Raw genomic sequence first — 72,089 nt, 5'->3', positions numbered from 1 at the left:
ACTGAAATCCATTGTGTCAGTGTATGTGTTCTTTACGACTTTAAACTCAGCAAAATTGTCTTGAAAAATAATCGGTGTATCGATTTTCCAAAAGTGAAAAGTTCATTATTGACATTACCAAGTTTAAAAGTTTATGTTGAAATTACAAGTTAGGTCAAAGTTGATAATAAAGGTTTCCATTCATACTCGACAAACTGGGTAATTTGATTTCCCTCCCCATCCTCAATAACCACAACATCCGAGAAGGTCCTCTTCAGTCTCATATCAATTAAAACCCTCGCGTAAGCCAATCTGGATATATCTCTTGTGCACTTGTGTGCAAATAACGGTTTTCCCAGAATACTGGCTACGGCATTTAAAGAATTAGGGTTCCAAAACTCCCATAAGAGCATTGGAAATTTAACCCAAATATGGGCAAATGCTACCTCAGCGATATCAAAGGAGATATTCTTCCTCCACTCTTGTAAGATTAATGGGTGTTTATCGAAGGTTATAGTACCATCCGCCGTATCTTTTTATTTTCCTTCCTCTGAATCAAACACAAAAGCATACAAGTTTAGTTTTATCTGGTGAAACTCCAATAAACCAATCTTCTCCCATCTATTATTGATGAAGTTTTGTAGTTTGTAAAATCTAGGTGTCAATCCATACACACTACAAATAATTGCGTGTTTCAATCGTTCTTCTTCAATTAGATTATCACTATTATCAACTTTAGCTATACGAATTCCATTTTTTACAATCAGAGGAATATACTTCAAAGAACAATTTGTGTCCCTGTTCATATTGTTCTTCACAAGATCCACCCATTTCTTCTCTAGGTTTCTATTTCCCTCCACATCCTCAATCGTTCCTTTCTCCCCAGGGCTTCTCTCGACTTGTCCGTCCTCTTCCTTCTCTTCTGTCCCATCTACAACTTCCTTATCATTTACTTCTATCTTCTCAACAACCTCTTTCTTTTGATTAACCTTTCTACTCTATTTCTTAGCCATTGGAGAAGGTGTAGAATAGCAACATGATATCACGCTCCCAGATAACACATGAGAGAGAAATTTATTGGGTAAAAAAGTTTTTAATTTAAAAACAAACTAGTTGTAATCTTTGTAAAGAGAAAAAAAAGATATTATAACCAAAAAAGAAAGAAAGAGAGGTCTGACAACTGTGTTTGTCAGTTTGTGTAAGACACATCAATAATAAATTAATTCTCGGCCACTTTTTTGTTGCTTTATTTTAAAACTCTTCATTCTAACCGTTTGATCTAAATCTAATATTACTAATAGCTAAAGGCCAAATCTGCCCCATTTAAACTAAAAATAAATTCTTTTCTTTTTCATTCTTCATCTTCTTCAAAAGGCACTCTGTTCAGCCACCAGCCATGGCTAAAGTACTATAACTTCAAGCCGACCTTCATCGCTCACTCCTATAATCTTCAAACTTTCGACGGCAGCCCAAGCTTAAGCCTAACCAAGCCTGAACGTAGTTCCGCCCATGATCAAGAGGTTTTACTTACCCAAGTCTTCCATAAATGTTGCAAGTATCCCTTCTTTGCTGTAGTTTTCCATATCCAAACTTTATCCACGTTCCTTACAACTTCTCATCTTTTTCCATGCTTAATGAGTGATTTTAAGTTCTCTTTTTAGCTCTAACTTTAATCCCTTTTAATCGACAATATAAAAATATTCTCAAAAAAATCAAATATGGTCTCAGCACTAACAAACAACCAAAATATATTATAAGAGTACCTAGTCCAGGTTATATTCAGGATTAGAGTTTCAATCAGATCTAATACTTGGAAAATAATGTTTGTTCATTTATATGTTTCGTTTCAAATGCGATGTTATTTTATAGAATACCATTAATAATGTGTAATCTCACTCCAAGTTGTATGACCCCCCAATAGTATTTTCTTTCAAGCTTATTGTATACGAAGTGGTCGAGCTTCCATCTTTGTTTCCGGAAGTCTCCTTTTGGCATGTACAGTGCATGTCTTTCTGCTAGAGCTGCAGTAATTGATGGTAGACGAGTCATGGCCTGTGACAGCAGTAGTTAGTTATGGTTTTCATAGTACCTGTTGTCTGTGTATATGTGTTTTTATAAGCTACGTTTACAATGTTTTTACCATGGTGCTAGTTGCCCATGTGTCTATCTGGTTGTATTATACTAGCTTTTGTATGTGATCATGGTTTAGCTAGTACGTACTAGGTACGAAAGTTATATGCTTATATGTATTGTATCGATATATCCAGTGACATATATATAAGCAACTTTTATTTGTGTTTGCTTTATATTGTTGTCCTATGTATTGTTTGTATCGTAAAAAAGTTTTAGCAGTTTTAGGCTTGCTTCGGGTTTTGGAGCTATCACTCCCATTCCCTAGTGCCGATCGTGACTCATGGATTTGGGTCGTGACAGTCATCCAATCGACATCGGCAGAGGGTGGAAACAGAAGGAAGGAATCCCAATAATCAAGGAACTACGGGAGGAAACGAAAAAGCAGAGAGAAATAATGATGGGCGCGAGACCCCTAAGAACGAAGAGAGGAGGAACGGCAATGGAATAGACGAGTGGAACCGAGAAAACACCACCCGAAACGGTGAAAATCAAGACGAAGCCAGAAGCGGGCTAAAATCAAGAAAAGAACAGAGGGAAAGAGAAGATGCTTCTGCAAAGAGAAAAGTACAATCGAATAATAAAAATCTAAAGGATGAAGGAAAGTCGTCTGAATCCCCACAAAAAAAAAAACCATGTGCGTAGCTAAAGAAGATCTGGAGGAGAAAATAGCCAAAGCGCTGAAAAGGCTAAAAGCTGAAGAGCTGGACATAGACGACCTAAGGTTGAAGGGATCGCCTTTATCAGCCAAAATCATGGATGAAACAATCGCTTATAACATGAAGTTACCCATTTTGCCAACATTCAATGGCAACGGGGACCCAAGAGAGCACACGTCGAGATTCCCAGCGACAATGGGTTTATTAATCGTATCAGACACAATTTTATGTCGAGTTTTCCCCACCACCTTGACATGAACGGCTCAAAAGTGGTACTATACGTTTAAGCCGAGGTCGATTAAGAGCTTCGCCACCTTATCAAACGAATTCTCGGATAGATATCTCACCAACGTACTAGCCAAAATAACTATTAGCATTATGAAGTAATGCATCTAGGAAGAAGGAGAAACGCTCAAGAGTTATATTGAGAGATTCAACAAGCAAGCCATGAATATTGATAACTTAAACGTCGACATAGCTGCCAAAGCTTTGAGAGAGGGAACACAATTCAGGAAGTTAGTGGACAACCTGCTAGTCAACAAGCACACAACTTTCACAAACCTAATGGGAATAGCGCCAAAGTACTTCAAGCTAGATGAGGGACGAAGAGCCATAAGAGGAAAGGAAGCAAAAAACAAGGAATCAAAAGAAAGGATAAGGGACAAGTCAAGATCCACAACAGAGGAAAGGCGCCACAGGCCAGAAAAGAACAGACGTTTTGCCCCACAAGGCAGATACGAATCCAGAATTGACCCCCAAAAAAATGATCAAAACTACACACCGCTAACACAAGTAGGATGAACGTCCTGATGTGGATCAAATAAAATGTGAAAAACGTCCAGTGGCCTCCCAAATAAAAGTTGAAATCAGAGATACTAGAAAATTCTGCAAGTTCCACAATGAAACCTAAAAAAGGAAATAGAAAGAATGATCGACTCAGGCGAGCTCAGGAGGTTGATCGCTACGAAACCAAAAAGCAACAATCAAGGGGAGAAAAGGCACCAAGATGATAAGACAAAGGATAAAGACGAAGAAATACCGTCCAAGATTTTTGGGACGGTTCACATGATTAACGGGGGAGGCCTCAACAACTCAAATATTAGGAAAAAATAGACGAAATAAGCAATGAACATCAGGGAAACCCATAGGCCCCAGGTTATTTGTGATGTCGAAGACTATGAGCACGTGAATGCGCCCCACAACGAGCCACTAATTGTAACATTGAAAACTTGAACAAGGAAAGAATCCTTATAGATGAGGGAAGTGCAGTGAACCTTATGACAAACTAGGCTTATAAAAGCCTCGGGGGAACCTCCGCCAAACTACGCCGAGTCCCGATCCCACTGTCAGGACTCGGAGGAGCATCTATCAATCTTCTCGATTCTATAACACTAGAGGTCATAATTGGTCGAGAAACAGGAATGAAGAAAAAGATCATGTCCCTATTCAATATAGTAAACATGGAGCTAGCAGACAATGCAATCCTAGGAAAACCATTCCTCCACAACTCGGTTGCAGTCACAAGCATTAGAGCAATTGCTATGAAAATCCTAACTGAAAATGGAGTGGTGACACTAAGAGGAGATTCGAAAATCACCATGAAATGCTATGAAAAGTTAATAGTCGACCTTGAAGAGAAGAAAAAGGACAAGAAAGAAGAATGAAGCCGAACCATCAAATAACACATCGCCTGTAGGAACTGTAGGACCTATCAGATGAAAGTTATAATTATCTGTACTTTTGTAAGCGAGTTTTTTTACATCAATAAAATATTTTCCATTCTCGCAAAATCATGATATGAATGAAAAACACAAAATGGAATAAGGAGCCCGAAGCTCCAAGCAAAAGGAAGGGTCCAATACCCCATCAAAACAAACGAGTTAACTAACTCCGAAAATAAACTAAGGTTTACATTAATCTTAAAAGAAAGAGAGTTTAGATTAACTCTCGACAAAAGAAAGAGAGCTTACATTAACTCTCGACAAAATAAAGAGTTTCAATTAACTCCCAAATATAAGAGTTTAGATTAACTCTCGAAAGGCGAAAACGCCCCAAAACAAAAAGGAACAAACCATAAAAGGCGAAAATGAATACAACAAAAAGGAAATCACACACCAACTCAGAATAAATTCTTTATTGAAAAGAAGGGAAAAACATCGCAAATAGAAAACGTAAAAATACGCCTAAAGGCATAGTGAGAATATAAAAAATTTACAATCAAGATGATTTTGAAGCAGCAGCCCAATCCTTCATCATCTTGTCCATCAAAGCCTTTTCTAAGTCCCGAGGATCCAAACTATTCACACCCGAAAGGGCTATATCTAAAGTTTGCTCACAAAGCTTATCTCCAATAGCCAGCTGATATTCACTTATTAAAGCCGAATAAAAGTCTTCTTGATAACTTCCACCTGACGATCATTAATGGAGTTAGATCAGTAATTTTCTTCTTGATAACTTCCACCTGATGATCATTAATGGCGTTATGAACTTTCAATTTCAGGAGCAGCGAATCATGATCTTCGAGAGAAGCTTTCAACTTTGCCATATCAAACTCTAACTCAACCAATAAAGCATTCAGCTGCATTCACCTTTGAAAAACTGACGGCGATCATTCAAGACCAAAATCGCCTGAATAGCTTGCGAGAAACAAGCGATGAGAGAAGTAAAGGAAAAATATTAAAAAATAAAAATAAAATGGTAGGAAAACATACCAAGAAGCCATGAAGGCAAACTAGGTTAGACAAGTCAGCCCCGATTTTCTCATCAAATTTATCAATATCTTGAGTAATTGTCAAACTCTTGATGTACTCTGTTAAAATAATGGGATTCAAGAGTTGACCCTCGGCCCAATCAGCTAACTTAGGGGCGTAATTAGAGCTTTTAGCTGGAGCCCCTTCAGGATCGTTTCCTCATCAAGACGACTCTCTTCAGAGTTTGCGATTTTCCATCAGGAGAAACAAGAACATTAACACCCAAAGTAAATGGCTAAACAATAGGGAGAACGCCCTCTAAAGAATCCAGAACCTCGTCAATGGCCGGTTCCAAATCAATAATTATAACTTCTGCAGCACATAGAGAAGCCGCCAGAGCTAGGGGAGCAGGCATCTCCACAACTTCAACATATTCGGCATCTGCCACTGCAAGCTGAATCGCCCGAGCAGAAATGAGAATAACTTTACCCATCAAAATATTCATATCTATTTTAAAACCGGAAAGCAGATCATCATAAAAAGAAGAAGAAATCTTACAAAAGAAAAAATAGAAAGAATAAAATCAAGAATAATACCTTGAACAAATTCATATGAAAGGTCAGCGAGACCCTTCGAGAGATCCTCCAAAGGAAGCCATCGACATCAGACGTGACTATTTACCAAAACAGGCAGAAGCAGCTCTTGAAAAATACTATGGAAAGACTAATCAAAAGCTAAGACAGACTCAAAAAAACTCAAAGGCGAAATAGGAGAATTTATGGGCTCACGAGAAAAACCCTTCGAAAATCGAGAAAAAGCAAAGTCATGAAAAACCAGAAAAAACCTATGATGCTATCCTATACGACACGACAAATTATTACGGGACTGACCTTACTGGCCATTGGCAAATACTAAATCTTTGTCATTCTTAAATAAAGAAACAAAATAATAAATAACATTTTTTTGAAGGGGTCTGCCCCCGAAGCCTACATGCCTTTACAAAGGAGGTTATAATTGAATGGTCCCGGGATGAAATTCTAACCCCATAATCCGCGGAAAATCTATATTTTCAGGGAATAATTGAGAGTTCCTCGTTAGTCAAGGACGACTTTATACTCGCCGTGGAGGAAAACTCAACCCTCATATTCCTCTTTGGCGACATTCCAAGGAGGAAAGATAAACAAAAAAAACAAAAATTCAAAAACAAAAGAAGATCAAAACTGAAACAGGAGATTAAAATGAAGAACACGAAGAAAAGCCCAAGAAACCAGAAAAACAACAAGAACAAACTGGGAACACAACATAAGAAATAAATATACCTGAATATTGTATAAACAACAAGTAAAAGATAAAAGGTAGCAGTAAATGGATCATCAAAGTTCAAGAAAACTGGGAATCTGGAAGAGAGGAAAAGAAAAATGAAGATGACAAAAGAATTAAGAAATGAAACGAATATAAAGGAACTCCATAAACGAATAAATAAACATACGCCATACGATTGTCGACACTTGTCTCAAACCTGAGCATTTAACTGACACATGTCAAATAAAGAGAATTATAAATTCAAACTAACAAGCGAAACGAATCGCCGAAAGAGAAAAAGACTCGCCCCGATAAAGCTAAAACTTAACAAGGCATAAATATCGAGACTTTAGCTCACTTGCGGGGAGGGGGGGGGGGGTAATGATGGAAATCGAATTCCAGCATAAGTATAATGGAATCGAGTCGTACAGGATCTACCTGCAAACACCTATTTTTCGGACAGGTAAAAAGTGATAAGGAACTGAAGCGTCCAATGATGATTTACGAAGAAATCCGTCCGGGTGACGAGCTTTCGATTTGCTTGCTGGAATCTAAGCAGGCGTAATCTGTGCATAGTTGTACTAACCTAAATTTTTGAGGTATTACGTGAAGTGCCACGAGGCATAATCATAAAGTTTAAGAACGAGAATATCGGATTAAGATTGGATAATAAGTACTTACACTGAAGCGGGTCTATTGGAATTATCGTAGAATAATAATTTAAATTGAAAATTATTATGCGAGAAATTGGATTTAATCGAGACAAAAAAGGGAATAAAATAAAATAAGTTGGAAAGCCAGAGCTAATAATATTCACGCCAAGGTCCGTGAAATATTATTAATAAATGATCGTTAAAGTTTTGTAAGTATACGAAATTGTTTTAGAAGAAAGTTTGACGATTAATTAAGAATAAGGACTAATGTGTAAATTAACCACTTTAAGGACTAAAGTGGACTATTAACCACAAACTTTCGGAGAAAAATGTGTTCTACTCTATTTTCTCAAGATAAAAAAATAATATCGATAAAGTGGTTATCGATAGTCATTAATATGAAAATTGGACGAAAAAGTGAGAAAAAGTGCAAGTTAGCTCAAAATGGAAATTTGAGCGTTTTTGTCCAAAATTGTCAAAATAAATTATTGGAAAGTAAAGCTATAAGATATGGGACTAATATTATTTATTTGAGAATAAATAATATTGAATTAATCGGACCTAAAAGATTTAGTGTTCTACGGACTAAATTGGATAAAAGGAAAGTTAGAAATTTAAAGGTATGGAGGTGGCAACTTCAAGGATTAAAGTGGATATTTTACCCACTTAATATCAACACTTGAAAATGAACATTCAACCATAAAACATAAAATTTGCAGCAAACCAATGGTGAAATCCGTAGCTCCTCATCTCCAAATTCTCCAAAATTTCAAATGCTCATAACTTTTTCGTTTCTCAACGAAATTTAGCGATTCTTGCGGCCACGGAACGAGAAAACGATTATCTACAGATATATGGTTTCAATTTGAGGTAATAAAATCAAAATATGGTTGAGTTTTAAGCTGTGAATTTCGGGATTTTTAGGTTTAATGAAGTTAGTGTTTAATTGATGTTGTTACGTGTTTATAAGCTTGAATTGGAGCAAATTGATGGTGAATTTTGGAAGCTAAACTTTTGGTGATGAAAGATACCAATAAAGGTGAGCATGCTCTGTTTTTGGATTGATTTAGAATTGATACTATTGATTAAGTTTTGTTGAGAGAATTGGATAAGAAATGAACTTAGGATTCGAAAATTGCTTGAGTTTAATGATGTGTTATTATTGATGATTAATGAATGAAATTGAAAGTAAAGTGTAGTAGGGTTTCGGCCATGAAGCTAAGATAGGGATAAGTGATTCAAATGATGATTAAAGACTTGGTTTTGAGTTATTAGAACTGAATTATAATTGAAATTGATTGATGAAGTTTGGAAAATGCAATAAATCATTCGGTCTAGGTGTGAGTTTCATGAATAAGTGAATTATGTTTAATTCTTGAATTGCATATAATTAGGAGGGTATAGGGGCTGTATTTTGTTGTTGTTAGGATGTGGTATCGATAGATTAGCCTCGTTACGTAATAAGTTGTGAATTGAGTCAGTACGCACAAGTTGACGTTTTGCAGAAAATGTCTTGCAAAACAGCGATATTGCAAAGGCAATATCTCGGGATGTATAGGTCCAAATCAAGTTCTGTTTGTTGATACGGAAACTTTAGGATGTTAACAATAATTTTCTAAGTTTGAGTTTTTGTTAAATCGGACTCTAGGATGTTCATTTTGGAAAGAACATTTTGTTATGCAGTCTGCCCTGCACTTGTAAACAGCTCCAAGGAAATAACTTATGAGCTTGTTTTCGACACCTTCGGGTGCGTTTCATGGTCCGAGACCTAATCGAAAGTTTTAGGCGACGTTCTAAACTTTAAGAATGTCGATTTCGTTTAGCGGTCGGACTATTTTAAGTAAGCGGTTTCGATAGCCGAATTTGGCTGGAAACATAATTTTGGTCAAGTTAATAATAGTTAGAATTTTATTAATTCTTGCTATTATTATATTTGCGTAGATCGGACGAGCGACTATCGACAAGGTTTGAGGCAAACAGATCGAAATATCGTCATAATTATTTGAATAATTTGGATAGCGAGTGGTGAGTACACTTTAAATTACTCGTCAATATTCATAAAGACGCGTATTTTCATACGAAAGGCTATATGAATATTTATTTATTTGAAATGTATGAATTAAAATGTATTATGTATGTATGTTTTGAAAACGTTTGCTTATGAATTATGTTGTTTTAAATAATTACATAGTTATATGAAAAGATCACAAATGTTAAAGTACCGGGGAAGGGTAAAACAACATAATACGAAGTCAAACATCAAATAATATACGAGAAAAGTATAGTACATTCCTATATGTACTATTATTCATATACTTATAAAGAAACATAGTACGTTCCTATTCGTACTTTTAATTATAATGAATACCCATATGTGCGTGTGTTATAGATGTATGCTTGTAGATTGTAATGTGCATGTCATGGTCCATAAAGGATCAATACAACAGAACAAAAAAAAATATACAAAATCAACTAGAAATGTAAAATGAGAATTGTACTATGGTACACCCAATAATAAGAACTAAGATACGAGGTTGAACTCGGTAGAACTATCCCGGGACCCGTATCTCATCCATTCTCGATGATAGTCCTCGGAACTCATACGAAATAAAAAGTAAGTGCGATACATCGAGAATCAATACGAAACAAGATCGAGACACAATGTGAACAAACATTCCTATTAAATGTCAATAGGAATTAAATGAATCGACAGTTAAGGTCAAAAGACTTGCAGGGTGCAGAGTCCGAATGCAGACACGAAGGTAACTCAGTTGAACTATCTCGGGACCTGTGTCTGGTGAGTAACTCGGTTGAACTATCTCGGGACTAACAACTTGGGATTAAGTAGTGGCATGAGTAACTCGGTCGAACTATCTCGGGACTGTGCCACATGGTTGAAGGTAACTCGGTTGAACTATCTCGGGACCCAACCATAAGGATCAAGTCACAAGAGACTTGCCAATGATTTAATTCGATTTAGAATCATGAGATATAACCTAAGATTTAAAATTCGATCGAAAACTATTGCAACAAAACAAGAAAGAAAAATATCAATACCATAATAAGAAATCAAAGATGTCAAATACGTATAAACTATAAGTTTATGAAATAAACAAAGAGTTATGAAGGAAAGTAAACAGGGTATGCAATATGATTTCAGAAGGGTATTTTCTATATATAAAATAGGTTTTCAACGGTTTTAACCCTTTATGTTATATTGCGTGTAATTTGGTGAACTCACTCAGTTTTATACTGACGCCGTTGCTCCTCCCATTTTTCAGGGATAGTATGATATGATTTGAAGAGTCAAGCTTCCGAAGTATTAATTCTCGAAAGTCATTTGCACAAGAAGTAAAAGAAGGTTTTTATTCTAGCGGTCCGCAGTAGTCCAGATGTTTTTGTCTATATATTTGCATTTTTACTCTGATGCTTTTGTAAAATGGGGTCACATGTATTTTGATATGTGAAATATGATTTGATTTGCGAAAAATTTTCACAGGTTTTTAGGCTTGCTACGGGTTTCGGAGCTAGCACTCCCATTCCCTAGCGCCGGTCTCGACTCATAAATTTGGGTCGTGACAAAGGTGGTATCAGAGCAATGGTTTAGTGTTCCTAGGCCATTGTTCTTTTGTGATCGAAGTATCGCAAAGAGTCAGTCAATACCTAGGAACTACTGCGGATTATAGGAATTTCTAGTCATGTCTTTTGAACGTTATCATCTTTTTCATCGATTTTTCAAATGTTTTACAAAAACGTCCTCCCCCTTATGTGCTATTAGGAGTCGAGTTAGGAGTGTGCATGAGCACAAATTATGTTTTGTGTTTACTCGAGTAAGCAATACGCTTTAGAGTATCTATAGTCTGCGAAGAGTTATATACTCTCGAGACTCATATGATAAAAGAATATCGTTATGGAATATGATTATAAACTGATTTGATAGTATATGATTGATGAGATATGCGACGCGCTGCAAAATGCGATCACTCAGGAGAGTGATATGCTCACAGGTATGTAAGCGTGTGATAGTTTATACGATACAAGAAATGTATATATTGTAATCGATTGTTATGAATAGAAATAGTTTCTTTTGATTCAATGCTGCAAAGTTTGCTAAGTCTATGCTGAGCGAAATGCTCGCCAGACTTAAGATAGGCGACATAGTCGAATTTATAGGAAAGATAGACAAGGGAAGGCAGCCAAGAGGGCTAGCACTATTAGTTCGTCGTCGGAACAAGGAAGTTCCAACTATGCAAGTTTCATACACTCGCTATGCGATAGGAGATGCTCGAGTAGCTGTCAAGTTAGGACATACATATGCCTTCGATGTGGACAACAAGGTTACCACATGAAGGAATGCCCACATCCCGAGTAGTACGATACCACGGGCAACACGAAACAACCGTTTTCCTAAAAGACAGAGTTGTCACAACGACTTCTAGTTAGGCACAACCAGATAAACGATGTAATCGAGACGAATCGAGACAAACATCATGAAGTCCAAACACTAGAAGCTCGAAAGTGATCAGACCTTTTGAGCTAGCCTAGTGTAAACACGAATGTTTAGGACGTGTCTTTCAAACGACGTCAGAACCAGGCGAATATAGTTACATCTTTATATGTGTAAAGAATGTAAATAGTTGCGAACGATAGAAAGGTAATTAATAGATAGTGAAGAGTCTTATGTCGAGAGAAACTTACGTAAACCCCGTTTTATGAAAAGAAAAGTATTTGATCGAAATAAAATGTTTTGAAAAGACATAATTGTGCCCGGACACGAATCATAAAAACATCGCATTGACACGAATAGAATTGCATCACTACATCCATATTGCATTCACTAATAGGACATGCATCATATACATTGTGTATGTCTGGAAATGAAAAAGAGGAGTGTCATTGCAACTCTTGTGATGAGAGAAGTCATCACACTGGTGCACAATTATGACATGATTTAAGAAATGAAAAGTATCGTGGTTTTAAACGGATGAGTTTTCAAACGTAAGTAAGCTCAGACAGGGACTCTGTATATAGAGGCATAGGACAAGACTGATCATCTTGTTAGGCCTATATAGGAACGTACGTATGTAGAACGGCGAATAGTATAACGCGATATGAAATGTATCGAGATTTAAATTGTAAATCTTTAAAGCAGTCTCGCATGTTGAATACGAAGACGTCGACGCTACTTTACATGTTTGTAAAGTTATGGCGACCGCGCTTAAAGTAAGAGCGAGAGTACCTCGAGAATGGGGAAATCGGACATAGAAGTTAGTTACAAAAGAGACGTGAACCCACGTGCAAGATGATATTATTGTAGTCGATGGAAGAAAAAGGGAATGATTATGAATCAAGGGTCAAGAAATTGTTAGCATTGTTTGCATAACAAGTTACTCGATAAGTATATCAAGGAACTTTCATCTAAGGATGGTAATAGATGGGTGATTGTATAAACCTAACTGTAAAGTCAACAGTTAGTGAATGATTAATCATGGTATCGCAGCGGAAGTGTGGAAGAAAAAAAAACAATAAGTTATGAGTAAGGATTAATTAAGTAGTATAAGAAGATTATGAAAATTCGAGGACGAATTTTTATAAGGGGGAAGATTGTAATAACCTAAATTTTTGAGGTATTACGTGAAGTGCCACGAGGCATAATCATAAAGTTTAAGAACGAGAATATCGGATTAAGATTGGATAATAAGTACTTAGACTGAAGCGGGTCTATTGGAATTATCGTAGAATAATAATTTAAATTGAAAATTATTATGCGAGAAATTGGATTTAATCGAGACAAAAAGGGAATAAAATGAAATAAGTTGGAAAGCCAGAGCTAATAATATTCACGCCAAGGTCCGTGAAATATTATTAATAAATGATCGTTAAAGTTTTGAAAGTATACGAAATTGTATTAGAAGAAAGTTTGACGATTAATTAAGAATAAGGACTAAAGTGTAAATTAACCACTTTAAGGACTAAAGTGGACTATTAACCACAAACTTTCGGAGGAAGTTGTGTTTTACTCTATTTTCTCAAGATAAGAAAATAATATCGATAAAGTGGTTATCGATAGTCATTAATATGAAAATTGGACGAAAAAGTGAGAAAAAGTGCAAGTTAGCTCAAAATGGAAATTTGAGCGTTTTTGGCCAAAATTGCCAAAATAAATTATTGAAAAGTAAAGCTATAAGATATGGGACTAATATTATTTATTTGAGAATAAATAATATTGAATTAATCGGACCTAAAAGATTTAGTGTTCTACGGACTAAATTGGACAAAAGAAAAGTTAGAAATTTAAAGGTATGGAGGTGGCAACTTCAAGGATTAAAATGGATATTTTACCCACTTAATATCAACACTTGAAAATGAACATTCAACCATAAAACATAAAATTTACAGCAAACCAATGGTGAAATCCGTAGCTCCTCATCTCCAAATTCTCCAAAATTTCAAATGCTCATAACTTTTTCGTTTCTCAACGAAATTTAGCGATTCTTGCGGCCACGGAACGAGGAAACGATTATCTAAAGATATATGGTTTCAATTCGAGGTAAGAAAATCAAAATATGGTTGTGGTTTAAGCTGTGAATTTCTGGATTTTTAGGTTTAATGAAGTTAGTGTTTAATTGATGTTGTTAATTAGGTGTTTATAAGCTTGAATTGGAGCAAATTGATGGTGAATTTTGGAAGCTAAACTTTTGGTGATGAAAGATACCAATCAAGGTGAGCATGCGCTGTTTTTGGATTGATTTAGAATTGATACTATTGATTAAGTTTTGTTGAGTGAATTGGATAAGAAATGAACTTAGGATTCGGAAATTGCTTGAGTTTAATGATGTCTTGTTATTGATGATTAATGAATGAAATTGAAAGTAAAGTGTAGTAGGGTTTGGCCATGAAGCTAAGATAGGGATAAGTGATTCAAATGATGATTAAAGACTTGGTTTTGAGTTATTAGAACTGAATTATAATTGAAATTGATTGATGAAGTTTATTTGGAAAATGCAATAGATCATTTGGTCTAGGTGTGAGTTTCATGAATAAGTGAATTTGATAATCTTTAAGTCTTGATATGCATATAATTAGGAGGTGTATAGGGGCTGTCTTGTGTTGTTGTTAGAATGTGGTATCGATAGATTAGCCTCGTTACGTAATAAGTTGTGAATTGAGTCGATACGCACAAGTTGACGTTTTGCAGAAAATGTCTTGCAAAACAGAAATATTGCAAAGGCAATATCTCGGGCTGTATAGGTACAAATCAAGTTCCATTTGTCTATAAAGAAACTTTAGGATGTTAACTATAATTGTCTAAGTTTAAGTTGTTGTTGAATCGGACTCTAGGATGTTCATTTTGGATAGAACATTTTGTTGTGCAGTCTGCCCTGCACTTGTAAACAGCTCCAAGGAAATAACTTATTAGCTTGTTTTCGACACATTCGGGTGCGTTTCATGGTCCGAGACCTAAACGAAAGTTGTAGGCGACGTTCTAAACTTTAAGAATGTCGATTTCGTTTAGCGGTCGGACTATTTTAAGTAAGCGGTTTCGATAGCCGAAGTTGGCTGGAAACATAATTTTGGTCAAGTTAATAATAGCTAGAATTTTATTAATTCTTGCTATTATTATATTTGCGTAGATCGGACGAGCGACTATCGACAAGGTTTGAGGCAAACAGATCGAAATATCGTCATAATTATTTGAATAATTTGGATAGCGAGTGGTGAGTACACTTTAAATTACTCGTCAATATTCATAAAGACGCGTATTTTCATACGAAAGGCTATATGAATATTTATTTATTTGAAATGTATGAATTAAAATGTATTATGTATGTATGTTTTGAAAACGTTTGCTTATGAATTATGTTGTTTTAAATAATAACATAGTTATATGAAAAGATCAAAAATGTTAAAGTACCGGGGAAGGGTAAAACAACATAATACGAAGTCAAACATCAAATAATATACGAGAAAAGTATAGTACATTCCTATATGTACTATTATTCATATACTTATAAAGAAACATAGTACGTTCCTATTCGTACTTTTAATTATAATGAATACCCATACGTGCGTGTGTTATAGATGTATGCTTGTAGATTGTAATGTGCATGTCATGGTCCATAAAGGATCAATACAACAGAACAAAAAAATATACAAAATCAACTAGAAATGTAAAATGAGAATTGTACTATGGTACACCCAATAATAAGAACTAAGATACGAGGTTGAACTCGGTAGAACTATCCCGGGACCCGTATCTCATCCATTCTCGGTGTTAGTCCTCGGAACTCATACGAAATAAAAAGTAAGTGCGATACATCGAGAATCAATACGAAACAAGATCGAGACACAATGTGAACAAACATTCCTATTAAATGTCAATAGGAATTATATGAATCGACAGTTAAATTCAAAAGACTTGCAGGGTGCAGAGTCCGAATGCAGACACGAAGGTAACTCGGTTGAACTATCTCGGGACCTGTGTCTGGTGAGTAACTCGGTTGAACTATCTCGGTACTCACAACTTGGGATTAAGTAGTAGCATGAGTAACTCGGTCGAACTATCTCGGGACTGTGCCACATAGTTGAAGGTAACTCGGTTGAACTATCTTGGGACCCAACCATAAGGATCAAGTCACAAGAGACTTGCCAATGATTTAATTCGATTTAGAATCATGAGATATAACCTAAGATTTAAAATTCGATCGAAAACTATTGCAACAAAATAAGAAAGAAAAATATCAATACCATAATAAGAAATCAAAGATGTCAAATACGTATAAACTATAAGTTTATGAAATAAACAAAGAGTTATGAAGGAAAGTAAACAGGGTATGCAATATGATTTCAGAAGGGTATTTTCTATATATAAAATGGATTTTCAACGGTTTTAACCCTTTATGTGATATTGCGTGTAATTTGGTGAACTCACTCATTTTTATACTGACCCCGTTACTCCTCCCATTTTTCAGGGATAGTATGATATGATTTGAAGAGTCAAGCTTCCGAAGTTTTAATTCTCGGAAGTCATTTGCATAAGAAGTAAAAGAAGGTTTTCATTCTAGCAGTCCGCAGTAGTCTAGATGTTTTTGTCTATGTATTTGTATAACGCATTTTTACTCTGATGCTTTTGTAAAATGGGGTCACATGTATTTTGATATGTGAAATATGATTTGATTTGCGCAAAATTTACACAGGTTTTTAGGCTTGCTACGGGTTTCGGAGCTACTACTCCCATTTCCTAGCGCCGGTCTCGACTCATAAATTTGGGTCATGACAATAGTTGCAAACTTGGAGGATTAAAACGTAATTAGGCGTAAATAGCCCATAAAAATCCAAAGAAATTGTAATCTAAGTTTAGAAATTGGACTAATTGCCATATCTTAGAAGTTTATGGGCCAATTTTGCAAGTTTATGGATTGAAATTGACCATACCCGAACCCATAGGGTCCCAAGAGTCATTTTTAATACTTTCGGGCACCAAATAACACTTTAGACATAGTTATCACTAAATTAATTAATTAATACGAATTTAAGAAGTAAAAACCTAATGATCCTAATAATCTATCACTTAACACTCTTTGACTATTGTTATATATCTAAAACTCTAAATAAGAGAATTTAAAATCAACTTAACCTCTAGCTAACTCTATGTCACCCCTAACCACTATAAATACACCCTTAGCCTAGCCAAAGGTGGCACACAAACCCTAAAAAGAGACAGCATAATTCAACCATCACACACATACACAAAATTCCAGTCCTGAAACACTAAAAACACTTTGATTCTCCAAGAACGCAAGCCCTGCACAGATTCGAAGCTGGATTCCACATCCACTTCGCCAGCAAACGAGCCAAGGACTCAGACCGATAATTCTGAGGACCCTCTCATTATGTTCTTTTGATTTGCCATTAAATACATGTATAATTGCCATGATTGTTGTGATTATGTGCTGAGGATGCATGTTTAAGTAGTTTGAATGCTTTTTCCATTAAAATAGCTATAATTTAACCAATTCGATGCTTTTCATAATTGTCATGCAATTCGATGATAGACATGTTAAGTTGCTATAATTAATCATGTTTAAGCTCAAATACATAAATCCAGTTAAATTAGAGCTCTTAGAATGCATGTTTCTAGGAGATTTTAGCTTGTTTTGCCATGAAAACTTGAAAATCGTACTTGCTGCCCCGAAATAACTTTTTGTGTAGATAAGCTTTAAACACTCTGGTTTTGTGTTTTTTGGATTTCTTGTTCGATTTTATGCTGTTTTGACTTTTTTTGCATGAAAAACAAAGTTGGCTGCCGGAAAACTGCTGCCGACGAACGAAGCAAAATAAAATCCCGAAAAACTGCTGCCGATGAACCGCCGCCGCCCCAAAAACCGACGGCGCCGCCAAGTTAACCTGCCGGCGCTGGCACTTCAAACTGGCGTCGTGCTCCTCCTTCACGAGACCTCCAGATTCGCTCCCAGATCCTTCCAAACGTAATCCGAACTTCAAAACGTGTTTCCAGACTCATCCGGACTCCAAATCAGGCCCAGTTTGAACCCAGATGTAGCTAATCCAATGTAGTTTAAGATTCTATAATGTAATGGGTCAGACCCGATATAAAACGGACTCAGAAATCCAGATATGTAACATAGTATATAAATCGGGCCCACGAGCCCGAGGCCCAGCAAACCAGAAACTTCCAGAGCTGAGTATGGGCTAACCCAAACACGGAATCGACTCCAAATCAAACCAGTAGAACCGGATCGACGAGACGCACAACTTCTGTGATGATCGAGAGTCCATTCTGACCAGACCGATGGTCAAAACCCGCTCGAGTGCTAGGCACTCAAAGTCAACGATGTTTAAAAGTATCTCTAACCTTGTATGTGTATCAACTGCCCCTGAGCATGCCAACATTGTTTATCGCTTTCCAAAAGCATTTCAAATTAAATAATAACTGGTTAAAAGACCAATCACCTAAAATTGGCCCATTAATGCAATTCTAGCCCATCATTTAGACATCGTAGGACTAATAGAAAAAAGTAGTAACGGTTGTATAGGTTTTTCAAGATCACCTAATAATATCAGTGCTACTTGCCTCAAATGCCAGTCCAGATCGAGTCATATGCACGTCAAACGTGTTTGCAGTTTTCATATTCGTTTATTTACAGCTTTCATATCCTGTACTGCATATACTATTGAGATGAGATATAAAACGAATATGTCCAGAAAATAAAGTCGGTAACCGATAAGCCAATCACAAGAGTCTCGGGGAGGTGCACGAACCCTAGTATTTGGTCTGATGCACGATAGTCTTACCGGAGGCGAGTAAGGTTATTCAGTCAGTTAAAAGGCATTTCCTAGTGAACTAAGTGGCGACTCCATTTTTCAAACCATTTCCAGATCGAGAAGTCAGCCATAAGCCTTGGGCGAGCGGCCCCCAAACCCCGCACTGCTCACAGTGGCGACTCCACTGGGGATTAAAACAACTGTTTGTAAAACATAAACATAAAAACATTTTCAGAATTGTTTTAAAAAAAGGTTGTCATGGACCTAAGCCACACGGCTTACGCCTTATCAATCACCGGCTTTATTTTTCAGACATATCTGCACCTGTTGCATTGCATTAGAAATTTCTCTTCTCATCTACTCTCTAGGAGTCCCTATTTAGCCCTGATACTCATAGTCGTTCTCACGCTTTGGTTTTGCACTCCACTGCCTAGAACGTCTTATGCGGAGCAGTATTACTCACAGCCCAGTACCTCGGTCGTTTGTACTCGTGACTGATGAGACGTATTAAAGGTATATGTGTCTGTGGGAGCCTTAAACCGGTTACTACCAAAACCCAATGACTCGGCCCACATGCATTCCAGCTTAGAAACTACCCTCTAAAAAACACCCAATATAATGTTTGTATTTGAGGCATGATGTCAATGTAATGATTCTAAATCCAATGTTTCAAAAACTACTACTTCAATCTTAGTCATAGGTCCGGCTTAATAAATTTTCTAGTTTCAAAATTAGATTTTCAAAACTTCCTGTTGGACCAGACCTAAAAGAAACAAATCTGATTAAGTGATACTCCTTCTCTTAATCAAACCTCCAATAGCCATTCTAGTGGAAACTCCTTTCGCTAGATACAGCCACAGGGCTAAATCAAAACTTGAAGACTAAAGAGGGATTCGCCCGAATCTCCAGAAAGACCAACTCCCAGAGGACTCGGTCGATAGACAGAATCTACGCCAAAACGCGTCGACAAAGACCTATTTATACGGAAAGAATAATATCTAGAAGACCGAATATAGGGGATCAATTTTTTATTCGGAGACAAACTCATATGTAAGAAGATAAGCTTATTTAGGAAAATATTCCTAAATAAGACTTCCTTTGAATAATGAATCACTTTCCTATTTAAAAACAAAGCTATTAAGTAGTAATCATTTTCCTATTTGGATTCGATTAGGTATTCTCTCAACTACTATATAAAGAGTTTGAGTTATGTCTAAACACACAATTATATTCGATACGAAAAAACGTTGATCAAAACCTAAACTGAGTTTAGCATCGGATAGTTAATCGAACGACCACTGTCCGATTTAGTATCTACCCTGTTTTGCATGTCTAATCCACAGAATCAGAAGACAGACTCTATAATTTTTTATTAGAAAAATTAAGATATTATTAATACTATAAATTTACATTGTTACAGAGAGTTTGTCAGCTAAAATTAAAGAAGATTATGATTGACTCCTAATAAGAATGATATACGGATATTTAGCCACTTCTTGGGCCATCCAATTATACATTCGCTTAACGAAAATTGAGGTTAATGATAAGCGACCAGTATATAATATAAAAATGTAAATGGTCTTTGACGATCCAATTATTTGCTCCACGGTGTCAAAAGATGTTTAACCTGAAAACCAATAAATAATGCAATAAATAATAGAGTTTAAAATAATATATATAAATAATACCAACAACATATATGTAATCATCAAAATTGAAATCTGCTTCAAAAATTGGATTTTTTGTAATCGGGTGACGAGCGCCTTCATAATTTAATATATCTGCATCACTTATAAAGAATTAAAAATAATCTTATAATAAAAAAGAATAACCTCACAAAGGAGGACGTTTAACCTCACGAGGGAGGATGTTTAACCTCACGAGGGAGGATAGTAACCAAATAATGGAGGACAAAAACTCCACATCGAAGGATAAAAACCCATATCAGAGGACAATAACCCCATAATGGAGGACAAAAATCCCACATCGGAGGACAAAAATCCCACGAGGGAGGAATTAAAGAATAACTAAAAGAAATTATAAATTCAGTTATATAAATTAGAAAAGTTTCATGTGAATAAAAATGGCAATCAAAATTAAAGTAACATAAATTTATGGAATAATTTCATTGTTATAATATATAAATGATCAACAAAATTTTGTGTTAAAAAAAATTAAGGAGATTGAGTTAGCATGCATTTAATTTTAAATATTGTTCATTTTATTAGTAAATTCTTATTATAAAAATTAATTGAAACAATAGGCATCGTTTGGATTGATGGATTCTAAACGATGGATTTTAAACAATCAATGGATTCGGACAAAATCCATCGTTTGCCTAAAAAAAATTAATAGAATCCATGGATTTATAAATTCCCTCATTTTCTACAATCCATCATTTTTTAGGTTTTTGATTTCCCACTTACTAGGTGGGAAAGTTCAAATCCACCATTTTTAATGAATGATGAATTGTTATACTATTTATTTTTTTCCATAAATAATATTAAAAACCATTGATTTTATTTTCAATCCAAACGATGGAATTTTAAAATCAATGGATTTAAATTCCATTGATTTAGAATCCATCGATTTTGTTAAAATCTATGGATTTTAAAAACCCTCAATCCAAACGGTGAAATGATTTTTAAAAATGGTTAAAGAACTTGATTTAATTCAAAGAGAGAAGCATTAAAGTAAAATAAATAAATAATTTTTATAATTTAAGATTAACGATTCCTTCTACTTATCACCAACAATCTCCACATGAATACAAAAAGATTTTCCAACCTTAAGAAGATAATTGTATGCATTCTTTTGATTGAGCGTGAGAATTGATCAAGGCAGTAATAGCGATGGAGTTTCATTTTTCTTACCCTTTGATAAAATAAAAAAGTATTAATTGTTATGAAAGGAGCCATCTTATGATTCATTAAAAATATTTTTTTCTTAAAGAAAATCATTTTTCTTTGCATACTTTCACTAAATATGTCATGGACATTGCAGAATCCCACCATATACTCAAACAATTATAGGAACAAACAACAGAGTAATTTAGTAATTTGAATCAAAAATGACCAAAATATAAGTATTAAGAATAAGTATAGTGAAGCAAACCTGTAATACTCCAATTGCATCATAGATATATAATTTTATCTCACAAATCTGTTTAATAATTGGTGAAGATGTAGGAGGACGGTACCAGAACACTGTTAGTGGATACGGTGACATGCTAATTCACTATGTGATCCTGTAGCCTTTGCTACCGCTGATGTCGTCGAAGAGATCCCAAAGTCAGCAAATGGTCAAGGACGGTTATTGCACGGTTTCTTCATGAATGACGGTTATTTTTCTAAGACCTAATGCCTCAAAAAACCCCGACTTTTTAGCCCTTTTCAATTCTACTCTAACGTTGAAAATTGGTCAATTTTACCCTATTTTGCATTTTCTCGTTTCAAATGTACCCTAATTTTTTAATTTTTCACAATTTTTTTATTTAAATAAAGAATTCATTTATTAACCAAGTTTAAAGATAAAATTAAATTAATTTTATTCAAAAAAGTACAAATAAATCTTTTATTTTTAAAAACTAACTAAAAATCATAATCAAATTAAAACTAATTTAAATTCTTAATTAATTAATTTATATTTAAATAAATTTTCAACATATACAATTAATATATGCTAGACATGGAGAACGTTTTTTAATTTTTTTTCAAATGAAAAAAACGTCAATTTAATATTTTAAGGTACAATTGAAACACAAAAGTGCAAAATAGGGTAAAATTGATCAATTTTCAACGTTAGAGTAGAATTAAAAAAATGCTAAAAGGTCGGGGTTTTTTTGAAACTTTAGACCTTTTTTAATGTACTTGATCCTTGTTTTTTTCTTATTTTTGGCAAGTGTGCGGCTTACATTAGATTAGAAAAAGCACCATTTTGTCCTTCAATTTACTCCAGTAGGAGAGCAGACGGCGGCGGTTTATTGCAGAGGAGAGGAGGAAAATATACTTAACGGCGTTAAATAAAAAAGGCCTAATTACTTAAAAAAACCCCACCTTATAATATTTTTTCGTTTATACCCCGACCTAGAAAAAAATTCATTTGAACCCTTTTTTTAATTTTTCATTTTCAACTGTACCCTAAGATTTTATTTTTTGACAATTTATTTAATTAAAGGATGAAAACATTAAAAATAATTAAATCGAAAGATTATATCATCTTTTTTCTATTTGAAAAGATACAACTAAATCCTTCAAGTTTAAAAATGTTTAAATAAATCTAACAAATTATTTATATTTAAATTTTTTATTAAAAATAAACTAAAAAATATTTCCGATAAACCACCGTACTCTTCCAATTTATACACCGCTACGGATTTTTTATAAAAAAAAATCATTTTTTTTAAATTTTTTTCCGGGTCCCGCTAAAGGAGCAGACCCGCTCCTCCTCCATGGAGGAGGAGCACAGATCTGCTCCTCCTTCACTGTGAAGGAGGAGCAGATATGTGCACCTCCTTCGTGGAAGGAGGATCCAGATCGCTCCTCCTTCCATGTGAAGGAGGAGCGATCTGCTCCTCTTTGACAGCAATGAGGAGCAGATCGCTCCTCCTTGACAGCAAGGAGGAGCTGCTCCTCCTTGACAGCAAGGAGGAGCTGCTCCTCCTTGACGCTGCTCCTCGGAGGAGGAGCAGCTTTTACGGTTTTGTGTTTAAAAATTATTCATAAGTATTATAAATTCAATAATTATAATAAGTTTAATTTTATAAAGAAGAAGGTATTTTTATACTATTAATAACATTAAAGTCTAATTAGAATATAGGTTAAAAAATGAAGGAGCTTTTTTCTAAATAAGAAAAGTTCAATTTAGTGCTTTAGGGTAGAGTGGAAAACGAAAAATCAAAAAAAGAGTACAAATGAATTTTTTTCTAGGTCGGGGTATAAACGAAAAAATGTTACAAAATAGGACTTTTTAAGTAATTAGTGTTAGTGATATGCACTAGGTCAATCATGTTTGACCATGTTTTGACTTTATCATTTTATTATTTATTGATTGGCAGTTTTTATCATTTTATATTAATGATTAAAATACTTGAATGGTTAATTCTTTCTAAGGTCATCGAGTATGTGACTTGATAGTAGAACCCTTAGGTTTAATAAAAGAATTATATACCATCTATCCCTAGTCTTAATAGAACATTGAGACTAGTATGATGTTGACTGATGATTATGTTTTACTAATCATGTATATGAGATATTAAGTCAAATCATAGGTGCTATTTGAGAAATAAGGCACTGGATGACCCACTGTGAGAATACTACATAGATCACTGTCATAAGTAATTCTCATTATAGTTCTATTAGTATAATCCTTTGACCTTGAAATCATCATGGATTTCTACATAACTATTTCATATTTTGATACAGTCTTACATTATCTTTAACAGGATAATGGAATAGATTGTCATTGGATATGAAAGTAACTATGTGAGAAATGTGAGTGACTGAGAAGGAATTTGTCCCTCATTTATTTGAGTAAGATATCTATGGGCCCCTTGAAGAAGATAGACTGAAGAAAATGCATGGCCATGCTAATTGATAAGAAGTTATCATTTTCAGTCTACTTAGAGTCAAGAAACTAATGATTGAATGTTATAAGGATGACATAACTATGCCTTATATTCAATCTGGATATCGAGAGACAAAGGGATTAAAATATTATTGTAAATGGTTAAATCGGATTATCGATATTCATATAACTTGGGTAGTCATAATGTCTTGTTAGAGGCCACTTATGACTTGTGGGCTGAAATAGGGATTTCGAGCCTACTGCCAACATTATATGAACCTACAGGGTCGCACACTAAGAACAGGCCCAAAACAGTTATGGGTTGTACAAGCCCAATGTGATTAAGTGATTAATTATATATATATATATATAATTCGTAATATATATATATATATATTAATAAATATATATATTAATTCGAAATTTAAGGATAAGTGTTTTCCTTAATTTATTATTTTGGAAGATAATAAATATAGTAATTAATATATATGGATAATTATAAAAAAGGAGTTTTTGATAAACATAAACTTGTAGAATTGCAATGAGATTGAAATTCGAATTTGTATCAAACCCTAGTGTTATTTATCACTATAAATACTCATTAAGCAGTTGGTTTGAGAATCACGAAATTCATTATTCACTAAATCACTAAAATTCGAAATTGCTTGTGAAGCAATAGTGCTAGCACACAAGCACTAGTTTTGGCTAAGGTCTGTTCGTGTGGATACTCGTAGAGGACGCGTTCTTTTGGAGGCGTTTCTGATCCGAGGACAGGTATCACCAAAGTGAACCACCTCCTTCCTTCCTACATTGCTGTTGAATTCGACATACAAGTAAGTAATTGTTCTGTTTAATTCGAATTACATGGATCTTGATTTGGGTTTTTAGATAAATTTTTGAAATTCCGCTGCGTTATGAACCAATAAAACCCAACAATTAGGCCAATAAAAAATATTGAGATCCGAAATATATGGAAAATATATCTCATCTAAATACAAGATTTTCAAATAATTAATGTATGAAAATAATCATGTTTTTACTGTATGGTCCACACCTAACGAAATGCCTAACATATGAAAAACAACTATAAACTATTATTTAATTTAGGCCTAATTATTTAAAAAAAAACTACACTTTATAATATTTTTTTATACCCTGACCTAAAAAAAAATTCATTTATACTCTTTTTTTATTTTTCGATTTCATCTCTACCCCGAATTACTAAATTGATCTCTTTTCATTTACAAAAAATATTAAAATAATCCTTCATATTTATCTGCTATTCTAATTACATATTAATATTATTAATTGTACAAAAAATTCCTTCTTCTTTAAAAAATCAATTGATAATAAATATTTAATTTATATGTAATTATTTTAAATCAAAATCATAAAAAAATTAAAATTTACATAAAATAAAAATAATTTATATTTAAAAAGAAAATTCCAGACTTTTCTCTGAAGAAGAAGCACGAGCCACGGCTCAGCTCCTCCTTCCATGGAAGGAAGGAGCAAGCTGCTCATTCCTCCCATGGAGGAAGGATCGATTTGGCCCTTCCTCCCATGGAAGGAGGAGTTGCTCCTCCTTCCATAGGAGGAAGAAGCAGATCTGCTCCTTCCTCCCATGGAAGAAGGAGAGCTGCTCCTACCATGGAAGAAACATCAAAATTTAAAATATATTTAATTTTTTTTTTTTGAAGTTTAATTTTTTTAAAGAGTTAGTGGGTTTGAAAAATCAGAGGAGTATGGTGATAGGTCAAAACTATTCTTTTAAATAATTTAATTTTTTGATAAATATTTAAAAATAATGAATTATAGAATATATTTTAGAGGACTTATTTGTATTTTTAAATAAGAAAAAATATGATGCAAATCTTCTATTTAGTTATTATTAGCATTTTAATCCTTATATTATTTAAATTGTCAATAGCATCTTTTTCGGGGTAGAGACGAAAACAAAAAATCAAAAAAGAGGTATAAATGAACTTTTTCCTAAGTTAGGGTATAGACGAAAAAATATTATAAGGTGGGAATTTTTAAATAATTAGACGTTTAATTTACTCATTAAATTTTCTCTTCTAAATAGAAGTTTTTGATCTATAAAATAATGAGTCATTTATGTATCTGATCGATTGGAGATAACCTTCGACAAGTGCAGTGGTCGTAAAATGAAATGAATTAAAATGTAAACAGTTTCTTATTTTATGGGATATTAATATATAAAATTAAAATAGAGGGCGTATATAGTATAAAATGAAATAAAAAATAATAATTAAAATGACAAGAAAAATAAGATAACGTGAGTCTGCATGCCGAGAGTGACACAAGAAGGGCCGAGCCGTTGGGTGATTAAGAGGCATATTTCCCTGAACCCACTTGAACTCTAACCCCAGTTTGGGAACACACACACGACACTGCCATGCCCTATCTCTTTCTATTTCTTTTTTCAAAAACCCTTATGTTTTACTCAATTCTATTTTACATACAATCATTGTATAAATTAATAAAATTGTCAAAATAACTTGTGAATAAATAAAATATAGTTAATATTAGTTTCAAATGATTTTTCTAAAATTCATTTAAATTAAAAAAAATTCCTATTATTAATTTTTTTTCTCAAGCTAGGTGGATTCATAGCTAATTTTAATATTAATTTACAAGAATTTGATTACATAGTAGAAGAAATAAAGTAGAATCTGTTTCTTGATTTGTTTTATCTTCCAAAATTATAAAAATAATTATCCCATGCACTTTGTCTTGTTCTCCCTTACCTTTCTATTTAATTGGAAGAACTATTTTTCTCTCTATATAAACCTAATTACACCATACTTGTCTATCCCAACACACTTGTATAAGTTTAATTTTGTTTCAACTCTGATATTAGTCTCTCCATAACTTGGCTATAAGCTGCTACATTTCATATAAGTTAACAATGTCAAGCAGGAGATCTCGTAGTTCAAGGCAATCCGGTGTTTCGAGGATTTCCGATGATCAGATTATCGATCTTGTTTCGAAGTTGCAACAACTTATTCCAGAGATTCGCAGTAGTCGCTCCAGCAAGGTACTTTCATTTTTAGTTTTCTTGATATTACATTCAAATTTTGTGTGGTGTTCATTGTTTCAAGTATAAGATAAGTCATAGCCTCATTTATTTCTTTCATTCTATGTGGTGCAATATTTTACATGCTACACAACTTGAGGAGTGGGACTCAGTTGTTTCCTAGCTAACTATTACAATTAATGTATTTTTGTATGCTTTCGTTAATTGTATAAATTCTTAGTTAATTACACCATCATCATCTTAAATTAATCGTACAATATAATTCACAGGTGTGTGCATCAAAGGTTCTGCAAGAAACATGCAGCTATATAAGAAGTTTACATCAAGAAGTCGACGATCTTAGCGACCGTTTATCCGAACTCTTGGCTTCAACTGACTTAAATAGTGCTCAAGCAGCAATAATTAGAAGCTTGTTCATGGAATAGAGAATCCACCACAAGTATATGATATGCTAATTTCTATATAGATACACATATTCTAGGGTTTTGGTCATTAGACTATCAATAGCTTATGCGATAACAAGATTTGTATGTGTAATTCTACATGCGCAGTTTCTATCTTCGGTATATCTTATATATTGAATTTTCAAGAAAAAAGTCAGATCTCTATATAACTCTATTTATATCCATCACATCTGCCAAAGCTTCATAAATATTAATTCTAATTAACTACTTTTGATTAAATTGTAGATCTTTATGCTAATGAATATATCTAAATTATTACATAGTGTTCGCCTGGAAATATTCCGGACTCGAATTTTTGAATTTATAATCGGGATCGGTTTGAGATTTGATACTTTAACGAACCTATGTAGATATTCGCAGGGCTTATTTGGTTAAAAACACTTAGCCTGGAAATATTCCGGACTCGAATCTTTGAATTTATAATCGGGATCGGTTTGAGATTTGATACTTTAACGAACCTATGTAGATATTCGCAGGGCTTATTTGGTTAAAAACACTTAACCACGTGATCTAAAAGTAATAATCTGGGAGTTATGAACTCAGGCAAGATTAATACCGAAAACTACTCCTAAATTAAAACAATCCGAAGATTGCGAGATAAAAAGCACTAGACTTGGTTTTTGATTGATTGATTTGTTGATACAAAAATAATGAAGCTCTGAGCTATTTATAGCTCCTCATAATCAAGACTCCTAATTAAACTAAAACCTAGACTCTAATAGAAAATCACTCCTAATGAGTTACAAATTCCTAAATAGAAAAAGCAATAATAAAAAGGCTTCTGTTTTGGCCTGATTCCCTAGCAAGCCCACATGAAATTTTTCATCCAGTGATCATTTGGGCCGGTGTAAACAATGCCCCCAACAAGCCTGAAACGTTTATCTTTCGGGCTTGTTCTCCTTTTTCAGCGCTTCCAAGCCCACTACTGAGGCCCAATTTATTCGAAAGAAACTAAAGGAGTGCGCATCTATAAACCTTTCGGTACCCCCTTCAGGCCACGTTATCACCAGCTGTTCTCCACGATGCCACGTCCTTACCCCATGACCTTTCGGCTTCCTTTGATTTCCTCTTTTAAACAAAAATACCATTTCATTTCCTTATTTCACCTGCTCTCTTGTATTTTGCTAAGCTTTCTCTCTCCTCAGCAACTCCAAGTCTCTCGCAAAAACTCTCCTGGTAAGTGTTCGCCCTTATTTCCTCGCCTATCTTAAGCGATCTTCTATTTATGTTTATTTGTCTGACATGAGCGATCTATTTCAGGAATCATGGCTGCTCCCAACAACCTCGCCGAATAAATATCTGCAAAGATCGATGAAGTCCGAACCAACGCGCCGAACACAGAATTTAAGGTAATTACTGATGCGGGTTACGGCCAAATATGCGTCGGTCCCATTGTTACCTCTCCGAGCCATTTGTGCGACCTAGCCTCCCCCTTTCATGATGCTGCTCCCCCCAGATTTTCTCTACCCCATCAATCGTCGGTCTGGGTCGGCACTACATTCCGAAATTGGCCGATCGAACATGCTGGGTTCTCTCAATGGGTAGTAAGGCTTTCACCACACTTCCGCCAATCCTGGATCGACACCGGCATCCATGATCTAATCGAACTATGCAAGGCAAGCAGGCCGATAGCAAAACACTACATCATGGGGGCCTCTCTATTCTGGTCAAGCGCCGTCAATTGTTTCTGCTTCAAATATGGGCCGATGACTATTACCCTACTCGACCTAGCCCGTGTGCTCAATGTTCCTCTCAACGGCGAATGAATCAACCCCAACCTTCGCGCCGATGCTCCAAAGTTTAATCTATCCAAGGCGCAGAAAAGCTATGGTGCTTTTGTGAAGCTTTTCATGGGCGAGGAACCTTACAAGCCTGACCGTAATGAACATATCGCCTTCCTGGCCTTCTTCATTGCTAAGTACATACTGTGCACCTCGTCCTTCAGGGTAACCGAAGACTGCTTCCTCCTAGCTACGGCACTTGCCGACGGTCGAAGGTGTAACTTGGGCGAATTCATCCTGGCACACCTATATCGATCTCTGGGCGATATAGCACCCCTGAAAGATCCAAGAACCTTCAAGTGCCCAGGAGGCCCTCTTTGGATCGTCCAATTGTGGCTCGCCCTATATTTCCCCGAGCTATTTGAAGTCGGTCCACCTATCAAAGCCGAATTATGTGGTTTTCAATTGATATCGGCCGGGACTCGCCTTCCTCATGTGCTTGACGTTCTACAAGTCTTCAACAACCATGCTATAAGGTCGCCCGAATTGATGTGCCCTGCTCTTCAGCTTACTTACCCACCGTCCTGGTTGCTCGCCGGTTGGGATGTAGAAGACCTAGAAGAAGCAGTGCAAGCCGATCCAAGACTAAAACTTGGTGGTCCATATTGGGGAATCGCCCTAAAGTGCAGAAACTTAATAGCTGGGCTTGATTATGATCGGAGTGGGGTCGAACCGTATTGTCCAAACTTTGTGTCTCGCCAATTTGGCTTCTGCCAAGGCCTTTCCTGTCCTTTATTGATCGCCTTCAATAATCGCGGGACCCATCGAGCCTCTATAGAAAACTACTTCGAACTTCAATACATCATTCGCCTCAATAAAGCCTACATTCCTCCTTTGTCCGAACTGTCTCGCCCTATCATCACCCCTTCCTGTACTCCGGAATTCACCAACTGATGGACTTCCATCGTCCAAAACTCTTTCGACCTATCGCCTAAAGAAATTCTTTCTCTTCATAATTTTGATTTACCTCCTTTAAACAGAAAACCTACTCATGCCGATTTATTTCTTTTGCAGGCTCCGAAACGACAAACTTTCACAGGTATTATTGGCTATCACTATGAAATTGCTCGTTTTGAACGTTTTTATAAATTCAAATTTGACCCTCTAGATCGCCCAGGCATGAATCTTAAAATGCAAAATCATAGGAGAATAGCTCGGCAAAACTTCTACAAAAAATGGGATAAAATTTGGGAGGAAAAATATAAACACCTACCCTATCAACTCTTCTTAGAAAAAGTTCGGCCAAAGTTTAAGTATAAGTCCCCAATCGTCCCTAAATGTAATATGACCACCATCGCCCCAATTAAAAAACCTAAGAAAAGGAAGTCTAAAAAACCTAAGGTAGATCTAACTGATCTGGGTGTAACTTATACTGGCATCCGATGTCCACCTGATGAAGAGGCTATAAATGAACTGGTGCGCATCGGTTACCAGAGAATCCCAGGTATGGGCGATCATCCATCATTATAGTTTACTGATTTTATTTATATTCTAACTTTGGTTTCTCTTCAGTCGACATTTCTCACTTCGAAAAGGAGGACAACTGGGAGCACGACGACGAGGAAGAGAACCCTGCGGCCAAGAAGGGCAGAAAGAAAAGATCGGCCAAGACTTCTGTCAAAGAGCCGAAGGCTAAGAAGGGAAGAACCGAGTCTTCAAAGAAGTCCGGGAAAAAGCCTACCGAGCTGCAAGGTTCGGCCATGTTCAATCCATCCCCTACGCCGTCTCAAAGCTGCCAGTCTTCATCAAAGGGAGATACCCATACTGAAGGCGATCAACAGAATATGGGCGATTCCCAAGGCGCTGAAGGGGTTAATCAAAGCTCAAAGGCGACCAGCTCGCAGACCCCCAACGTCTCGGAGATTCTCAGAAGAATGGAGACACCCGCTCTACTGTCGCCCCCGGCCTCCGAATTTCTCAACCTTGGGGCTGACAAAACTCAATCTCCAACCTCTAAGGTAAGACTTTTGCATTTTGTACTTCAGAACATTATCGCCTAGCAGCTAATCTTTTATTGTGGGCGAACTTGGCAGATTCCAGTCTCTCCACCTTCTATCACTGATGTAGCGGCCAAGGCAGCAGCTTTCCTGGACTCGGACAGTGACAATGAAGACCCTCTTCCTGTTCCTGAAGCCGAGCAGGTGACTGAGGTGATCGGTCAAGCCCCGAACTGGGAAGACTATCTCGACGTGATGGCTCGCATGAAAAACGAAGGCATACAGCTTTTCAAATCTCCTAAAGACGTCGAGAAGTTGAGGAAGGCGACGACTGCTCTGGCCGAGGCTCCTGCTGAAATTTTAACGAAAGAAGCTTGATCTGCTGTGGCGAGGCTCTCGGCTTCCCTGGAGGCTTTTCAGAGGATGTATAATGAGTCGGTCTCGATCCAGTCCGAGCATGACAAGCTAGTTCGGCAGGAGCTCGAGACAAGGGAAAAACTAGACTCCTTGAAGGCCAGTGTCAAAGCTGCTGTCACCACCCTTCAAGACCGCCGATCACGTGCCAAGGAGCTGGAAGAGAAGATCGCCTCTATGCAGCGTGAGTTGAGTTCTAAACAAAAGAGCATTGGCGATCTTGAGGTTTCGATGGACAAAGAGATGGTGGAAGGGATAGAGGCGAAGAAGCATCGGAACCTGCTCAAAGGGGACCTTTCGAAGATGAAGCCGAAGTATGACACGGCGATGACCGAGTTTAACCAAGTCCGCAGCGAACTAGGCGCTTGTTTCCGCCATTTTTAAACATTTTAAGTCCAGAACAATTTTATCATTTTGTATTTTTGTAATAGTTGAGAATTTTAGTACTCTTTGATCGGCCTGGGGGCCGCATCTTGTGTTTTTTCAATCTCAATGTTTATTCGGCCAGAGAGCTGAAAGTTTTATCATTATTCACATCTTCTCATTTTATCGTTTGATTATTCTCATCTTATCGGTCTGTAGTTGGTCCGATACGAAATAACGCTATTTATTATTAAAAACTAAGAACAGTTACAATATGTTGAGAAAAACGGAGGACCCGTTGAAAAAACTCAACTAGTGTGAACCGCCGAAACGTAAATGGTACTACCAAATGATCGGCGTTTACATATATTCGCTGAGCTTTCCATGAATTTTAACATTCCAGGATGCTCGGCGATAGTAACCAAACAACACTATTCCTCGTTCGCTCCAAATAACCGACGGTCTACGCCCTCCCAACAGCTAGGGACGTATTTTTTCAGGAACTGACCGTTGATCGCCCTGTCGTGTTCTTCCCCATCAATGTTCGCCAACAAGTGAGCACCGCCTGTTAACTTATTGACCACAATAAAGGGCCTTCCCAGTTCGGGCTCCATTTGCCAAGCCGAGTATCTTTGTGGCCGATAGGCAAGACTGCCTTCCATACTATGTCGCTCACAGTAAACGTCTTTCGTTTTACCCGTTTGTTGTAAGCTCTCTCGACCCTTCTTTTCTGAGATTCAATATGGTCTAGCGCCGTCAAACGTTCTTCGTCAAGGTCAAGAGAATCTATCACCATTTTGTCGAAGTAATCGTCTTCGGACAATTTGCTCTGGTATCTGCGGCGAGTAGATGCGACTGTCAGCTCCATTGGCAACATTGCATCATAACCATACACCAGTCTGAAAGGCGAAGTCCCGGTGGCTGACTTCTGGCTAGTTCTATTCGCCCAAACTGCTTCTGATAAGAGCACATGCCATTGTCTCGGGTTTTCTTCAATCATCTTCTGAACTATAAGCTTGATAGCTTTGTTCGTAGCTTCGGCCTGTCCGTTGGCTTGGGCGTAGTATGGCGTTGAATGTAACATTTTAATCTTCATCTGAGAAGCCCACCAAACAATATCGCCTCCTGTGAACATCGTCCCCTGGTCAGTGGTTATTGATTCGGGTAATCCATGTATGTGGACGATATATTCTTTTAAAAATTTGATCACAGCTTCTTGCGTTGGTGATTTCAAAGGTTTGGCCTCGACCCACTTAGTGAAGTAGCAAGTGGCGATGATAACGAAAGTATGGCCATCTGACGAGTCAGGGTATATTTTTCCTATCAGGTCGACCGCCCGTCCTCTGAATGGCCATGGCTTGATGATGGAGTGCAGGTCTTCGGCCGGGACGTGCTGTATAGGGCCGAATTTCTGACAAGCTTCGCAACCTTTGGCATATCTTATGCAGTCCTGTTCCATTTTCGGACAATAAAAGCCGTATTTATGGATAAGCCACCTCATTCTGGGGCCCGCCTGGTGAGCGCCTTCTATCCCTTCGTGTACCTCGGCCATTGCAAGCATCGCTTCTTTTGGGCCGATGCATCTGAAGAGTAGCCCTTCAAAGCCTTTCTTATATAATTCGCCAGCTAACACCACGTAATTTAGGGCTAAAGTTCTCAACCTTCTATTCGTGGGGTCTGGTTTTTCGAACCATTTCAGGAGCTCGGCCCTCCAATCTTGGGTAACATCAAGCTGGTAGATGGAGAATTGCTTTTCGTCGATGGTGATGCCTCCAGTGTGGAGATTCGGCGTCTCCCTCTCTATCGCATGGAACTGGAGGTTTACCTTGTACCTGCTACCGTGCTGAGCGAGGTCATTCGCGACGTTATTATCGGCCCTCTCTGTGTATTCTATCCTCGCATCTTGAAAGCCTTCGAATAGGTGCTTCGCCTTGTTGCAATATCTTACCAGTAGTTCGGACTCACATTTTTGAATTCTCCTGTCACTTGTTTAATGACTAGCAAAGAATCCCCTTTTAAACTGATCGCCTTTGCCCCCAGCTCGGCTAAAATCTCGAAACCGAATATGAGGGCCTCATATTCTGCCTGATTGTTGGTACATTCGAACTGGAGTCTGAATGACAACTGGTAGGATGCCCCCAAGGGTGTGACGATGTGTACTCCCGCGCCTGCCCCCTGGCTTGTCCTGGACCCGTCGAACCACATCTCCCATATGGCGATGTCGAAGAACGTGACTGTTTCTTCCTTGAGGGTAATACCAGGGTGATCGGCCAAGAAGTCTGCCAACACTTGTCCTTTTACTGCTCTTTGGGGAACATACACCAATGTAAATTCGGACATCGCAATCGCCCATTTTCCAATCCGATTCCTTAGGTATGGTTTTGATAAGATATACTTAATGATATCGGTCTGGGACAAAACGTACACTACGACCGGCAACATATAGTATCGCAGCTTGCAGCACGTGAAGTATAGGCATAGACACATTTTTTCTATGTCGGTATAGCGAATTTCTGTTTCCGTCAGCCCTCGGCTCAAATAGTAGACTGCTCTCTCGACCCCATCGTCCTCTTGGGCGAGCATACATCCTAGGGACTCGTGTGCAGCCGATAGGTATAGTAATAATGGCTTATTCGGCTTTGGAGGGGTCATAACTGGAGGGTTTGCCAAGTAACCTTTTAAATCGTCGAACACCCTCTGTTGCTCGTCCGTCCATATCCACTCATCAGTCTCTTTTCCTCTTAGCAAAACACTCCAGCTGCGAAGTCGGCCCGCTGTGTTTGCTATGAATCTCCTGAGGAAATTGATCTGACCGATAAGCCTCTGGAGCTGCTTCTTGGTTTTTGGTGGTACAGCATTGATAATCGCCTTGGCTTTGTTCTTATCTATTTCTACCCCCCGCTGGTGAACCAAGAAACCCAAGAAGTTTCCAGCCGAAACGCCGAATGTGCATTTAAGAGGATTCATCTTCAACCCATTACGTCGTATACGTTCGAAACCTGTCCGGAGGTCGGCCAGATGGATTTTGCCGGTATTTGATTTGATTACGACATCGTCGATGTAAACTTCAAGGCAGTCAAGGCCCCTGAACATTTTGTTCATCGCTCTCTGATTTGTTGCCCCCGCGTTTTTCAAGCCGAAAGACATCACTACCCATTCGTACGCTCCGATCGGCCCGGGGCATCGGAAAGCTGTTTTGGAGATGTCCTCTTTGCTGATTGGAACTTGGTTGTACCCAGAGTGTGCATCGAGGAAACTGAGTATCGTGTGTCCTGCCGCCCTGTCTATGAGCATATCGGCCACTGGCATCGGGTATTCGTCTTTGGGTGTGGCCAGGTTGAGGTTTCGAAAATCCACACATACTCTTAGCTTCCCGTTTTTCTTCATCACCGGTACGATGTTAGAGAGCCATTCTGTGTACTGGGCTTCCCGAATAAACTTGGCATCTTCCAGCCGCTTAATTTCATCTTGGATGAGAGTATCCACTTCCCTGGACATTCGCCGGGGAGGTTGCCGAAATGGCCGAAACCCACTTTTCAATGGAAGCTTATGCTCGGCGATATCAGGGTCAAGGCCTGGCATCTCATCATACGACCAGGCAAAACAGTCGCGGAACTCCATGAGTAGAGCGACCAGTCGTTCTCTGAATCCCTCGTCCAGTCCTGCGTTGATATATATAGGCTTAGGCGAATCATCTGTCCCCAGATTCACCTCGAGGAGGTCGTCTTGTACTTGGGCGGGATCATCTTCCAACTTCCCGGTCGCTAATCGTATATCCCCAACTTGCAGCGATCTTATTGGGTCTTGATCTTGATCCTCGTAGATGCATTCGGCCGATGTAATATCATACAGCGAGGCTAACTGCCTAATCTTCTCCCTCAATTCTTTATGTCGTGCTATCATTAAGAATTTTTAAGGATGGTGGATCGGCCTTTGCCCCCTAGGGTCACTGATACCGGCCGATCCGAGTTAACAAGCAAGCGAGGAACGCTCGGCTCTCCTCTCGAACTAAGGGATTGTATGTTGCGCACTTCCTCATCATATAAACATGCTTCAAGCACGTTATGGTCTTCGCCGAAGGGGTTGGGGTCGCCCTGCACAACTTCGGCCTCACCGTCATCTCGCCATATGAAGAGCATTTGATGCATGGTTGATGGTATACACATGTTGGAGTGTATCCAATCTCGGCAGAGTAAGATGTTATAGTTGCCCCGGGCGTTGACCACGAAAAACCCTTCTTCGGTTTCCACTCGCCCTACCTTTATTCGGAGGGTGATGTACCCCTCGGCCGGCATTTCGCCTCCTGCGAAGTCAGTCATATAAACATCGGTCGGGTCAAGCTGATCCCGCGTTATGCCCAGTTTTTTGAGCATTTTCGCCGGTAGTATGTTAACGCCAGCCCCGTTATCGATAAGGACCCTGTTGATTGAAACCCCGTTCAAATCAGCCTTGATGTACAGTGGCCGAATGTGCCTTGTCATCCTCGTTGGAGGTTTGCTAAGAGATACTACCGCCGTACTGTCGGCGTTGTCTCCTTCCGGAACGATCACATCGCCTTCCAACGTCGCCTTCTGCCCGGGCTTACTTCTGTATGAGTCAGGGAGTGTCACCACCTTTACTCCGTATTCGTCCCTTACCACCGGGACCCAAGCTTTTAACACTCCCTTCTTATGCGAAACAATGACCTCGCGGTCTTTGGGCAATCTTGCTTTCAACTAGCCACCCTGGTGCGATACGAGTACGTCCTTGTAGGACGGTCGGCCGCTGGAATCTTTGTCATCCTTGTGAACCGCTGTCATGTCGGCCAAATCGCCCACTTGTTTCTCAACCTTAGGCACCCATATCTTCCTGACCTTGGTATTTCGCCGTTCAGGCGATTTGGTACCCTCATCGGCCTGGTTCCTTGCCCCCAATCTCTCGATTATTGGTCTATTTCCTTGCTTCTCTTTAGGAGCCGTTTCTGCCCCGTGATTCGCTCGCGACTCCTGTCGCAGCCTTTGCATTCGCCTCTTTTGGGTTTTCGTCATACGAGGGGTCTCCTCCGTTGGCCGAAATATCCTCTTGAATACGTTAGTGGTAGACCTCCGCTGGGGCTCATGCCTCTGCCACTGCTCTGTGGGCGATTTTAGTTTAAAGGTCTTGGGGTGTTCCCTCGTGTTCTCGCCTCTCTTGACCTTAAAACACGTACTGCATGAGGGACAAGTCATATCTGCAGTGGGCGAGTTGTGGCGCTTCCTCTTCTGTTGCTGAGGTCGTCCTTTTTCTCCTCGCCACTTTGAACCATCGGTCTCTACTCTCGGCTTGGGCCTTCTAGGGTTCCACTTGCTTTGTATCTGCCCTTGCTCTAGGAAGCTATCAAAGTGGGGCCGAACGGTGTTAATGGACACGTATTTAACATCGGCCTCTTTCTTTGTTGGAAACAGAAGTTTTCCCTCATTAATCGCCTTCTGGATCACGTTTCTGAAATTTACACAATTGTTCGTGCTGTGCCTCCAGGAATTGTGGTACTTGCAATAATCCTTACCGACCAGCTCCTCCGATGGCGGAATTACATGACCTTCGCTTAAGGCGATCTGTCCATCCTTCAACAAGGCATCAAATATATCGTCGGTTTTGGTTAGGTCGAACGAATACTCCTTTTGTACCACCGCAGTCTTATTTTTCTTAACGAAGCCGGGCTTTCGCAAGGCCGAACATTCCAGGGGCTTCGTTCCTAAAAATTCGGCCATGTTGACTTCATCTTCGGAACCGCTATCCTCGCTGTCGGACACCACGGCCACGTCCAGCTGGTCTTTGTAATAGGTTCCCTTGGATGCGTCTCTCCTCTGTTCCTTCTCCTGGAGGAGTCTTTCGTAGCTCGTCACCCTGTTCGTTAGCTCGAACAAGTCACGAAACATATGGCCCTCGAAGTGCTCCCTCATGGCAAAACTCATTCCTCTTACCACCATCGGTACGCAATCGGCCTCAGACATTTTGGTGGAGCATCTAGTCCTGAGGTTCCTGAATCGGCCGATATACTTTTCTGCCGATTCGCTTGGTAGCTGCGAGATTCGGGCGAGGTCGGCCAGAGTGACATCAGGCGGTGCCCTGTAAAATTCCTCATGGAAGAGGATTTCGAGGTCCTTCCACGTGTCCACCGAATTGGGCGACAATCTAGAGTACCATGTAAACGCCATTTTTGTCAAGGAGCTGGCGAAAAGCCGGAGCTTCCAGAAATCGTGAGCAGCTGCTTCGCCACATTGGGCTGAGAACCGGGCGACATGTTCAACCGTCGATTTCCCCTTCTCCTCGCCTGAAAATAGACTGAACTCCGGCACCTTGTAACCCCTTGGGAAAGGGTATAACTTGTCGATCCAGTATGGATATGGCTTCATGTACGATAGGCGAGGCATAGGTCTCTAGTCCACCCCGAGCCTTTCTAGCATGTCCACGAGTTGCCCTTGGTTGTATATATTTGGATCGCCCCCCTCAGAGCATGATCGTTCACCCACGTTAGGCTCCTGGGTGTTGGCTCCAGTAGCTGCCCCTTGTGGTCTAGTTTCGCCTTGTGGGTTTGACGAGCTTGCCCCCGGGTGATCGGCCCTTCCTGAGAATTCGGCCTCGTTCCTCGTCAAGAGCTTAACGGAACCATATGTATATCCCATCTTGTTGGGTTGTTGTTCGGCCGAACCACCTGGTTGACCAAAACGGCTCGGTTTTGGTTCTGTTCGGCCCTTCTGTACCCCTGATCGGCAGTGGATTGCCCGGAAAATAATCGCCCCAGGTTTTCCATCGCCTTGTTGAGGCCGTCCAAATTTCCTTGGATCTGCCTTTGGACCGACGTCTGGTCGGCCATGATGTTCCTCATTACTTCGGACATCTGATGCATAGCACCGTCGAACATCTGCTTGTTCTCCTACGCTATCTCGCCCCTCATGGCCGAGAAATCGGCGTGTGATAAAGATGGGCGAGAGGGAGGAAGCTGACGTGAGTAATCCATCGTATCATCGGTCGCGTCGTCATTCTTGTTCTTAGGCAGGTTCCCCTCGGTATCCGTTGTATTCGGCACCTTGTTTGATTGGTTCACCTGTTTGTCCTTGGCCATGGTTTCAGATCTATCCGAATCCGATTCGTCTACTATGTCACCTTCCTTCCGTTGTTGTCAGCGTATGGACCGAGCGTGCCTGGAATCGTCCTTAAAGTCCGTTTTTGTGCTAACCATAAACTGGGCCCCAGTGGAGTCGCCAAAAGATGTTCGCCTGGAAATATTTCGGACTCGAATCTTTGAATTTATAATTGGGATCGGTTTGAGGTTTGATACTTTAACGAACCTATGTAGATATTCGCAGGGCTTGTTTGGTTAAAAACACTTAACCACGTGATCTAAAAGTAATAATCTGGGAGTTATGAACTCAGGCAAGATTAATACCGAAAACTACTCCTAAATTAAAACAATCCGGAGATTGCGAGATAAAAAGAACTAGGCTTGGTTTTTGATTGATTGATTTGTTGATACAAAAATAATGAAGCTCTGAGCTATTTATAGCTTCTCATAATCAAGACTCCTAATTCAACTAAAACCTAGACTCTAATAGAAAATCACTCCTAATGAGTTACAAATTCCTAAATATAAAAAGCAATAATAAAAAGGCTTCTGTTTGGGCCTGATTCCCTAACAAGCCCACATGAAATTCTTCATCCAGTGATTATTTGGGCCGGTGTAAACACATAGCAAGAGAGAACTTCAAGATCAAGAATGGACCCAAAATAATATATTTTTGAATTTGACAGTCGATAACACACATGACTTTACCCCCCACATTTTCAATTCTTTTTTATGAATAATAAGTATATTACAAATCACAAGAAACGGCAAAATGTGTTTAACACGTAACTCGTAGCGTGACTCTTTAAAAAAGTTATTAAATTATATCTAAAATAATAGTTAATTAGAAATAGTTTATTTTATTTAATATTTTAAATAATTTATTAATAGTTTAGTACTTTTAATTGATATTAAATTTTATATTTATAGAAAATTTAAATAAAAAATATCAAATAATAATTAAAATAATAATTAAAGTAGTTTATCTTATTTAAAATTTTATATCATTAAAAAATAATTAAAATAGTAATTATTAAGGGTTAATTTCATAAAAAAATCACGAACTTTACATGAAATTTCATTTTAATCATGACCTTTAAAAGTTGTCATTTAAAGGCACGAACTTTCGGTTTGTTTCAAATCTATCATTTAAGTGTATTTTTGTTAACTAAATTTTTCATTAAACCAATAATAAAAGACGTAAATTATAAATCGACATTAAATCTTATTATCTTTCATTTGGATTATGTAGGATTAGGAATTTTTAGTCGGATAAAATACACTGAATTTTACTTTGGTGATAGATTTGAAACAAACTGAAAGTTCGTGCCTTTAAGTGACAACTCTTAAAAGTCATGATTAAAATGAAACTTCGTGTAAAGTTCGTGATTTTTTTAGGAATTAATCCAATTATTAAATATTTTAAGTAATCTATTTTAGCTAGTACTCTAGAAAATTATCTCACCATAATAATTTATTTTAGTTAGTACTCTAATTTCAATAGTTATTTTAACATAATAGTTTATTTTAGTTAGCACTCTAACTTTAATATTATTTTAATAGTTTTTAATTAAGAATTATATTTTATAAAGTGAAAAGGACATTAACGTAAATGTGTCTGTCCCCCCCCCCTCCATCCGTGTTTTTATATATACTAGTTTCGCATTACGTGCTATGCACGTGACTCGTAACGTAATTCGGCAATGTACATATTAGTAAATTTATTATAATTATAACAATTTTTTATTTATAATCAATATTAAATTAGTTAAGAATTTTTATAAAAATAAATATAATATAATATATTCTTCTTTTGATTTTATAATAACCATAATTAAATATTTAACTTAATTTTATTAATAATATCTTTAAAAATAATAAAATTAAAATTTTAATAATAATATATTTACTAAATACAATATTTTAATTTTGTAATTAAATCAAACTAAAAGATAGGTATTCCTACTAATTTGGAGACAATTTAGCTATTTTTTACATACTAACAACTAAATTGGAGATAATTTAGCTACCTATTCTAATTAGGACTTTAAATACAATAGTGATTAATTAAATAACTAATTAGTTAATGACTATAAAACCTTTATTTAGTAATAAATTTAAAAGGATTATTCAGTAAATTTGCATGTCCCCCATCCCCATCCGTGCTTTTATATATAGTAAATTTAAAAGGATTATTCAGTAAATTTGCCTGTCCCCCCCTCCCCATCCGTGCTTTTATATATAGTATAGATAGATAATAAGTATATTAGAAATCATAATCAAAATTTAAGATTTCGTTTAAAAAGTGATACGCACAACGTGGGAGGTTACGACTTAAGCAAAGGAAACATCAAGGATCCGAGACAAAAATACAATTTGAATTTCTAACAATATCCAATCCTGAAAAAGCAAAATCTCAATAGAGTTGTTAAAAAATCAAGCCGCCTTAGAGAAGTAATTAAAAATAACTGCATATTTATCAGAAGCCTTCTTATGAAATACTTTATCGTTCCTGCACTTTCAAATTTCTCATACTACAATCATCCAAAAAACTTGTCAAAGTTTCCAATACGGACCTCTTGGAGTAATCTCCTGCCATTGAGTATTAAATCAACAAACGACAAAGAAGAAATCCAAACCACCTCAAGTTTTCAAAAAATATCACACCAAATATCTCTGGCAAAGCTATAATGAATCAAAATATGATCTTGCGTTTCAACCACACCACATATAGAAAATGTTGAGTTATTCAGAGAGACAATAGATCGAATAGCCAAAAGTTGAAGAGACGGGACTCAATTATACAAAGTAAGCCAAATAAAGAATTTAACTCGAGGAGGTGTTATATATAGAAGACCAAACAAGCTTGAACTTGCATAACCAAATTCTGAGTAATCGCCGAACCCTCATCGACCAACTAAGGAGCAGCCTTTGACAACAAAGATGGCTAACCTGCTGTTTGCAAAGAATCATAAAACTGCTCTTGTAAAAGAATGTCGGACTGTTGCGTCACTTTGAAGATGACATGCTGTTATTGCCAAAGAAGTCGGGCATGCTTCTACATTTGGATGAAGAACAACAACTGCTATTATTGCCACAGAGGTGGGGATTACTTCTACATTTGGATGATGAACAACACCTACACTTGTTGAATGGAACAAAGTTGCTGCTATAGAAATATTATATCCAACAGCTGCACTTATTGAACGAACTAGACCTGCACTTGTTGAAAAATTATGGCCAGCAGCTAAACTACCAACAAACTCTCTACTCCCATGAAACACATAAAACGAAGCAGTGGTAAAAACTCTTGAACTCGAATTCCATAAAAATTCTTCCTTACGACCCACACCAAATATAAGAGAATTAAACCTAGCTTGCAAATCAACAAACAAAAGAAGTTCATTACCCCTTAAACGAAGCTGCCAACGCCATCTATCTCCACATATATCCTTAATGGTGGCTCTTTTTTGGTTCAAAATATTGAAAAGGCGTGGGTAAAGCTTCGATGTCGGACCATAACCCATCCAATTATAATTCCATAAAAAAAAAACTTCCCCCTCACCTGCCTTAAATTTTAAATTAGCTATGGCAATTAGCCAACTATCAACATCGTTGCGACATAATTTTCTAATGCCTCTCCAAATAAACGATAATTTCCTTACATCGCCAAATAAAAGAAAATTTCAATCAACCACTAAAGAGCAATTCGAGATAACATTGAACCAAAGTAGAATCTCCACTATTCATCCTCACTCGCCAAATTCATTTAAATAAAAGGATTTGATTTCTAACATATAAATTAGAAAATTTATAATCCTCATTTTTAAAAATCCTCATGGACAACCTTCCAAGAAACCTGACTCAACACTCAAGAATTTGCATCACCCTTCCAAAGAAATCTCAACATATACAATTCTTATTGATCGCGCACTATAATAAGCATACTAAACAGAGACATATAATAAACTGAAGAGCGTGCTTTAGGATGATTAATGCATGTTTAATTGTTGAATTTCAATTCCAGTATACTTAGAATGTTTTTTGTGTGTTTTGATGTGTTTTGGAGCTCTTATTGCATGTTCCCGAAACCCAAAAAAGCTCCCTAAATACAGCAAGAACCGGCGCTACTGCTAGTTCTTGTTGGCGTCGGCGCCATTATAGAGTGGTGCCGCTGCCACTCAGAGTGGCGCCGAGATCTTCATTCCCCCCCTCCTCAGAATTGATTCCACATCCTTCTGGACCTGGTCCGACCTTATTTTTGTGTTTCCAGGCACGTTTGGGCTCGAAATTGGGTCCTGTTTGAGCACATGTATACTGTTTTGAATGTAGTCTTATAATATTTAATGTAAAGGGCATGTCCCTATTTAATTCAGATCTCAAAGAGCAAACTTGTAACCCGCTAAGCCAACGAGGCCCTGAAGCCCACGATCGACGAAATCAAAAACTTCCGGAAGGGATTCCGGGTATGTTTGAACTACGAATCGATCACAGTTCAAACCAGTGGATTCGTATTAACAAGACGAAGAATTTTTATGTTTACTCGATACCCAGTTCTGACCACACTGACGGTCAAAACGCATCGAGTGCCAGACACTCCGATCGACGAGGTTAAAAGGTATTCCTAACCTTGTATGTTTACTACCTGCCCATAGGTATGTTGAATATGTTTAAATCGCTTTAGCCAAAAACATGTCAAATCCAAATATTAGTAGGCTAAAGGACTAACCTCATCAAATTAGCAATCAAATCAAACAATTCCAGCAAATCACTTAGACATCTCAAGACTGCCATGTAAAATGTAATATAAACTTTCAAGATGACTTAAAATAAAACCAATCTCACTTAGACATTCGGTTTTTGGCTTTATGCATGTAAACTAATCAAGACCAGCCATTATTCAACTACTTGATAGAAACCGCCAGGGTTAGATGTATGCCTAGAAGTATTCGTTACCTGCCTAGAATTGAGTCATATGCGCGTCTTATATGAATCCCTTTACCACTTTCATATGTGTTTAATTTCCAACAAATTATATCATGAACTGTATGAATGTTGAGATGAGATAACCGAATAGGTCCTGTAAATAAACTAGTAAATTATAAGATAAGCACACGAGTCTTGGGCGGTCCACAAATCCGATCTTTTGGTCTGACGCACGATAATCTTACTCAAAAGCGAGTAAGGTTATCTAGTCGGTATAAAAGACATTTGCTTGTTGAACTAGGTGGAGACTCCATTATTTCAAACCTTTCCAGATCCGAAGTCACCCATAAGTCTGGGCCAGCGGACCCTGAACCTCGCTCCGCTCACAGAGAGCCTCACAATAGTAGCAAATGAAAAATATAAACACTTCAAACAAGAGAATATAATATAATGCTATTCACCTTTTATTTTCACCTTTTATTTTAAATAAGGTTAAATGCAAATCCATACATCAACTTTGAGCTAATTTACAATTACAACATAAAATTTTAAACTTAGCAATGTCGGTAATGAACTTTGCACTTTTGACAAATCGATATACTGATATCTTTCTAGGACATTTTTGCTGAGGTTGAACTCGGGATTTTCACGTACCCTGACATGTTGGAAAATAAACGGTGTTTCGATTTGCCAAAAAGTAAATTTTGATGCCTGTTTTTGTCAAACATTTTATAATTAGTGTTGTAATTGCAGATTACGCTAAAGTTTGTGATTTCATTTGAAAACGTGCCAAATTACGTGGCAAATACTGGAATCCATTGTGCCAGTATACATGTTCTTTCCGGCTTCCAACTCAAAAAAATTGTCCCAAAAAATAATTATCGATTTGCCAAAAGTGAAAGTTCATTACCGATATTGCCACGTTTAAAAGATTATATTGTAGTTGCAAATTAGATCAAAGTTGGTGTATGGATTTTCATTCAACCCTTGTAAATATAATACATCATTTTATAATAAAGTAGACATATAATTATTGTTTATAGGCAAATGAGCTGAAAAACTACCCACCTTTCATTTTTTTTTTCAATAACACCCTAACCTTGTAAAAAATTCAATAGCACCCTATTTCGTGTTTTTACGTTTCAATAGCACCCTAAAGTATCAAATTAAACTCTTTTCACTTGGATAATATTCAGAAAATGTCTTTCAAATTTATCAAATATTTTAAATATTACTTAATATTATAAATTATACAAAAAGACCATCTTTTTCCTAAAATTAAAAAAAATAAAAATAAATTATTTCATATAAATTAATTAAATAAAATACTTCTGATCCCGTTATGCCGGAATCACGTCAGACCCATTGTTGGAAATCGTCTTCCATGGAAGACGACTTGCTCGTCTTCCTGAGGAACACAAACTCGTCTTCCTCGGGAAGACGAGCAGATATGCTCGCTTCCCATGGGACGCGAGCAGACTTGAATGTGAGGATGCAAGAATAGAAGTCGCAACAAATTTAGTGTGCAATAATTACTGTTTGATGACAAAACAAGACCAATGTTTCGCGGCAGACCCACATTCCTCCGATTGAAGCTCATTCAAAGACAACATTTCTGCACCAACACCACAAAACCCACTCCCAATAACAGCAGCAAACACAAGATTGAATCAAGTATTACTAGATACGATGGAACTTATCGCCAATTAGATAATCTTGATTTCATGACTGCTACTAAAATTTTCTTCAATGAACCGCCCAAGAAAAAGAAGTTCGGGTATTTTCACATTTATTTTTAATCTATTTATTTATTATTATCCTATAATCGAGTTGGGTTTTTAATGGATTAAGTTGGGTTTGATGTTAGAGTCACATATTTTTTTCTTTAATTTCTCTTAGGAATTTCGTCGAACATGTTCAGGGAACTGTTTGTTCTTGTGGATTCTATGCTTTAAAGCTTCAGTTTTCAGATTTGAATCTGCTCGTCTTCCCTATGGAGGACGAGCGACGGTGGGTTGACAGTGGGTGGTGCCGGGACGGAAAAGATGACGGGTCGAGCGGTTGGGTCGGATACGTTTAGATATTTTCTTAATTAGTGGAGGAGAGGGTATATTTGAATATATTTTAAATAATATTGTTTTAAATACTTTCATCCTTATAATAATAAAATTATAATAATAAAATTGTTTAATTTTTTTATATTAGGGTGCCATTGAAATGTAAAAATACGAAATAGGATGCTATTGAACTTTTTGCAAGGTCAGGGTGCTATTGAAAAAGAATTGAAAGGTGAGTAGTTTTTGAGCTTATTTGCCTTGTTTATATAATTATTGAAATCAAATACGAAACGAGTTGATGCCCATTTCTCAAACCAAATGAAGGAAATATTGATATATTACAATTATAAATATATTTAGAGTATCAAAATAAGTTCAAATAATCGCTTATACATATTATCAAACATGTTATATGTAGGGGCGAGCATCGGTCGGTTCGGTTCGGTTTGGTTGGATTTTTTTCGGTTTTTTTGATTTGGAAAATTTCCAAACCGAACTTTTAGTTTGGAGGTGAAAAAACCGAACCGAACCAAACCGAAAATTTCGGTTCGGTATGGTTCGATTCGGTTAAAACCGAATTTCACTATTTTTTATTTTTAAAAAAAATTTATATTAAAATTAATTGAAATATTAAATAATTAAAGTCTAATAAACTTCCATATATGTTGAAATAACAAATATTGATTCATATATCAATAATAATTAAGATATAAAGACAAAAATATAAATATAAGTATATATGTATATTATTTTTAAAAATATATATATTTTTTATATTAAAGTTCGGTTAATTCGGTTTTTCGGTCGGTTCGGTTTTTAAAACACCCAAACCAAACCGAACACCGAACACCAAACTTTACCTAAAATAGAAACCGAATCAAACCGTTTTCACCGAAAAACCAAACCGAACAATGAAATTCGGTTCAGTTCGGTTTTTCGGTTTGGTTCGGTTCTTGCTCACCCCTAGTTATATGTATTATAAAAAATAAGGGTACGTTTATATAAAAAAATTTATATTTCAATTGGTAAATCTGCTGGATAAATAAACAAGTTTTTAAGCTCTAAAGACACCAACTCTAATGAAAATAAAGACAAAGATTAATGTTGAAATTATCTCTTTTTTCCTTCCACAAATTCAAACTCTAAATTTTAGAATTATTAGCGATTAAATTTTTTTATAATTTATCTTCTCCTAATTAAAGGTTAGGTAATAATTTCATCACTAGATCGAAGAAGGAAAAAAAACAAAAAATTAGAAAAAAAATTAACATATATAAAGAAGAAGAGATAACGATGCCATCGATAAACGCATATTACAGCTTTTAAAAAAAACTTTCATTGCTAACTAACATCTATCACTATCGACACTGCTCCCGAGTCTATAAGCTTTGTCGTCGAGGCTCGCTGCTCGCTTGCTTAAAAGGAGAGCTTAAGAAAACAAATAAATAAAAAATAACTAATTTATAACAATTTTTTATCTCAGGGAAAAAAGATATTTGTTTCACGAGTCATTTATGTAAGAAGTCCATAAAAACGGATTAATCCATTTCATGTCCTTTAAATTTTACATTTTTTATTTATTTGATCCCTAAACTTCGATTTGGTTTTATCTGATCCCTTAATTTTATGTTTCTTTTATCTGGTCCATGAACTTAAATTTTTTGTTTTCTCATGTTCTCAAATGAATGCCCGTGTAATGTCCCGTAAAATTTTATATTTGTTTATCGATAATTTTCGACAATTTTCCGGTCGTTTTGAAGTAACTTCGATGATAGCGGTTTGATTCGAGTTGGTTCGGGATTGGGGTTAATTTTATGGTTCAACCAATTAAATTTTTTTAATTCAAAAAGAAAAAAAAAAGATTTTTCCCATGAGTCTCGTACGAAACCACAAGGTCTCGTACGAGACCCATGATTTTTCAAGTCTGGTCTCGTACGAGCCCGAACGGGACTCAGCCCAAAAGGCTGAGTCTCGTTCGAGAATGTAGCAGCTCTTAATGAGCTTAGTGACCGGGCCTTTTGTCACCCGTTTTTGACCTAGATACGTGCGGTATTTAAAAACATTTTCTTGACAGAAAATCTCCACCACACTTCTCTTAAACCCTAGCCACCATCCTCTTGATCTTTCTCGGAGAAACGAAGCTGTTATCATCCTCCAAAGTCGCTGCTCCGGTAAGATTCTTTGCGTTGTAAAATTTCAGATTTGGCTTAAACGGCAACTCCGTATTTCTGATCGTTCTCATTCGTTTCTAGATCGAAATCAAAACCGTTTGTTTCCAGAGATTCTAGACTCGCGTACCTTCGATCCGCCACCTCATTTTTGTTGAACGGTACGTTATCGAACTCGTTTCAATCGTCGTACGGTTTCCGCTTTGAAACTTGTATAATCTGTTTTGGGTGTGAATTGTTGCTGCCGAATGGTTTCCTTCTATGTGGTTATCATTTTGCTTGATTCATGATTCTGAATCTCATGGAATGTTAGTTTGTTCATCAATGGAAGTATCGTTTCGGTTTTGTGCCGCTGTGAATCTAATATTCTAAGTACCGTAGATTTTGTTCTTTGTTTTGTTTGGTTACGAATTTATGGATATTGCTTGAGTTATTGTTAGATTATATTTGGTGAGATAGATTGATTTAGTTGAGATTGAATTCTTGTTTAAGTAATCCAGTAGCTAAGGAAAAATGGAGTTCTATTTGGTATTCATGGCTAGACGGGGGAAGTTGCTGTTCAAAAGCAAAGAGATGATCAATTGCTCACTTTGATCACCAAAATGTTTTACTCAAATCAAATAAATCCTTAATGTTAAACTTTAACTAATAATTTGAATTTAGATTTGATTTATAATTATTAAGTTGAAAACAATAGCTATTATAAATTTAACAAATATAATTACTCGGGTAATTTGATTTAATTAAGAATATCAAATTTGCATAAAATTGGTTAAATTACAATTTAGCCCCTGAACTTATGTTATAACTTAATTAAGTGGATTTTTGGTTAATAACTTTATATTTGGTTTAATTATAAACAAAAGCAATTAATTTGATTTCGGATATCAAATTGGCTAAAGTGCAGTTTAGTCCCTAATTGGCTAAAGTACAGTTTAGTCCCTAATTGGCTAAAGTACAATTTAGTCCCTAAACTTTTATAAACTTAAAATGGTTAGATTTTTGGGTTGTAACTTGGGTTACTTGAAATTGAAGTTATTGAGTTCCGCTTTTAAAATGGTTTATTATTTTATGGAATTATTTTATAAATATAAAGTCCGGTTTATATTTGATAAACGTTTTGAGTCGGGTTAGACTTGGGTCACCCGACAAGTGAGGTTAGCTTGGTAGTTAATGATAATTTGGCTAACCCACTATTTGGAAAATTAATCATTATTTAAAGATTATTAAATAATATTTATAAATTGGATTTTAAGCGAGAACTCAATAGACTTGTATTAATTGGGCTTTATTACCTAATGGGTATTTTTGGTGTATTCTGACTTGTGTTATTCCGACGTGTTATTTGTGCTAGTCCTATGTGGTGTCTAGTACTCTCTAGAGTTAGGGTCTGTTTTTAATAATTATTTTATTTGTCTAGCCCCGTCTATTGTTCGGGCTCCAGAGGCGAACCATGATTAGTTGCTTGCCGGTTTTCACGTGGATTAGCAAGCAGTGAGTTTGTACTTACTATTTACCGCTTTATTAAGTAAATTGTTATTTTAATATTAAATATATATACTGTACGTATATTTCGAACTGTTTTTATGGCTTCTAGTTGGAACATGCTACCTAATGGGCATCATTAGGACTGTATACGCACCGGTAATGATCTGGGAAAGGTAATTATGGTAATGTGGTAACTCGGTGTGAGCATAGCTCTCGGGACCAAGTAGAGTAACTCGGTGTAGCTCAACTCTCGGGACTCTGGTATAAGTGTGGTCAGTGGTAACTCGGTGTAGCTCAGCTCTCGGGACCAGACCTATTGGATTATGTTATTTATTTAGAATTGTGGATTAGGGTTCCAACTATTATTCGAAATATCGTTATTAAATGTTTTAAACGGTTTTAAAGGTTTTCCACTTAATAAATGTAGATAGTGGTATAAACTCATCTCAGTATATCTGACCCCGTTGTTTTCCCAATTTTTCCCAGGGTTATGATCTGAGAGAGTCTGGTGATCTCCGCATTTACTTTTCTTCGGAGGTTCCATTTATTTTTGATAAACTGTAAAACTGTTTTATTCTTATACCGCAGTAGTAACTAGACGTCTTTATTATTATTATATATTTTGTCGGATTGGTTCGACTAGTTATATTTCTTTGGCATGTTATATTATTTACATTGGTTTATGATAAATCTATTTTAGACTCGGAATTGGATAAGCATGTTTTATTAACTGTTAAATATTATAACTGCTAGATTTACGCTGAAGTCTCGGTTGCCCCCGAGCATTGGTTTTTCTGCAGGTTTATGTGTTTATATGTTAATTGAATGGCTAGCTACGGGTTTTGGTACTACATTACCCATACCCTAGCGCCGGTCGCGATTCATGAAGATGGTGTTGTACCATGCTTTGTGAAGTTGATAAAAAGTAATAAAATTATTTCCAAGTATGAAAAAACAATAAAACTATTCCTTGAGACCATATAATAGACGATTATCCATTTGAGGATTCGAAGCATCGAAAAATCAAATTTCAGAGATCAGATAAGATCAAATATCAAAATTTTGAGATCAAATAGGACTAAATAAAACTTCAGGAACCAAATAAATAAAAAACGTAAGTTGAGGGAGCTTAAAATAAGTTAATCCTAAAAGAAACTACTGCATAACCGCCGCATTACGTAACAGTAACGAACCAAATTGCCAAACAAACAAAGTTTCAAAAAAATTAAAAAAAAGAGTGAAAGCTATTCTCTTTTGTTGAATCTACAAGCTTCTTCTTTTCTTATTCAAACAAACTCAAGGTAATTGACTAATTTTATGCTATTATTGAGTCCTTATATTCGAATTTCGTTTAATTTCATTCAATCACAATGATTAATTAACACCTAGGGTTTAATTTGATAAAAAAAAAACACCTGGGTTTTGATGCATCAGCTGCTCAATTAAGTTAGTTTGTTTTGGTTGCTAGATTAGTAGTTGAATTAATTGAGAATCAAAGTTTTTGTTGAAGTAGAGATACTTTCATATGGTGGTTTTAATTTTTTGTGTTCGACTGAAATGATAGGAATTATGGATGCAGAAGGGTATGATGTAGAAGTTACAGGCCTATCTCCTAAAACTACGGAGACGGATCTTTACGACTTTTTCTCCTTTTCGGGTTCTATTCACCGTGTTGAACTTGTCAGGTATTTTCTAAACTTCTAGTTCACATTTTGTGATTATGGGTCATTTTACTTTCTTTTGAATGGATTTACGCAGGTCGGGTGATTATGCGTGTACCGCATATGTGACATTCAAGAATGCATATTCTCAAGAGACCGCTGTCTTGCTTAGTGTGAGTATTGGTTTATTAACCATTTCTTCTTACCAAATTGCATTTGTCCGTATTCAGATCAAACATTTTCTTTAAAATATATTCCAAGAATTAGATGTGGAAGTCTTCTACTTAATAGTGATAAAGAGTGTTTTGATAGTCATTAGCTTCTAACAATGTTGGTATTCGATATCAATATCAGTGTTGTTATTGCTGGTTTAGTTTTAGTTTTCGTTTTTGACGTCTATGCTGTATGTATACATCCGTTTGTAAACATTTCAATGCACTTGATGTTGTATCCTTTTCTTTCGAGGAAACTCTTTCCTGGGTTTTCAATAAAACTGCCTCTGCTTTAAAATAGAAATGATGTTGTAGGTGGTCAAATTTTGTTTCACATTCTCTATTGTTGTCTGCAATTCATTAGGGTTTAGGGCTATGGATTAATTTGAGCTGTCTATTTAAGTAAATAACTAAAAATATAGATCGTCAATGAAATTTCTATTGCCTGTATAGGTATGTGCACTTTCGTTCTTGGTCTATAAATTCTTAACCTCCTAAAGTTATGGCATTGCATTTCTTGTTACACTGCTGTAGTAGATATTGTTATCATTGTTCTGTTTAGTCTATATTAGCTGTAAGTTGATTATATTATGGTTATTCCTGAAATTTACAGGTCCAATTATTTTAGATTGCCTGTGTTATTTGCATAAATATTGCTGAGAACACTTTAATTCAGTTGTAGCTATCTTTCCTGATATTTGTGCAACTCCGTATTTGCTTAACTCTGTTGTTTTGCTTTTTCCTGTTAGGGTGCCACGATTTTGGACCAACGTGTATGCATAACACGCTGGGGACACTATGTAGATGAATTCGATATGTGGAACAGTCCTTCAGCAAGAGTTGAAGATGAAACGGAAACAACTGTATGCCTTGTATATACGTGTCTTCAGAAACAGTTTGTTGTATAGTCCTTGTTTAGTAATTGAATGTTTTATCTTGTAGAACGACCCAGGGAGAAGTCAATATGTTCCTAGTGCTGGAGAAGCAGTAGCTATGGCTCAGGGAGTCGTCAAGGACATGGTGGCCAAGGGAAAATACACGCTGGGGAAGGCGAAAGCTTTTGATGAGTCTCACCAAGTTACTGCAACTGCTGCAGCTAAGGTTGCAGAGTTAACGGAGAGAATTGGGCTTGCGGATAAGATTTTTGCGGGTATGGAAGCTGTTAAAGCTGTGGATCAGAAGTACCATGTGTGTGATGTGACCAAATCGGCGGTGTCAGCAACCGGAAGAAGTGCTGCTGCTGCTGCAAACAGTGTGGTAAACAGTAGCTATTTCTCCAAGGGAGCGTTTTGGTTGTCGGGTGCTTTGAATCGAGCAGCCACTGCTGCTGCTGATTTGGGTAGCCGGGGTGCTCAACCGCACCAATAAGACTCATATAAATTTTTGATACTGTATGTAATTGTTGTGATAGTATATAATGGAGTGTATAATACATATTGGTTTCTTGAAGCCTAATTTTAATTGATTGATAATATATACAGAATTTTTTGTTTTGACTTTCCATTTCCGCGTTGGTGTGTTTGACATCACTATCCCTGTGATGAAAAGTAAAACTAAATTCAACCATAAGATCAAACCAACAAGGATTGCATCTCCACCGTTCAAACCGTTCTCCCCGCTTTAAGTTATAAAAAAGAACTCATAATAACCCAACCGGTGTTCAAAGTGAGATCTAAACCAATGGATACGACGTCGATTAAGGTTCCGTACAGGAATCTGAAGAAGGAAGTGGAGGTAGAAATGGTTGGAATTAATTGCTCTTCATCGTCGCCTAATGGTGCGAGATCTACAACGACGAAACATTACAGCCTGATCACTCTGATTCTAAGCTGCACCATCGCCGCCGGCGTTCAATTCGGGTGGGCCTTACAGCTCTCTCTGCTCACTCCGTACATTCAGACGCTCGGCATACAGCACGCTTTTTCTTCTTTCATTTGGCTTTGCGGTCCGATCACAGGTCTCGTGGTATGTTCATTTCTACGCGAATACATTATTTTACTTCCGCTCTTATCAAATTGAATGCCGATACAGTAGTTTATTCAGGTTCAACCTTGTGTTGGTATTTGGAGTGATAAATGCACTTCAAGATTCGGGAGAAGACGGCCGTTTATTCTTGCTGGCTCTCTCATGATTTCGCTTGCTGTAAGTGCTGCTAATCAGCTTCGTTTTTTGTTCTTACCGCCTTTTGTTGCGTGCTAAACTATGTCTTGCAATTTAGGTCGTAATTATCGGATTTTCTGCAGACATTGGATACGTTTTAGGGGACTCGAAGGAGCATTGCAGGTTTCTATTTATTATATTTCGTTCCCGAGCACTTGCTGTTACACTCTAACTCTATTCACTTGCAGTACATTTAAAGGGACTCGAACAAGAGCTGCGTTTGTTTTTGTTATTGGCTTCTGGATGTTAGATCTTGCTAATAATACAGTGCAGGTAACCCTGTTTTACCACTCTCATATATGCTATTATTTCATATTAAATCATGACCTATTTATATCTGCAGGGACCAGCTCGTGCTCTTTTGGCTGATTTTTCAGGTTACCTTTTCTTTTCCAATTTTTATTTGTTTTCATTTAGCATATTATTATAGTTATTCAAATTTGGCTACTCTTTGTGTAGGTCCTGATCAACGAAATTCAGCCAATGCTGTGTTTTGCTCGTGGATGGCTGTTGGAAACATTTTAGGATTTTCTGCAGGTGCTAGCGGGAGTTGGAACAGGTGAAATATTTTAAATAGTTTAATGCTACCTAATGTTTCTATCAAAGTGCTTGTGCTACATGCTTTATGTTTCTTTTTAAAAAAAAATTGTATTACCCGAGTCCTCCATTTTTATCTTTAATCCATGCTATCTACTGGTACCGCTATTATATTTTTTGTAAGATCAAATTGCCTAATGTTTCTATCAAAGTGCTTGTGCTACATGCTTTATGTTTCTTTTTAAAAAAAAAATTGTATTACCCGAGTCCTCCATTTTTATCTTTAATCCATGCTATCTACTGGTACCGCTATTATATTTTTTGTAAGATCAAATTGCCTTGATTGGTTCATCTGATGTTACCTTTCCTGAGCAGGTGGTTTCCGTTCTTGACGACTAGAGCCTGCTGTGAAGCTTGTGGAAACCTGAAAGCAGCATTTCTTGTTGCAATAGTGAGTTCCTTGCTACTAGGGTTTACTGCTCTAATAGCATAACATATCAGTCTATTTAACATGAAATTGTGTGTCTTAGGCGACGATTGCCTTATTCAGACATTTTAAAGGTATTGTTATAGTGGCGGTGGCATTTAGGAACCTTTGAGTTGGACAAGTTTATATCAGTGTGTACATAATTCTGATGAGGAGAATGTAGAGCACTTGCAGCTGATGTATTTTCCAAAATCTTTGATCCGGAAAGGAGCACTTTAAGCTTCTATTTCGATAAAAAAAATCTTAACTTGCAGTAAGTTCTTTGCATAAAGAAGAGGAATACAAAACTTTCCACATAAAATGCAACTATCTTGTATTAATTATTTGCGGTTCTCAATTAGTTTTCTTAAAGTTGGTCTCTCTGTGATTCAAGATTACGTACACAACCACGGAGTGAACTTATATTGATGAGAAGGTAGAAAAAAAGATTGCTTGAAACTGGATTTATAGCAATTTACCTATAAATCCAGTTGATGGGTCACATGCTGTTGGATGGAGGATTAGGGACAGTTACTATTTAAGGTTCTTTTAGAAGGGCTGGAACCTATGAAGCACCGACACTTCCCCGGAGTGCCGTATTTAGGGGGACACTTTGGGGACACGGGGACACGCCGGGGACACGCCGGGGATACGTACCCGACACGCCACGTGGCGTGTCCCCGTACCTTTGACTGGTCAAAGAGGGGGACACGCCGGGGACACTTTGGGGACACTTCGGGGACACTTTGGGGGGACACTTCTAGTGGCATTTAGTTAATTTTAAGTTTTTTTTTAGTAGGTTTTTTAATAAGAAATTTAACTAAATGGGCCCAAACCCAAATACAATTAGATAGTAAGTGAAACTAAACCCTATTTTTAATTTTTTTTTTAAAACACAACAGCCCCTATATCTAAACAGAAGCAGTAACCTGCTTTCAAAGAAGAAAAAACAGCCCCTGATGTAAAAAAAAGAAAGCAGCAGTAACCTCCTTTTAATTATTTAACTAACTTACATATTAATTATGCATTTTATAACATAAGATTCATTATTTTTGCATCTTGAAAGCTTATATGACTAAATATATATTTTAAAAAAACAAAAAAATTGCCGTGTCCCCGCCGTACCCGTGTCCTATTTTTTTTTTAAATGCCGTTCCCCGTACCCGTACCAGTGTCCGTACCCGTACCCGTACCCGTATCGGTGCTTCATAGGCTGGAACAGTATTGAAACACATATATATAAGAATAAACGCCACACACACAAAATAGGATTTACAAGCTGTCCAAGGAAATTACAAAATGCTGTCTGCTTTTTAAGATAGGTGAGCATCAGCATGGGTGTCATATATATTTGTATAAAGGTGGCTTGTGAAACTTTTATACATCATTAAGTCACATGTTATTTTGTTTAGTTCTGTTCAGTTACCTAGTAGATTGCTTCTTTAATAGTTGGGGAGCGTACAACTACCTGTTTGTTCAGATATGTGTGTTATTTTCATGGTTCCAATAATTTGTTCCGTACTCATGCAGGTTTTCCTGACTCTATGCACACTTGTGACTCTATATTTTGCGGATGAAGTTCCACTACCTCTAGATCAGCACCGCCATTTTTTAGATTCAGCTCCATTGTTGGATGATCCTCAGCATATTGGCCTTGAACTTTCAAATTCTAAGTCTGACATGCCTGTTTTTAGCAATACTAATGGCAATAGTAGCACTATGGGCATTGAACAAGATGTGAATTCAAAGCATGCCAACTCCTTTGAGGATCAAAACGTAAGTCTTGGTGATGGCCCTGGAGCAGTATTAGTTAATTTGTTGACTAGTTTAAGGCATTTACCACCAGGGATGCATTCAGTGCTAGTTGTGATGGCTCTTACATGGGTAAGTATTTATGTGACTGTTTACCTTTTACTTTCATAATTCTGTCGTCCCTGATTAATTTTTGTCAGTCATCTGGTCATTTGTTTTCTAAATGTAATGCAAACTAACTCTGATATAAAAAGGCTAATAACCCGGCCTTTCATTGTTTTTCATTTTTTCTTATATTTTCCTCTTTTCCAATGATATTCTCTTATTGCATGTAGCTGTCTTGGTTCCCTTTCTTTCTGTTTGATACGGATTGGATGGGGAGAGAAGTTTATCATGGAGATCCAAAAGGGAATTCTGGTGAAGTGAAGCTGTATGATCAAGGTGTTAGAGAAGGTGCATTTGGTTTGCTATTGAATTCAGTAAGAACTCAAAATTGAGCATCAGTTGTTAGATCTCTATTAGATACTTTAACAACAATAGGCCTATTCACCATAAAATACCAAACCCATCCTTCTTGTGTCAGTCATTCGCTGAGTTGGCAATGATGTGGACGACATGGTGGATTAAAAAACGGTTCGATTGAAAAATGGTTACAAAAGAAATGGAAAACGTTAGGCTATAACTGACACAATACGCATAGGTTTGGTGTTTTATGGTGAATAGGCCTATATATAATTATGAAAATGTAAAAAAGAATAATAAAAATAATATTTTTTTAATGGACATCGCCTGTTCTTTCCTTATCCTTGGGAATGAATTTTCATTTCCATGAGAGGCAAAGTATGTAATAAAATATGAGTAATGAAAAATAATATAAATTTATAATATACATAATATATATAATTATGAAAAGGCCTAACTATTATTTAACTCCAAACCTTAGCATTTTTCATCAATTATGACCAATTTTTTTTAAATTTTTACAATTATGCCAATTCTAAAGTTCTCTTGCAAGTATGACCAAAACTTCAAATATCATTTTTAAAATTCAAACATTTGCATTTTTTTTATCATATGCGACCAAACTTTCATATTAACTCTTTTTAGAAGTTAGACAAAAATTGAAATTTGGCCGTAATTGATTAAAGATGCAAATGTTTGGGTTTAAAAAAAGAATCTCAATAGTTTTGGTCACAATTGCAAAAAATCTTTATAATTGGACATAATTGTAAAAATTAAAAGGTTTGGTCGTAATTGATAGAAGATGCAAAGATTTGGATTTAAAAATTGGTCTTATGAAAAATGTAAAAACAATTAATATAAATAATTTTTTTTAATAAATGACATTATTATTTTTAATTTAAAAAGATAACAAGTATCATATTCTTTAATTTATTAATATAATTTTTTTTTGTTTGCTTGAAAAATAATTCATGTAATATATATTAATCTAAATTAATAAAAGATACTAAACCAAAAAACATGTAAAAATTAATTATTCTCATTCCCATTATCTTTCATTCTCATTTCTGTTCCTATTCCCGACGTTGAACTAAACATACCCTTAGTATAATCCTCAAAATAGTATGATAAGCTCTTAAAACAAGGATAGGAAGTGGAATTGTCATTTATTTAGTACAAGACATGTTAATACTAACTTTTTTTATTGAAAATAATATCATGTTAATACTAACTTAAGTAAAAGATACTGAGATATGTGTCTCTTCCTAAGAAAGACAATTAGATGAGACAAAGTAATCTACATGAGAAATAAGGAATTCTAGCATTCTATCAGAATTTGCTTTCTTTTGAATTTTTTTTTCTCTTGAAAAGGAAAAAAAATCTAAAAAAACTGTTAGAGAAGTATAACAAGAAAAGGAATCGCCAATAACATGTGTTGCATATTTTTAGCAGGGGTGTTCAAATTAAATTAAGCTGTTAGTGTTGTCTCAGATTCTCAATAGTTTTCCCTATAATAATTCATATTGTGTTTCATCGGAATAGGTGGTTCTTGGTATTAGTTCCTTCTTAATTGAACCAATGTGTCAGAAATTGGGACCAAGACTTGTATGGGCATTGAGCAATTTTATTGTATTTGCCTCCATGGCAGTCACGGCTATCATTAGTTTGATATCTGTTGGTGAATACTCTGGAAGAATTGAGCATGTGATTGGGGGCAATGCTGCAATAAGGATAGCTTCTTTGATTGTATTTGCTCTTCTTGGCTTCCCTCTTGCTGTACGTGTAAATTCATTGGTGCAAAAGTTTACATTTTCTTTCCTTAAAAGCATGCATTAACATTCTATCTGTTGCAGATTACGTATAGTGTACCATTTTCTGTCACAGCAGAGTTGACTGCTGATTCAGGCGGTGGCCAAGGTTTGTCAATAAATTTTCTTCATTCATTTTGTTAGAGTGTTAAGCAGATAATCCTGATGCTTTTTTTGTTGCTGATGGACAGGATTGGCCATAGGGGTTCTAAATCTTGCAATTGTTGTTCCACAGGTAAATGTTTTTTTCATCCAATGGATGTATTGGTGATTTTTTCATCCTATGGATGTATTGGTGATATCCCTTTCTTTTAATGTTGTATGCCAATGAAGAATAATTTGATGTGTGTTTCAGATGGTTATATCCCTAGGTGCGGGTCCGTGGGATGCTTTGTTTGGTGGAGGCAATATACCTGCCTTTGTCCTGGCCTCCGTATGCGCTCTTGCAGCTGGTGTTTTTGCAACTCTCAAACTGCCAGATCTTTCAAATAGTAACTTCAAGTCGGCAGGTTTTCATTTTGGCTAACTACTCTGACCTGCCTTGAACCTAGGAACCTTCATCTGCCTCCGGAGATATAATTTTTGCAATATACGTACGGTATAGTTTTCATATTTAAAGGAGCCTGAAATACATATTCCAATTCTTTCATTATTTCCCCCCACTGTATTTTAGGTAGTGTAAATTGTCAGAAATGCCTATACATGCATACCACAAATGCATCTTCATCTTGTAAAAGTTAAAGGAAAAGTAAATGTTGTTGTTATCGGTTCATACCTCTTTACGTTTTGAAATGCAGTATTAGGAAAATTATTAGACGCATTTTACTACAAAATTTTCAGTTTCCGGACACAACATAACACAATACATCCCTGAACATCTCATGGATACCCCCCTTTTTTTTCTTGAGCCAGAGTTGGGGGCTTTTGCGGCATCTAGTTCAGTATCAGATAGAGTAGATAGTTAAGTCCCTCGGCTAAGAAGGTTGACTTATCTGTCATTTCTGTAACAAGAGTGCTATGTCATCAATGCCCACCAGTGAAGACGTTGCTATGTCTCAAACTAAGCCTTGCGTTTTTAGATGGGTGGTTGGGCCATTTGTTTCATGTGACCACGTGGACACTAGATGAGGACCTTTACGTAGTTAAACTTGTAACCCACTTCAATTCCTTTTGCTTCAAATTATAGCATGGTATAATACGATACAAAAGCTGCAGTGGTCTGTCTTTATCAGTCTCTTATAAACAGAACCGTTAGTCAAACCGGTGTGGCCACCGGTTTACGGTTTAACTACTGGTCTGAGTTAATTATGTCTCTAAAACATATAGACATGTCACATGTGTAATTTAATTTGGAAAAATTACACAAATATGGTGATTGCGGAATTTTATAACAAAAATAAGCTGCTAATTTTTTTTCATTAATGCTAATTAATGGTATACATTAAAGAGTTAAATACGATAAATTATTACATTTTTTACATACTTCATACAAATTTTACATATGCCACTTTGATTGAAAAAATAAAAAGTAGGAGACCAAGACATATAGCTTACTGCATTCTTTTTTTTTTTTGGAATTTTTATCATTTTTCTTTTCTCTTTTATTAATTGCTCACCATTTTTTTTCTGTAAAAATTTAACAACACAAAAATATCAAACATGTTATTTTTTAATTCTCTTTCATCAGCTCACATAATTTTTAAGGAACATTCTCAATTTTCCATGAACATAAACAATAACTATTCAAATTCAAAAGAAATGAAGTCCATCACTCACCACCATTTTCATGTGGAGTCAACATGTGACAACTTTTTTTTTATCTTACCCATTTAAAATTATATTTTCTTTTCTCACCTTCTCCATTGTTCACATATATGCTCCTATACCTTATCCATTTTTTCTTTTGCCAACAAGAAATTGTTTGAAATGAAAGATGAACACCATTTATTGGCATGCAATGTGCCAATGTGGCAGAACGAGCACCTCATAAATCAGAATTTGAGCAAAAGCAGATGGAGAAGACAAAGAGAGATTTGGTTCATGTAATTGCTGCTTCATTTGGCACCACTCTTCTTTTTCATTTTTTTTGGCTCTACAAAAAATTTCTTATTTTGATTCATCAAAAAAAGAAAAACTTTCTTCTTTTGGTCCTTACACAGCCTCTGCAAGTTGTTCAGATTTGAAGGACTTAAAGAGCAAGAGATTTGAAGCTCAATAGATTTGTTGAATCTTCATAATTCTTTAATTTCTCAAATGGGTTCTTGTAGACACTTATTTTTCGGACAGATAAAAAGTGATAAGGAATTAAAGCGTCCAATGATGATTTCCAGAAAAATCTGCCCGGGTGACGAGCTTTTAATTTGCTTGCTGGAATCTAAGCATGCGGAATCTGTGCACAGCTGTAAACTTGGAGGATTAAAACGTAATTTGTCGTGAATAGCCCATAAAAATCCAAAGAGATTGTAATCTAAGTCTAGAAATTGGACTAATTGCCATATCTTAGAAGTTTATGGGCCAATTGGCAAGTTTGACGGACTGCAATTGACCCTGACCAAACCCATAGGACCAAAATAGACTTTTAGAACCTTTTTACTTAGCCACCAAGTGTAAATACGAATTAAATAAATAAAAGCCTAATTAAATAATTAAAACCTAATCCTAAATACATCTAGACTTATCACTTAACACTTCTTCAACCCTTAACCAAACTCTAACTAGGACGAACCTGTAAATACACATAAGCTAACCCTAGACCTAATTAACCAATATAAATACAGCCTTAAGCCAACCTGGCAAAAGGTGGCACACAAATCCTAGAAATACAGATAGCAAAATCGGCCACCACCCTAGACTGAACCCTAGCCGAATTGTACACCAGAAACACACACAAATCACATCAATTCTAAACCAGAAAAACAACTAAGAATTCTTTGATTCTCCAAGAACGCAAGCCCTGCACAGATTCGAAGCTGGATTCCGCATCCACTTCGCCAGTAAACGAGCCAAGGACTCAGAACGGTACCTATGAGGACTCTAATCTTCTTTCCATCACTTTTTGCCATGATTATTTAGAACTGCTAGATTTCATGTTTTTAGATTGCATGTTTAGGGTATTTTACTGTAAATTGCATAAATTATGTTTTTGCCATAATTGCTGATTTTAACAATATTGTCATGATTGCCATGAAAATTGAATAGGAAGCATGTTAATAGATGAATTAATATGTTTTGTATGTTTAAATCCAGAAATTCAGACATTAAAATTGCTTAGAACGCATGTTTAGGTTAATTACAAACCTAATTGACATAATATGTCTAAATTCAATGACTATTGTGATTTGATAGTTTTGATGATGTAAATACTCCTTTTGATCTCTTTTTGCATGAAAAACGGGCTCAAAAACGAGCTGAAACGAGCTAAAACCACTAAAAAACGAATGCTGAAAAACTGTTGTTGCTACTGTTTGCAGTGCCGCCGCCGCCAATCAAACCGGCAGCGCCGCCAGAACAAGGTGGCAGCGCCGCCACTTCATCCTTCCGGCGCCGGCAGTAAGACCGGTGCCGTGTTCTTCCTCCCTCAGCTCCCCAGACTTGCTCCCAGATCCTTCCAGACGCGATCCAAACTTCAAAACGTGTTTCCGGGCCCATCCGGTCTAAATCAGGCCCATTTTGAACGCAGACGTAGAGAATTTAGTGTAGTTTAATATTATGTAATGTAACGGGCCAGACCCGATGTAAAACGGAACCAGAAGTCCATATATGTAACATAGTGTGTAAACCGGGTCCACGAGCCTGAGGCCTAGCAAACCGGCAACATCCAGAGCCGATTCCAGGCCAACCAGAACTCGGAATCGACTCCAGATCAAACCAATAGAACCGGATCGACGAGACGCGCAACTCTCGTGATCTGACCGAAAGCATATTCCGACCAGACTGATGGTCAAAACCCGCGCGAGTGCCAAGCACTCAAAGTCAACGAGGTTTAAAAGTATCTCTAACCTGTTGCATTGCATTAGAAATTTCTCTTCTCACCTACTCTCTAGGAGTCCCTATCCAGCCCCGATACTCATAGCCGCTCTCACGCTCTGGCTGTGCACTCCACTGCCCAGAACGTCTTATGCGGGGTAGTATCACTCACAACCCAGTACTTCGGTCGCTTGCACTCGTGATTGAGGAGACCTATCAAAGGTATATCTGTCCGTGGGAGCCTTAAACCGGTTACTACCAAAACCTAATGACTCAGCCCACATGCATTCCAGCTTGGGCACTACCCTCTAGGAATCAACCCAATATAATGATTGAACTTGAAGCATGACTGTCAATGTAATGATTCTAAATCCAATATTTTAAAAACAACTATTTCAATCTCAGTCTTAAGTCCGGCCTAACAAATTTTCCAGTTTCAAAACTAGATTTTCAAAAACTTCATGTTAGGCCAGACCTAAAAGAAACAAATCCGGTTAAGTGATACACCTTCGCTTAATCAAACCTCCAATAACCAGTCTAGTGAAAACTCCTTTCGCTAGATACAGCCGCCAGGCTAAATCAAATTCCAGATTTCAAAACGGACTTCCACGTCCACCTTACGTGTTTTCAAACTTCTTCCAGAAAGGGATTTAAAATCATTACATCAACAAATGCTGTCTATCTGCTTTAGAATTGCGAGAAGAGAGCTCTTTCTGCAGGAACGCCGACTCTTGCATCGCGATGTGAGGGTCCAGACCAAACCACCTAGGAATAAACCTCACCCGGAACGCGTGTGTGGGAGAAATAAGGTTGGAAGGAACAACGTGTCTCTGTGATATCAAACTGTTCTATGTGCCAAACTTGCTACATGCTATGTGTTCAAAACTAACCCTGCATCTCATGCATCTGTATATCATGCATCTCATGCATCTAGAATATAAAATGTCATATACTAACCCCTTGTGGACGCAGCCATATAGGAAATACATCTCTGAATGCTACTCACCGACATCGCCAAAATGAAGCACTACGATATCAAGAACCAGGCCAACGCTCAAGCCGAGGCAAGACAATCTGCTCCAGAATTTGAGCCGATTACAGAGGGAAGGAATCAGAACGTCATCCCTCTGAGCGCTCGATTGGGTATCCAAACAGCATCCGGGATGCCAAACATCAACCAATTGCTAGCCGGAACCAGGACGTGGAAGCAACTAGAACATGAGTTTGCACTCCGAATGGGGCGAGAGATGAGGAACCAACCCTGCATTTCAGAATTACTCAAGAAGAGGGCTAAAAGGAAGAAGTGTGAAGAAAGGTCTGCAGGATCAAGTGGAGGGGCAGATGAAAGAGATCAAGCATTCCCAAGACCTACGAGAACGATTTCAAAGAGGAGGAGTGCGTACCTTCTTTCAAATTGAGAAAACCACCCGCCTCTGTTTTCAGAAGACTGATAGAACCATTGCCGTTAGAAGAGTTTTTCAAAGAAAACGGATACTCCATAGATCAGTATAGAAGCTTGGAGCATACTGCACAGACCACCGAAGGGAATGCCGTCAAGCGAGAGGAGTCAGAGAGTCTCAAAGCTAACATAGTTGCTGAATTGAGGACCGAGATGGAAACCTTCAAGCGTGAGATAAGGAATGAAGTCGCAACCATGTTCGAAAATATGAACAAACAACTTGCTGTGCCAAGGCCACCCATGGAAGAATGGTACAACGCCCAAAAGAGGATCAAAAAAAGGGCTAAGCACGCAAGGGGCTCTTAACAGGAGGTTCTCCAAGTTTGAGGAACCCCTATCTGTCATATTCGAAGAGTTGAGAGCTCTGAACCTGATAGAACCAATAACAGCAAGGACGGTACCTGATCCAAGTAGGCCAAGCTATATCGCCGATGCATACTGCCAGGGACACAAAATTAGAGGACATCATACAAATCATTGCATCGCTCTCCAGCATAAGATTCAAGACCTGATTGACAATGGGATCATCTCAGAGCATTGAAGAGATAAGAAGCAATGACACCGCCCGTGCTTGGGGCATTCTTGGAGATCTGTTCTCCTTGACTATCGTTACCGTTTTCAAGTTTTTTATTTCAATTTTCCAGTACTTGAACAATTATGAACAATCTGCTTTATTTATTTTTCATTAAAAATCCAGAGTCAATGATGAAATATATTTTGCTCATTTATGTGATGTCTTGCCTGATGGACATGTTATTTTCAATAGCCATATATGCATGCATTAATTAGATTGAGCTATGTCGTTAGCTCATTCAATAACCGGTACAAAGAAGTGAATAACGTTTAGAGATAATTCTGTCGCAAGAGACTTTACTCTTGAATCATGAGAAAAACCGGATAGCTATCTTAAAGGGATAGCGGCTTGCAGGGTAGTACCCACAAGAGATCTCTCACAGGTCTCTTGGCATAAAAAGATTTGGCCACAAACCGGAAGTCTTACGCGACTCAAAGGCGTCCATCAGTAGAGGCACACGTTAGAACGGACGTCTAGCCCGGACAGGAATACTCATCAACAAAGAAGTCCACCACCAAGCAGCAGCCCACCTATCCACGAGGGTGGGACAATCTAAAGAGTGGAAGAAGGAGTGCGCTACAAGACCTCCTCTAGACGCCTGTCAGCCGTGTAAGACGCTCATAAAAAATAGTCAATTACAAAAATCTAAAAAGGACTAATTGACGACAGGGGTACGACCCCTTGAAACAGAAAGTATCACAATTGTACCGGCTGTTCAATGAGTTAGAAATATAGATCTCTTATCAAGCATGCATGCCATGATTATTGACCAGCGCATGTACCTAGAAAGGACAGACAGACGACCGTAAATTCTAAAGCACAATCTTTGAGACGATGGAAAATAATGATAATAATAATCAAATACACTTCCCAGTAGCGCCATGTAATCGTTGAAATGCGCATATTCTGTCAAAACGGAAACCAAACGAATCCTACAGGGCTAAGCCTCATGTTCAAAACAGATGAATAGAGTAGCCGGACTCTTTGCTAGAACATCCAATCTCCCATCAGAAAAAAACGAAATGCTCCAATGAGGGGACAAATTAGTGTCTGGAATGGAAAGTTAACGAAAAGCATAACCAATCTTCGCAAAATGCAAAGCTCAGAGATTTACAGTGTAGAATCTGGAGGCATCAATACCACCATGTGATCTCACGAGATGACGAGTTCCCGACAATCAAAACATGACAATATGGTTTTCAATCATCCAGAACAACCAGATTGAGCATCACAGAGTTCAAAAGCAGAAAAGGCCTCAGCTATCTTGAACAGCCGAGCGGAACATCAAAAATCATTGATCTGTCCAAAGCCAGACTGCATGAGCCAGATTGAGCAAAGCGAGAGGAAGACTCTTCATTGAATCATCCAGTTCCCCACCAGAAAACTAAATGCTTCAATGAGGGGGAAATACAGAGTCCACAATAGATAAGCTCGGGAAAAATGAAAAATGGAGCCAATCTTTGCAAATTTGAACTCCCGTCAAGGCCTAGAATACCAAGTCCAGAATGGACAAGAACAGAAAAATAAAAAATAGGGCCTGTTTTTGCAAATTTGGACACCCCGAAAAGGCTCATAAATCTCCATAATTAGAGGCAGAAGACTTCCTCAGCCAGATAGCAAGGGGGTAGAGAACTTCCTCAGCCAGACAGCAAGGGGCAAAAGACTTCCATAGCCAGACAGCAAGGGGGCAGAAGACTTCCACAGCCAGACAGCAGGGTGCAGAAGATTTCCTCAACTGGACAACCGGGGGCAAAAGACTTCCACAGCCAGACAACAGGGGGCAAAAGACTTCATCAGACAGATAACAACAGAGGGCGGAAGAACTCCTTTTTACCCGAATTTTGGAGTCTTAAGGTCCCCACCACTCTACAAGTACAGCAGGACAGGCACCATACTGCCACAATCTAGAGACGGAAATTTGGATAGCAAGGGGCCATCAGAATCCCCACAAAAGGCTTTCGGCCTCTTACAAAATCAAGCACAAGCCTCTGACCTCCTACAAAATCAGCATAGGCCTAGAAACTCCACAAGCAAGATACGCCTCGAAAACCACATGCAACATGTCTCTACTGCCCGGAGAAAGAAATCTGGATGACAGCAAACGTCGGAGTCGTTTTAATAGGCCTCTTGTAGAGTCAGAATAGCCATGCCATTACTATCCCGAGGTGGAAATCCGGATAGCTAGGGGCATCGAAACCCTCATCACAGGTTTCAGGCCTTCTTCTCATCTAAAAGCATTATGCCTCTACCGTCCTATAGAAAACATCCGGATAGTATGGGGCATCAAAGACCTCGAGAAAGACGTCGGGCCTCCTACCCTAGGAGAAATCAAGACAGGCTTCCAGCCCCCTTACCCCATAAGCATGCATAAAAGGCGTCAGGCCTTCCTCCTAGAGACAAAACGGGTTGCCGACCTCCTACCTCCAAAAGTACCTGAGACAGGCGTTGGGCCTCTTCCCTAGAATCAAGACGAGAGTATTTAAATACATGCGCGATGCCTCTACTATCATGATACAGAAATCCAGATAACAGGGGGCATCAAACCCCTCTCTATGAAAGTTAACAAACTTCTGCTACTACACAGCAAGGGGCATCGGTCATGGGAATAAGGCCTCCCACGAATCAAATACTTATAGGAGTACGAGCTCCCAATTACGGCAACATCACAGTACTATAGCTTTCCATTAGTTTAAAAATCTCTAGACTACGGATTCCCAATATTCAAGTACTCAGGGACAACGGGTTCCCATAATTCAAGAACTCCGGGACTACGACTTCCCATAAACCAAAGGATCATGGGACTATGACTTCCCACCAGCAAGACAATAGCAAGGGGCATAAGATTTCCTAAATCAAACAGTGTGGGACTACGGCCTCCCACCATCCAAACATCACGGGACTACGGGTTCCCACTGTTCATATACTCCGGGACTACGGGTTCCCAAAACATCATGGGAGTAAGGCTTCTCAGAATCGTCACGGGACTACGGGTTCCCAATCATGGAAATATCTTGGGATCAAGGCTTCCCACGACTCAAACACTCAGGGACTACGGGCTCCCAATTACGGCAACATATCGGGACCGAGGCTTCCCACAATTTGGTCATCACGGGACTACGGGCTCCTAAACACAACAAAAGGCGAAGAATTATATCACTTTTTGAAAGCCAGAAATTTAAACAAGACATCCAGAACACGAAGTGACAATGAAGTTGAACAAGCAAAGTATCCGCGCGTAGGAAACGATGCACTGACATACAAGAAGGCTCTACAAAGGACAAAATTCTACTTGTCAGAATCCCAGTCCTACACCAGGGTCTCAAAATCTCCATCATCGCCACCGGAGAACCCATTGTCAGCTTTGTCGTCGCACCTAGCCTGAAAACCGTTAGAAGAAGAAGCAGGGTCTCTACGACCACCACGGGCTCGAAGACCACGATCGTCACATCAGCTACAGCCAGGAAACCTAAGGGGAATATCAGCTCCACTGTCAGCAGGATCCAGCTCCGCCCGCTGCAACTTACGGCCCAGATCGTCCATATAGTACTGCAAGAAACCAGAGAGCAGTCAGAGCAAAATATTGCATACATGCATACATATAGAATAGATCATATTGAATTTTGGCATTTTTACCCTCATCTATACAGATACGGTATATAACTGACCTCTCCAGGAACAACGGGTCACAACCTCCATCCTATTCCAGAACCAGCAGGCCCCAACCCTCTATCTTCAAAAGCCACCACCATAGAAAGCAGGCGCAAAGCCTACGCACCCGAAAACACCCAGAGCAGACAACCTACAAGCCAGAGAACGGGCCACTATGCATGGAAATACTCCCCAGAAACACCAGGCTCCGAATATCCATCTCACCTAAGAATACGGACAAGGCACCAACCCTACTCCAACACCAGAACAAGCATCAGACATCAGCTTCAAAAGAAGAAAATAGGGGGGGCATCATGTCTCCACCGGCCAAAAGACAAGGGGGTAGCGGGTCTCCGCAAACCAGAAAACAGGGGGCATCAAGAATCCAATAGCAGAAGAACAAGGGACATCAGGTCTCTAACAGCAGAACCGGGGACATCAGGTCTTCACCAGCCAGAGAACCAGGGGCATCAGGTCTCTACTAGCTAAAACTCAAGAAATAGAAGTTTCCCACAAGACAAGAACGCAAACATGTACTCAAAATACACTGTCAAAGCAATACGACATCTACGATACAAGAATGTACAATCAACTCGTTGGAGTTCCACCCTTGTGACAACGACTCAGGGTCGCCATCCTAGCTCCTAAAGAGCATATCAGCGTCGTCCGGAACCTGAAAGCCTTGCACGCCAACTGGAGGCAGCTCATATAGAAGACGGGGTAACACCGGGTCGTCCAAGTAGCTTCGTTAGGGAGCAGATACAAACCTAGTCACCGTATAACCTCTGTTGTCCGGACAAAGAGCAGGGGGCACGACGTCCCTCCTGCGCAGGACAGACAATGGCGGTCCCACGGGAATCATAAAAGAACTAGGCCGGATCCACCAGCGAAAGACGCGCTTACCCAGAAAAAAGGACCAACAATTAGGGCCATGCATCAGATATCGCATGCCAAATCTCTTAGTAGTGCCCTGCAGCTAGCGAAGCCAAGTCTCCCCCGGAGGGATGTTCCGCACGAAGGGATCCGCAAAATACTCCAAGTAAGTATACAAGTCAAATATAGTTTAAACACTAACCAGTTTGTTGTATGTTATGTACCCCAATACAGGCCAACTCACTCAACTACTCCTTACAAGAAACTCCCAGACTCAGAGTCAGAATAAAAAAATATCCCAGAATCTCAACAGCAGAAAACCTATCTCAGATAAAAGGCCGAAATCCTGAAAGAGTGCTAAACCGAATCACCCAAATCTGAGAAAGGACAGATTAAAGTGAATAAGGATGTATCCACTTTCCCCTGAGGCGTTTATAAGCGCAAGCCTTCCATGGACAGGCTACTAAGGGCCATTTTTCTTCTAATAAACCCAGAACCAAAATGCTCCACAGAAAATTCAAAACAAACTCTAGAGCCTTAAAAAAAAAAACCCCGGAGCCTTCAAACAAGTCCCAGAGCCTTCAAACGAGCTCCAAAGCCTTAAAAAAAACCCGGAGCCTTCAGACAAGTCCCAGAGCCTTCAGACAAGTTCCGGAGCCTTCAGACAAAAAAAAGACCTTCAGACAAGTCCCAGAGCCTTCAGACAAAGATCCAGAGCCTTCAGAAAAAGACATAGAGCCTTCTAAACAAGTCCTAGAGAATCAGAACAAGCCATAGTGGATCAGAACGAGCCATAGTGGATCAGAACAAGCCCCAGAGCCTTCAGACAAGACCCAGAGCCTTCAGACAAGACCCAGAGCCTTCAGATTAGTCCTAGAGTCTTCAGAAAAGACCCAGAGCCTTCAAGCAAGTCCCAAAGCGTTTAGAATAAACCCGAAGAATCAGGGAAAATGCTCGGAAGACGGGATCCAAAAGAGTCAGACTCCTCAAATGGCATAAAGACGCCGAAGAATGGTAGAGAGACACCTAGATACGACATAAAGACGCCAAAGAATGGTAGAGAGACACCAAGATATGGCATAAAGACGCCAAAGAATGGTAGAGAGACACCAAAATACGGCTTAAAGACGCTAAGGAACGGTAGAGAGACGCCATAAGTGGCAGAAAGACGCCAAAGACTCATAAAAAATGTCAGCATACGGTAGAAAAACACCGAAGCCTGGTAGAAAGACACCAGCATCCGTTAAGCGTGGAATAACTAACGGAATCCAGACACCTATGCAATATAGGTGGCCTTTGGGACGGCCAAGGGATCATGTCTGTGTATAAGAAAGCCTCGGACATGACAATTACCAGGGTTCAAGCCATCGAACCACTCTCGGGACGACCGAGATTTTATAGCTCCATTCCACGGAGCATGCACTCAGGCAGCCCCGGCTCAACGGCAGCTGAGAAAACCACTCCCAGCCAGATGCGGAGTAAGCCAGCCTTAGGCCTTATGCCAGCTGTATTTATATTGGTTAATTAGGTCTAGGGTTAGCTTATGTGTATTTACAGGTTCGTCCTAGCTAGAGTTTGGTTAAGGGTTAAAGAAGTGTTAAGTGATAAGTCTAGATGTATTTAGGATTAGGTTTTAATTATTTAATTAGGATTTTATTTATTTAATTCGTATTTCCACTTGGTGGCTAAGTAAAATGGTTCTAAAAGTCTATTTTGGTGCCTAAACATATCAAAAAAGGCTACTAAGGTCCTATGGATTTGGTCGGGGTCAATTCCAGTCTGTTAAACTTGCAAATTGGTCCATAAACTTCTAAGATATGGCATTTAGTCCAATTTCTAGACTTAGATTACAATCTCTTTGGATTTTTATGGGCTATTCACGCCAAATTACGTTTTATTCCTCCAAGTTTACAGCTGTGCACAGATTACGCATTAGATTCCAGCAAGCAAATCAAAAGCTTGTCACCCGGACAGATTTCTCTGGAAATCATCATCAGACGCTTCAGTTCCTTATCACTTTTTACCTGTCCGAAAAATAGGTGTCTACAGTTTGCCCCCTCTTTAACTAGAATTGACGAAGTAGGTCAATTTTTGTTAGAGAAGAAACTTGCTGTTAGACGAGCGACAAGGATACTGTCCACCATCGGAGGCCCTCGCTCGCCTGGTGGTATGGTAATGCCCTAGCCTGAGCATTACCCGCTGTGGTGCATGACTCTGGCCTCATGCACCTCTGGTTCTGGCCTACTCCGCATCTGGCTGGGAGTGGTTTTCTCAGCTGCCGTTGAGCCCGGACTGCCTGAGTGTGTGCTCCGTGGAATGGAGCTATAAACTCTCGGCCGTCAAGAGAGTTGTTCGATGGCTTGAACCCTGGTAATTGTCCTGTCCGAGGCTTTCTTATAGACAGACAGGATCCCTTGGCCGTCCCAAAGGCCACCTATATTGCATAGGTGTCTAGATTCTGTTAATTATTCCACGCTTAACGGATGCTGGTGTCTTTCTACCAGGCT

At 37.8% G+C, this 72,089-nt stretch overlaps 3 protein-coding genes across 4 annotated transcripts; all 3 read left to right on the top strand.

The window, feature by feature from the left end:
• Positions 1-27,059: 27,059 nt before the first annotated feature.
• Positions 27,060-27,930, top strand: LOC126688310 (transcription factor PRE6). Its single transcript, XM_050382962.2, has 2 exons — positions 27,060-27,322; positions 27,592-27,930. Exons 1-2 carry the CDS (start codon positions 27,194-27,196, stop codon positions 27,745-27,747), a joined length of 285 nt encoding a protein of 94 aa, XP_050238919.1. The 5' UTR covers positions 27,060-27,193; the 3' UTR covers positions 27,748-27,930.
• Positions 27,931-51,187: 23,257 nt separating this feature from the next.
• LOC126686776 (binding partner of ACD11 1) lies at positions 51,188-53,378 on the top strand. The gene is made up of 5 exons (XM_050381005.2): positions 51,188-51,305; positions 51,569-51,689; positions 51,763-51,838; positions 52,627-52,740; positions 52,820-53,378. The coding sequence occupies exons 2-5, from the start codon at positions 51,574-51,576 to the stop codon at positions 53,243-53,245; spliced, it is 732 nt and encodes a 243-aa protein (XP_050236962.1). The 5' UTR covers positions 51,188-51,305; positions 51,569-51,573; the 3' UTR covers positions 53,246-53,378.
• Positions 53,379-53,515: 137 nt separating this feature from the next.
• LOC126686773 (sucrose transport protein SUC3) lies at positions 53,516-59,882 on the top strand. Of its 2 annotated transcripts, none has more exons than XM_050381003.2 (13): positions 53,516-53,842; positions 53,921-54,019; positions 54,096-54,160; positions 54,226-54,310; positions 54,381-54,414; positions 54,497-54,596; positions 54,950-55,025; positions 56,571-56,924; positions 57,128-57,271; positions 58,797-59,030; positions 59,108-59,171; positions 59,254-59,297; positions 59,418-59,882. In XM_050381003.2, the coding sequence occupies exons 1-13, from the start codon at positions 53,558-53,560 to the stop codon at positions 59,586-59,588; spliced, it is 1,755 nt and encodes a 584-aa protein (XP_050236960.1). In that variant the 5' UTR covers positions 53,516-53,557; the 3' UTR covers positions 59,589-59,882. The 2 variants fall into 2 exon arrangements, with proteins under 2 accessions (XP_050236960.1, XP_050236961.1); XM_050381004.2 differs by having other exon boundaries at positions 53,713-53,842; positions 54,121-54,160.
• Positions 59,883-72,089: the final 12,207 nt, after the last annotated feature.

Source organism: Mercurialis annua, linkage group LG6, assembly GCF_937616625.2.
Source record: "Mercurialis annua linkage group LG6, ddMerAnnu1.2, whole genome shotgun sequence".
NCBI classification, from domain to species: domain Eukaryota; kingdom Viridiplantae; phylum Streptophyta; class Magnoliopsida; order Malpighiales; family Euphorbiaceae; genus Mercurialis; species Mercurialis annua.
Note: the sequence above shows the minus strand (reverse complement) of the source record. Positions and strands in the feature narration are given on the sequence as shown.

Bases quoted from the DNA above. Each gene is read 5' to 3' on its own strand.
- LOC126688310 (XM_050382962.2), top strand. From the start codon at position 27,194: ATGTCAAGCAGGAGATCTCGTAGTTCAAGGCAATCCGGTGTTTCGAGG. The intron at 27,323-27,591 runs GTACTTTCATTT...TATAATTCACAG, and splicing joins GCAGTAGTCGCTCCAGCAAG to GTGTGTGCATCAAAGGTTCT.
- LOC126686776 (XM_050381005.2), top strand. From the start codon at position 51,574: ATGGATGCAGAAGGGTATGATGTAGAAGTTACAGGCCTATCTCCTAAA. The intron at 51,690-51,762 runs GTATTTTCTAAA...GGATTTACGCAG, and splicing joins CACCGTGTTGAACTTGTCAG to GTCGGGTGATTATGCGTGTA. The intron at 52,741-52,819 runs GTATGCCTTGTA...TTTATCTTGTAG, and splicing joins AAGATGAAACGGAAACAACT to AACGACCCAGGGAGAAGTCA.
- LOC126686773 (XM_050381003.2), top strand. From the start codon at position 53,558: ATGGATACGACGTCGATTAAGGTTCCGTACAGGAATCTGAAGAAGGAA. The intron at 54,311-54,380 runs GTAACCCTGTTT...TTATATCTGCAG, and splicing joins TTGCTAATAATACAGTGCAG to GGACCAGCTCGTGCTCTTTT. The intron at 57,272-58,796 runs GTAAGAACTCAA...TCATCGGAATAG, and splicing joins TTGGTTTGCTATTGAATTCA to GTGGTTCTTGGTATTAGTTC.